Raw genomic sequence first — 72,089 nt, forward strand, 5'->3', positions numbered from 1 at the left:
ACGCCCATAGCTGTAGACGTTGTTCCCCTTCCACCTTTAAAAACAATGATAGACTTAATCGGCCTAAGCTACTCCGAGGTGATTACCCACATTTTTCTCCCTGTGGCAGTGGTGGCCTGGTGGGTGCACCGGTCCAAATCCAGCTGCCGATTTGCCAAGGCTGTCGCTGTAGCCCTTTCTCATCGCTTTCTATTTATAACCATTGTGTCACACAATCCTGATTAGCAAGGCAATGTCCGGTTTCACTTTCGGTAATCACGAACTACGCCTGCTTGCTTATGCTGAAGACGCGCCATCATATTTTCGGCTGCGTCACAGATCCAAAAGGCCGTTCGAATAACGGAGCAGTTCTGTCAATATGATGAAGCCAAAATAAACATTCCGAAAGGATAGGACGTTCGTCTAGAACCGTAGACCAACAATCCACTTGACTTGTGGGATTTGGAACGAGGTATCCGCGTACACTGTTTTTTTTTTGTTTTTTTTTTTTTTTTCTCGGAATTGATTTTCGCCTTTGCCCAGCTAGCGTCCTCAGTGAGAACCAAAGGTGGCTGCCGAAAAAGGAAAACTTCAGCCTTAGAGTGCGTGACACATCGCACTATTCTCAATCGCTATCGTCGACAACACCGCTACATACACAGCTAGCTGTCCTTTACGTTGCTCGTGTCTCCAGCATCGGCGCAAGCACGGTAAAGAGCGTCCCCCAACTGTGGGCCTTCTTCATATGACATTCGAGTTACTAGCTCATGATAGAGCCAAACCTGTATTGAAGCGAAATTTTCACTACTCCACTTGGCGCGAAGGTCAGCGACGGCTCACATTTGACCCTCAATGAGCCAGAGGGCAAAATGTGCCTATAAGCAAAGACCATGCATGCACCACCCATTAGGTGTCGCACAACCTTTAAGACTGGTTTCACCACGTCGCCTCGCGCCAAGGTCAGGTGTAGGCTGGCAATTTGTTTTCGAGGACCCAGACAACAAAATGTGATTATAAGCAAATACCATACTGACGCTTAAAGGAAAAAATGTCGCCATCGGTAACCGAACCATCATCCCTCCAATCCCCAGCTGAGCACGCAATCCACTACCCCACGCCAGGCTCGGAAGAAACCGATCGCAATTGTCCTTGCCTAGCTTGAGGATGATAGCAGCGATGACGATGACAATGCAGTTAGTGATAATGATTACAGTATCGTTGATAATGAAGCTGAAGTTATTGATATCGATGATGGCAGTAGCGATAATAACGACAGTCTATTTAGTTGATAATGATGATAGTAGCGATGGTTATGACTAACAAACAGTAACCAAGCCTAATAAAGTTTTAACTTTCTCTGCTCTTAAACCGCAGCTATATTTTGGCTTCGAGGCGACCGACTTTGGTCTCGTGAACGTCGAACTTAAATTGATAATCAACAATTCATCTACATTAGAGTTCATAGCGACCGCTTTTTGAGAGCAGCACTCTAATATATATGCGAAGATGCTTTGGCTGAAACTAGTGAAAGAGCCAGGTGAAAGTTACCCGATAGCGCATACACGTTCTACTTTCAAAAGCGAAGCTCAAGCATCCCCCAAATTTACTTTCTTCTTTTCTTTTTGCTTTCTCTAGCAAAAACTAGTTTTCACGGCGTGCTGTGGTCTGTTTCCCGCTGTCTATTCTATTGGTGCATGCGGAAGATTCAGTGCCATCGGATGGAAAGTTTACTTCGACCTTCAGCAGCACTGTTCCTCAAAGGGCGTTTCACTTAACGCTAGTGAGTTTAGGTCTATATAGTTGAATCGCTAGCCATGTTTTGGTCTTGTCAGGAAGGAGGGCAAAAGGACGACGCCTAACGATATTTTAAGCGTGTCTTCAGGTGTCTTCAAGAAATATGTCTTCATTTTAAACCAATTTTGTTTCCCTCTGTGCGGAGGTCAGCGTATGACTTCTTGGGCCTTGCGATATCTTCTACGTTAACCCGCTGGGGTTTGTTTTTGGCAGTTAAGCCTGCTGCCGATCATTCGCATGCATCTAATTTAATAGTCTGGTTCCCAACATACTCCACAATAGGGAAGCAGTCGCTACGAAGTAAACATTCGTCACGAAGACGGCACTCTGTGGCCCCGTGTACTATTCGGTAAGAGCAGCAGTACTGTTTACACACCGAACTAAAGGGCTGGCTAAGCGCAAGAAAAAATAGAATTGGTTCCTATCAGAGGGAGATTCTAAAACGGATTCAAATGTGGCTTAGAACTTCCTTAGCTGACAACCAACTGCCAGAGAGCAACTCAGCCGTAAAGAGAGCAAAAGCGCCTTAGTGCAAAGAGCTGGGTGGAGTAACACGTCGAACGTTTGCTTGGCAGGACAATGAACCGCGCGTTTAAGCGACGCCAAAGGAACACGATGGAAGACACTAAAAGTCTAAATGCCAGAAAATGGTGAAGTAGTGCTTTGCTCCTTGTATTTTTTTCTTTTAAAATAGGATGTTCTGCAAACACAACGTCAAAAGGGGTACGTACTGCGCTTTTGTCAACAAATGTTACTGCAAGCTTCACTGGTGAAACATTAATACTGCGACTAAGCTCAGCTACCGAAGCAAAACAGTGAAGCGGAGGTGGAATTAAAATGTCAACAAGCATAATTCACTGTTCCAATCCTTGAAGCTTTGGAGACAAAAGTTTGGAGTGCTTCATGAAGCACGTTGGCATACCGGATGTAAAGCTGTTGTGATCTTGAAATGCACCTGGAGACTTAAAACACTGATAAGAATTTGCAACTGTGCAAAAGACGATACAAGAGGCTCAGTCTGATGCTTTTTCAATCTATTAAAGTAACAGTATATATTGGTGACATAGTACGACTGAAAATTAGAACTAGTAGATTCGTCAAAGTGTGTTAGGGCACTGGGATACTTGTCATGCCATATAGGCACGGCGTGTTAGCTCGACATGAAGACATGTATTCAGACTGCATAACAATAGTATTCAAATCTTGGTGCTGGCCTCCTCATTCGTTTCTGTCCTACCATGCTCGCCATGAAGCCTGGTCTAAGCTAGCCAACAATGACTGTTCAGATAAATCATTTGCTCTGAACGGGAGTGTGAGGCTATGAGCCAATTCTTTGAGCTGATTGAGATGCATTCCTATTCCCGATCCTAATGCCCCAATTCACCATGCATCGATGCGCCGGCTCTGTCGCCTTGCCCCCGTCGTCTTCATATTCACTGTCACTTCATCTCTTAACTAAATTACATATTCGTTAATTACCGTGCTGCAGGCTTTTGTCTGCGCGCTAGGCACTGCAGAAGAGCTGCCATCGATACAGCCACTGCTAGGGTTGCAAGCTACAGCCAATTTTCGTTCGACGACAGCTCCGGGACAATTGCCGTCCCTGGCCTCATTGGTATGGCCGATATGAAAATCATGTAGTCCTAAACGTCGGATTCACTCGCCACCACGTCGACAGTCCTTTTGTACTGGATGCCACTGGAGCCAGGCTAACTAAGGCATCGCACGCTATCGTTGCTGTTTTCGTCCTCAAAATCCTGCTCCTGCAAATAACGACCAGCTGGCTCCTGTGTCGCATCCGACCGCGCGTTTTTTTTTTTTTTTTGTAATCACGTCTACCTGCGAAGGAACGAACGCCGCCACCTTCTATAGAAAATAGGCTTTCCGTCGCGAAAGAGCGGAAACTCATCAATGGCGAAATCTGAGACTGCGCCGCTGCCGAGAAGGGCCGACCAGCTCGCAGGATAGTAAAGAGATGTCCTGGCTGAAGCAGGGCAGAGTGAAGCTCCGCGCCTAGCGCTGGCTGCTGAGTGGATACGTCCACATTTCGATGCCGTACAGGCTACAGCACTTAGTGCTTTAGGTGAGAAGTGGTCCTGTGGCAAGCGCAAAAGGGGCAGAGATTCGCGCGTCCCGCCATGCAGCACGACCCGACTTTCTCCATGCGCTCTTTGAGGAAGAGCGAGCCCTTGCTCACAAGCTGCGAATTGGGCGGCGTGGGGCCGCAGAACGAATGGTGGGCCGCCAGCACTGCACTGGTTACTGTGATTGTTACCACCCGCAATCTGGCCCGTACTAGCGCTGAGGAAGGACTGACAAGTATGTCGATCGTAGACCTAGAATGAGCTCACGTTGCGAGCCATACTGCTGAAGCACTTCTTGCTGAGCGGGCACTGGGCAATTCAAGTGAAATTTGGCTGTTTTGAGGAGGCTACCGGCGAAAGACTCGTTTTCGAAGTTCGGGCAGATGGCACCAGAGCTGTGCTGCAGGGGACACAGACTGCTTGGGAGACATGGCAGGCGAATGGCGACGGGCAGCAAACGCAGTCACGCTCAGCCGCTTTCGCCGCTCCCAACTTAATTCTTCTGCACGAATGGCGGCGTCACCGGCACTGTTACTGTTCAAGCTGACGCAGTGGCCTCTTGGATCTCGCAGATGGCATTTGTGGCCTTTTCTCAGGGGTTGAACATGATTTAGGGAAGAAGGCTACATTTCTGAGTTAACGACACGTTAAAACGCTGCACATGGTAGTGAGCTTTCAAGTTGGCCAACATTGCGGCCAGAATTAGAAGTTTTTGCTGGCCTCCGTCCGAAAGAGTGAAATTGGAAGAGCATGATGGATGAGGCTACTTCTACTTCTTAGAGTTCTACTTAAGTTGAGGACAACCCAGAGGGCTATGGAACGAAAAATAGTAGGGGTAACATTAAGAGATAGGAAGCGTGCAGAGTGGGTCAGAGAAGTAACTCAGGTTACCGACATTCTAGTAGAAATTAAGAAGAAGAAATGGGCATGAGCAGGACGTGTAGTGGCGAAGAGAGGATAACCGATGGTCGCTTAGGGTAACAAACTGGATTCCAAGAGAAGGAAAACGTAGCAGAGGGCGGCAGAAAGTTAGGTGGGCGGATGAGGTTAAAAAGTTCGCAGGGGTCAAGTGGATGCAGCTAGCACAGAACCGGGTGTCGTGACGCTGGGACTATAGTCGACCCGGACTTCACTTGGTAGCGTGCAGAGACTCCGGGTTGATTGATTCTTCGAAGTTGGTAAAATATATACAAGCAGGTTTAATGGCACTTTGAGAAAATTTATTTACATGAAAGAAAAGGGTACATCAGCAAAATGGCAATCGTTAAGAGTTCATAGCGAGAAGCGTCTGGATGAGCCGTTTACCCAGGGGTCAGAGCGTCATTTCGTGCTCTGCAACGTCCTTAAAACCCCCTATGTCCAGCCCATCTCTGAAGATGCTGACCAACCAGTTCCAGGACACGCCCCTCAGATATCGGCATCCAATCGAACACATCACTGCACTGATGGTCTGATGCACTGACTTGTCCAGTATTGTTTCGTCGGGCGTGGTCACTTGTTGGCGGGTAGAGTTTGGGAACGGCGAGGAGGCAAATTTCGATTCTTCTGCAATGATCCGATATGGTGGTTCCGGCAAGTGGATTTCCTTCTCAGAAACCCAAGTGTACGTGCGCGCCACGAATACTGCTCCCAACATTGTCCCTTTCCGGCAATTGTAACTCTTTCCTGCATTCCCAGGAAATCCTCTAATGGCCGTAATCATCATGCTCCCTTCTTCTCCTCCTGTACGTAAGCGGACGTTTCACTCCGATCGTCTCCTTTGGACAATAGGCATTCCTCACTTGACAATAGCGCCTCTCGACGGGAAGGGGAACAGTTGAACAAAAGCACTTCCGGCTATTTCTCACAGGGCGACGTTTCTTTGTATTTTTCTTGACGTTCCCTTGACAGGGCCAACTTGGCAGTTGTAGGGTCTCGACAAAGCAAAGCATGCTCACACAAAAAGATTCATGGAAACAGGCTCACTTAGAGCCCTTGCACCAACAGCACATATCAATACCATGCCAACAGGCGAACAATAGTGCGCGCAAGCGCGGACCATGCACGGTCACAACGCGGGCTAAGTGGAGAAATATGGGAGAGGCCTTCGCCCTGCGATGGGTATAGTCAGGCTGATGATGATGATGATGATGATGATGGATGAGGCACTCAAACCTCATCTTTCAGTAGGTTTTCTTATGCGCTTGATTTGCTGCAGGTGAAATGACCGAACGGCTTACGTGTCAAATCACCGGGTTCGATCAAACGAACTCCTTCCTGCAAGTACTTCACCGGTTCACCATGATCGGCCAATGTCCCCTGTGCTCTTGGGTGGGCTCACAGTCGTGAACTCAGAGGACTTTTTCTATCCTGTGGACCCATGCGACCAACCGTTGCTTATCAATAGGGCTAGAGCTGTACATAGTAGCTTCCCTCGACAAAGGCCGTAATGGAGGGTTCCGAAATAATTCTTGAGGTTACTAACGCGCGCTTACATCGAATAGCACACGCGGAGTTTTGCATTTTTCCTCTATCGAAACACGACCAAGGTTACCATGCAAGTGTAAAGAACGTGCAGGTGTAGAAAGAAGTTTATAGAACGCAAGTGTAGCAGGAGGCAGTTGACAGGCTGGAGGATGAGATTAGAACCTTTTGCGAGATTAAGGTAGCCGCCGCTCGCAGAGGACTTAACCCGGTCATTGCAGAAATATGGGAGATACCCTTGTCCTGCAGTTAGCGTGTAGAGCCAGGTTGATTATGAAGACGAGATTTTTAAATTTGTTGGGACATGTGTGACTCATGCACCCGTTTCCTAACCCACCCATGTGCATTCGCCATGTTTTGTAATATGAACTTTCTTTCTGGAAGCGCGGATGTACTGTTTTCTCAACGTCAGTTTCAATATCTTGTCAGAAGTGCACTTAATGGAGCAAGCACTATTGCTCTTACGTGGAACGTTGTCAAGCATATTTGACCTTTCTCACCAATATCGGATTCCGTGCGCAACATGGAACATTCGAGTGCGCTCAGCACTTTGCATCCTTTTACCTTCAAATAAATGCGCAAAATATCGAAAACATTTGCTCATTTTATAGACCTATGTGCGCCTTAATGAGCCAGTCAATAACCATGCCACGAATAATTCTTTTTTTTTTTTTCTCCAAGCGTTCTTTCTTTAACTGAAGGCAAATACACAGGATAGGCAGCGTAGGTCTGCTAGGAATATATAACACAACCTGCTGGTGGTTTTGTCGCATTCTCGCCTGCTTCCCCTTTGTTCCTTAATCCTCACGTGCCTGAAGCTTTGAATGTGATCGTTCTCTGGGCTGCCTGTCTTCTCTGACCGTAATTTTATTCCGTATGTTTTGCGTTGAGTGTGAAATGGACGATAAAAATGTGGATACTCACCACCTACGGACTCGCTGGCAGCGGAGCGCGTGGCTTTTGACTCCACTATTGAAAGCACCGTTGTAAGAAGCTGATCTCGGAGTGTACCGAGCATCACCCGAACACAGGCAGATGGAGACGCGTTATGAGCGCAAAATGTGCTTTATACAGTTTCTGGGCTAGAGTACTTAGGAAACCGCGACTTTGGAAGAAGTAATATATGTTTACAAGGAAACACCAATCAAAATATTACACTAATGAAGTTCGATAAAAGAAGCACCTCTGAATACCTCGATCAAGGCAGTTTTATTACAGAGAGCAATACTAATCATAGAAACCTCCTTTTCTGGGCAGTAAGATGATGATGTTGTTACAGGCAGATGAAATTAGCTTTAAATAGACCATATTGGCAACTTCTCAGCCTTTCTCTCATTCGATAAAATAAATATGCCTCCTACCACTACTCCAAAAGACCAGCTTCCTCTAAGGATTTCAAAAGTGACCTTGTGAAAAAGGACTTAATTTTAGCAAAAATATTTATTTGTTGGTTTGTTTGTTGGTTTGTTCGGTCCTCCATACGAACATGCCTATGGCAGGTGTTGGTAGGCACGTGACATGCCGGGCAATTATTGGTAGGTGGTTTGTGTGACGTCACCAGACATGTCACGGTGGAATTGACGGTACGTAGCTGCCAACTTGGGCAGCATTTTGGGATGGGAATCAAGCCCATATCGTGGCTTCATTTAAAGACCCGGTATGGGTATTTAAAGCGGGACTTCTATGCGGGGGGTGGTCTTTAATATAGCGTACGACTATGTGCGACCAGAAACCAAACAGAAGCGAAGCCTCGACGTGATAACGCTCCTAATTCGCACAAGGCATAACCACGCTAAATCGGTTGCCGCCTTTCTTTTTTCTTTTTTTTTCAGGAGCGCATGACATGGGCGATTCCATTTCTTGATAGGAGGACATATACACCTAGCTTTGCCAAAAGCGAAAGCGGACTTTAGCCATGAAAACCCAGGGTCCTGGTGCACTGAAAAATGTAGCTCAGTCAAATGTAGGCAGTCAGAGACTACAGCCACGTCGAAATAATCTCAGGGCACTGCCCCAAGTTCCGTCCCCGCCAGCCACTCTTCGGGCGAAATGGTATCCCGCCCCAGCATCCATTCAGGCGAGCCGCGGTGCCTCATCGCAGGTCGGAGGCAAGCCAGCTTCACAGCATGCCTCCTCGACTTGGCGCCTGTCGAAACAATTGTAGAGCCATGCTACGTCTGCCGTTTCCCCGATCGTAAACTGGGTGCCCTACGTGCGCCTCCCGCCCCTCCGCCTTCAAAACGTTTCTCTTGTGTCCAGGGAAAGATCCGGAGAAACCTGCAATAGCGTGGCTGGATGTGCCTGGGCTGTTTTTCGTTTATTTCCTTTGTTATTTACTTCATTTTCACCTTCTCTTTAGAGACCTCCTCAAAGCGCGGTCTGCGAGACATGGCTGTCGCAGAACCGCATTCAGTCAGATGCTTAACCGTGGCCCCAGACAAGGGCTTGCCGGCTAGGAGAATAACACAGACGTCGCTCCAGCTCGCAGAGTATGTGCCCACCGTCCCCGGCGAATGCGCATACATAGGCGGCTTGAAGGGCGCCGCAGCTACTCGCCTTCACCGCTGACAAAGGCACTCGCTGCCTTTGTTTTCTTTCCGCCCCCTTCGCACTCTTCTAGCCATGCGTGTCTACGCACCCAACTCTCCCCCCCTGCATTCGTCCCTCACGCTGCGGGCGCGTAACGCGTATACGGTGCCGATTCTGTTGTTTTCTCATTCAGGGTCGTAGGCTCGCTTCGAATCGACGAGCAACAACCGTGAACACACGCCAGCCTCTCATTTTATCATTGTTTTTAGTGCGACTCCGGCCAAATGAAATGACTCTTTTCACCATGCGCGGCGGAGGGAGCCGGGCTAAAACAAGAAGAAAAAACAACGTAGCGAAATGCGCGGCCAACTGTTTCAATGCAAAAGACTGGCGACCCCCTTTGCGCTCCAATGTGACTGCTGGCGGCGGCGTCGCGTCTGGTGGTTTTCGCTGCTTTCGGCCTCTTCGACGGTTTGATTCCCTTTTCTTTCTTTTGTGCGTGTGCGAGCAGCCAGCGGCCACATAACCCGGCCCCTGTTTGTATTCCTTTCACTAGGGCCGTGTTTTTCTTGCCAGCCGAGACGGGTTTATTCAAGACTCCCCCGCCGTGTGGCCGACGGACGCCTGATTTACGACAAAGCGAGCCAAACGGTTCCACTCCGCTCCTATCGCGCCGTTCTGAGCGAGCTTTAGGGCGGCGAGCGAAACAGGCAGCAAATAAGTATTCGGCTAGCTGAGCTTTTGCATCTATCCAGCTATTCCCACCATATTTTCTCATTTGGGTCCAGGTAATTGCGCCTTGTGTATTTTCGCTTCCATTGAGCGCGGTAGGCGTGACATACTCTATATTGCCGTGGACGTTTTCGTCTTCCCACTTCGAGGTCCTTTGTATGACAGAAACTATCGATGCATCGTAGAGCTGTGAAAAAAAAGAAAAAAAAAGGTCGCACTTGTATGGCGGCAGGATAGGGCGCGTAAAAAGGGCGTTATTTTTTTAAGCCGCCTTCAGGTAATTTTTCCCCCTTTCCTCCTTATCGGCCGGGCTGTCGTACAACCCGCCTACACATAGGACTAGCTCCGCCTCGCTATTCTGATAGGCAAGCAGTACAGCCTGGAAACACATTATGAAATCTGTCTGTCAAGTCCGTTTTCAGAAGACACACAACTCGTCGATAAAATACGGGTTTAAAAGAGGGATAGATGCGGGAGCTATAGATGGCACGACTCAACGTGCCACAAACAGCCGTGAAAGCACGATGACTCAAGCGAGGCAAGGATAACGGCATTAATGCTCACAAAGAGGCGGCAGATTGATGACGCTATAAGCCAGATCCAAAAAGGAAGAAAAACGCGCGGCTCCGGAAACGTTATCCACTTCCTAGGTTACCTTTGTCCCAAGGCCCGAGGGCTGCGACTCGCCACTGATCTTCAGGGTAAAAATCTTCGCCGAAGACGGCTACGTTCTCGCGGGAGCACCCTCAGCTTGTGGTTAAAGAAAAAAGAAAAAAAGAGAAGGAAAAGAAACTTTGAAAAGAAAGAAAAGAAACCTTGGAGGCTACGCCGACAGCATCTATTTTGAAAGGCGTCTCGTGAGCTGAAGTAGTTGGAAGATTGTTTTAATATTTATTGCCCTGACTGCGTCTCTGTTGCTACATCGCGGGCGGCATGCTATTTCGAGCACAATCTTCGGGGAATTGATGGAAATAGAGAAGGAAGCTTGTTAGCAGGTGCCACCAGGGAAGCCTAGCCTCGGTCCTAGCTTCGCTGGCCCGTTTATCGCGCGAGCATGAAGAGAACAACGAAGAGGTAAGAATGGAAAAATACGTGAACCGAAGGCAGGATGAGTTGCGGTACGTCGACCGCAAACAAAACGGGGCATGCTGGTCTCTGAGGAATCCCCTCTGACGTCGTTGCTTGCGACACACCTGCTGGAACGCTCTAGCTGCGTGGCTGCGCGACCTTAGAAATGGAAGAGCGCGCGTTACTTGATTTAAAGCGGCTCCTCACTAGATGTAGGATTCTTTTTCTTTTTGGCAATATTCCCATCTTTCAAAATTTGCGAGATTGCTACGCGCGGTGGGTCTAAATTATCCCCCCCCCTTCCCTCCTCTCCCTCTGACTGTATTCCGCGGTATACAGCCGTAGATGACGCGGTAGGGGAATCCCCAAATAAATTTTCCCACGTTTGGCTGTAAGTAGAGCAACGCTCCTCGTGATCGAGAATTGACGCTACCCAAAAGCAGGCGTGTCTCTAGCTAACTCATGTGGAGCCATGGCGCCATCCATCGGAGCGACGCAGAACCCGTTGTAGATCACCTCCCCGTTGGATTCTCCTGCCCGATTGGGCGGTGATAGAGGCTTTATGGTTTGCTGGTGCAACCGGACAGCCCAGATATGCTCCTAGTTTCGAATCAAAGGACACCTTGTCCCCACTGGACCTTGATGAGCTGAATTCTGGGCTCCAAAGTTCTCTTTATATCTTGTTGGGCCCCGCTCCCTTTTGCCGTTTTGAAACCGCGCGCGCTTTCTTCCATTTGTGTGGGTGTTTGCTCGGCCAGCGTGAGTGCGCATGAGCGAACTACCCATTCGAGGGGGCGGCATGTTATCAGAGCGGAGGCGAGGGTAGATAAACGCATCGGAAGCAAGGCACGCGGCTTTTGCCTGGCGGGACGGCAGCGATGGGCGGCCAGCGAGCGTCACGGGCCAGCTTTAGCACATTGGCCTTATCACTCGCCCTATTCGCACCCAGTGTGTTTCGCCTTGCCGCGGTAAAGTCCTGACCCTCGTTCTGTTTTATTCTTGATGGTCTATTGTCGCGCTCCTCGGCAGCATGTTTCCAGCGCAGTGGCACTCGATGTTGTTTCTTTTTATTTAATGTTTTTTTATTTTATCCGGAATAAACCGAAGTCATTAAGAAAGACAGTATTTGTCACTCCTCAGGCGAGACCATGGCTCGCGGAAACGTTTTCTTAAAAGCGAGGCCTTCAATATGAAGACGGGAACGCTGCGGAAGGATGGTTGCGCTTGACCGAGACTGGACCTTCCCAAGGCCCGTTTCACACGATGCCATTTTTGTCCTGCGACGCTGCTATTCTCGCCGATCTAGTCTAGTGCACGGAGCGAGCGTCGCTCCAGCCGCGGAGGAGTTTCCAACAGGTCGGAATTCAGTCTCAGCGTCTGCGCGCTCGTTCTGCGACTGACCAATGTGGAGCCAAGGAGCGTCGCGACATCATGTGGCGTATGGTGACGTGCAACGGGCGGGTACTCCCAGTATCGAAGGAGAGCGCGCGCCCCCATGAGACACCCCTATTTTCACTCCCGAGTGGTTTCATTCGGCGCAGCAACGCGCTTTTTGTAGCTCAAACACTGCCCGTTTTCATAAATACGCATGAATTATCACTTAGAATTTAAAAATATACCTCATTATATAAATTAAACTCGCTCTGCTTACGCGTTTTCTACAAAACATCAAACAACCCTGAGGGTATCTCTTACCGAATTCGCACGCGGGTTCGCAGCATGTGAAAGCGCTGTGCGAAATCGCACTGCGGCGTCACCGACTGCACCGGAAGTTTTCGCTGCAGTCGCAGCATGTGAAACGGGCCTAAGAGATTCAGGCGCTAGAATGCGCCGCTTCAATACAGCAAAGCATTTCATGCTTGCATATACCCTCGACCACCAGAGAAAGAGTACCTTTTCCCTTCGAAATCCCAAATACGAACAACCTTGTCGCATCAAGTAGGTCCTTGTATCTAGAGTCCCTCAATACTTTTGAACTCTGGCTATAGGAAGGAGGAAAAGGAAATGCAAGGGCCTGCCAACTGACTGGCCAGCCCGCTGCTTCGTGCGCTCCAGGGAGGAGAGGATAATTAGGATGCCGGAAAAAGAAAAAGATTAAAAGGCTCGCATGTACTCGCAGGAAAATATAGTGGTGCGACAAAATTTTGTCTTGTTCTGCACGGCTGCACACCCTGACGTTCGTGCAGTTACAACTATGACGTGTGCCTTTTAGCTGTCAAATGCACGCTGCTTGTAAAAGAAGTACGACCCAAGGAGCACAAATATATTTCAAATGGCACCTCTGTTCTTTTAGGCAGTTGACATTTTCACGAGTTCGCCTGTTTTCATACCTGTTCAGCGTACTGCTTATGTCCAATCCCTTTTGTCTTATTCCAGTGCATCTTTGGCCCTTAGCGCAAAATTTCCGTATGCCAAGTTAAAAGTTATAAAGCTTTTTTTTTTTTTCTTTAATTTTTTGCTACGTTTGGTTTGAACGCGGCTCTCGACGCCACCCGGTGCTTCCAGACGTTTTTGTATTTGTGGTTATCTCACTTCAAAGAGCTTCTTCTCCGATTACGTCTTTCTTGAAGCGGATGGGAAAATTTGCTTGCGTAACTTCCCCCATCAAATAGAAAGGTCAGGAAATCAAAACGATGGACTAAATACCGCCGGCACCTCTTGGTTTCCGACGGCAGCAAATTTTACTCATCTGACGGGAATACAAACCTTGGTCGGCTGGTTCCGATAATTTCCTGGAAGAAAACTCATCTTAATCTCTCCGCTAGCAACTCCAAAGCATATTCATTTTTCTAGTTTTCACTATCGTTTTATAATACAACTGAGTCCAACGAATTTCGGCAACTCAAAAAGGGGGCGTAGAAGAAGAATAGACAGTTGGGCAAGTTGGTATTGGTACATATTAGGAGATGCAGGGCAAAAAGAGGGGCAAGACGAACAGAAAGACAACGTGGACAAGCGCTTATCTGTGTTGTCTTTCTCTGCGCTGCACCTTCCAATAAAAGGTGGTATAGCTTAACCAAGGAAGAAAAATAAACAGGAGACATGTTTAATATATCCCACATTTTACATAACTTCCCTTTTCAGCTTCAAAAGCGGCTCTGAAAGGATTAAAAAGAAAAGCGGACAAGGTTGATTATGCCCCATGTTTTTAGATCGTGACCACCGCGGTTACGAAAATGGGTTTCGATACGGTGGCATTTTGCAAAGGCAAGCTCTTCTTGGCCTGACTTGTTCCCCTGAATCTCGTTATTCTGCAAGTGAATGTGCAAGGTTCACGTTAAGTAAGTGCTATTTTATTCACTTGTTTCTATACCACGCAGAGAATGTAGCAGCATGTGTAACACGAAAGAGTTTTTTTTTTCTTTTTTCTAGTCAACTGCATCAGTAAATGGGCTTTGACAAACGAAGGGAAGTACAGGCAATGGTAAACAAGTCATCACTGAGGGTTTGAGCAATCTCTTTCTCTATGGTTTGAGGTCGGAGTAAATCTTCTGATATTCCTGGCCATGCGTGAAAACTAGTTTTCCGGTTGATTATATTTTATTACAGCGAGGTTCAGTCAGCCATAATTCATTACAAAATTCCTTGTTGCTAGCTAGGAAGCCGGCTTCTCTCTCCAAAGCCCCACCGGTGCATTTGTCACTAAATTGTTATCTCATGCTAATGTTTCTAATCATGTTTATCAATAACTTTTGCTAAGCCGAATCGTCATATACCTCACAAACAAACAAAAATGCATTAACCACTGTAGAAGCAAAAAAAAACGAAAAGAAGGAGTGGAAAGGGGTACCATCAAAATCATTCTCATCAGCCAGTCTAACCTACTACAGAGCGAAGGCCTCTGTTATATTACTTCGATTAACCCGGTCCCGTGCTACCTGCCTCCACTTGACCGCTGCGAACTTCTTAACCTCATCCACCTAAGTAACTTTCTACCGCCCCCTGCTATGTTTTCCTTCCCTGGAATCCAATTTGTTACACTTAGCGACCATCGGTTATCCTCTCTTCGCGCTACTTGTCCTGCCCATGCCCATTTCTTCTTGATTTTCACTAAAATGTCATCTCACTCTGCACGCTTCCTATCTCTTAACTTTACACCTACCATTTTCCGTTCCATAGCTATCTGTGTTGTCCTCAACTTAAGTAGAACCCTTTTCGTTAGCCTCCACGTTTCAGCCCAATAGAGGAGGAGGGTCTACTCACTAAGTTTACTCAAGCCTAACCTTTCCCGACCTGCTCAGTGGAGCGGAAGCTACGAACAAGAACAGATTTCAAGCTTGAGTGGTTAGTTGGCGGGTGCATGAAGAATGCACGCACCTAAAAAGACTGCTTTAAACTCAAATACTGTAGAACATTTTAGAAGGTGTCTCAAGGATGAAAGGCGACCTTTACTACATTCTCGGAAAAAATCTTATAATATCGATTCGTGTAATCAAACTGTTCCTGTCCAGCAAAACTAAAAAATCAAGACATCTTGAAACGCGTATTGCAAGTCATCCGATCTTATTGATTGCATTGGTTATCTGTGAAAAAGAAATATTCCTGAGGGTTGGCGCCGCTTTCAGACCTATTCATATCACCTTTTTCTACATACACATAACCTCATCCCACCACGTGCATTGATTACAAATTAAAAAAAAAAAAAAACATCATGCCCAAGACACGCAGACATAAACGCAATGCTTTCAACATGTCTTTGAGAGGTATAGACTATTATAACTACTGTATTATTCTTGTATTGTAGCTTTCTAACTTCTCCGTACTCCGGTATGTTCGGGCAGAAACTAGCAGACGAACGCAGATGTTCAGGGCTCGTTAGCGCGAACTATATTGCTGCATTCAAATTGACTGCGTTCCCAGGCACCTGCGAAATATTATTGGGGACACGTGTGCTTGTGCGCGCGCGAAATGAGCGGGTGGAGGTGAAGAAGAAGAACATCCTCAGGCTCTCGTTTTCTCGAGACGGCTGCTCGAGCTGCGCGAGATATCGAACGCCGACCATCTTGCATTTAGAACTGTTGCTCTATGAGGCACCGCCGAGCTATCTGCTTCCATCCTGTCTTTCCCTACCGGCCCGGGACTACGCTCCATCAAGGCGGCTCCGGACTCCAGACCACGATGCAGGACGACCGCGGACAAGGAGCTGTCTGCCGCTCTGGGAGCTGCGGGCACAGCGCAACTCCTGCTATACGGTCCCAAGGGCAGCCACCGGTCACCGCGGTCGCCAAGAGTTATGTCATGGTCCCATGGCGCACCAGGACCACCAGAGTACAATCCAATGGCGGCTTTCCCTACTACCGCAGCCAATGCCAAGGGGCGCATAAACTCCCGGAAGGGCCTGTACCGAAATACACTCAGCCGGGCACAGCCGTCAGCCGTACCTCCAGCAGCATGCAGGGTAAGTTTGCTTCTAAGCCATCTCTGCTGAGTTAAGCTGGTGCATTGGCTGAAATTTCCTTAAGCTCTTTTTCGTCGCCTTGTGTTTAAGGTGTTCTAAGGATTGAGCCCGCTGCCGTACAGTTCCCAGCGCTAGTTGTTCGGGAGCGGAAAGATAAGATCTAGCAAAGAGCTTTGATGAGCCGTGGAAAGTTTAATTATGTCTTTGCTCAGAAACAGCATCTCGGTACATGCAAGTTTTTGTACAGCATAATTGTACGAGTGTAGCAGAAAAGCTAGCAGCCAGGGGTTAGTAATGACGATGGGCTGCTAAATGCAGCGGCCGTGATAAATTTACCCGAAATGCATGCAAGTGAAAAAAAAAAAAAAAAAAACCGTCCGTGCATCCTTGTGGGAGGCATCGTGTCCACTGCGGTAATGCGAATTTCAGCAACAGCTTAAAAGGAGCTAAAATGCCAGATTCCCGACGGCAGTTATAGTGTTCAGTAATTGCAGGTAACGGTGCATTTTACCTGGATATTTCTCCGCAACTCTTCTTGCGACGCAGCCAACGATGGAGCACTGAAACACCAGTTCCAGTGGTGCAAGACATCGGCTAGGGCGCCACGTAACGCCGCCTGCTGGGTGGCGTTCCTGCTGGTGGCCATCCCAGGCTGTTTTGCGTTGGTGGCAACGGCCGAGGCCTGTAGCTTGGAAGATGTCGGGCAGCGGTGCTGCTGCCGACCCTGTCAATCACTTCCGTAAGTCGTTCTTAAACACGCCAGCACGCACACTGCTCCTGGTTACAGCATTCCACGCGGATTTGCCGTCAAAACTCGCCATCAAGAACAATCGAGAGCTAAAGATGCTATGCAGCTTCAATGTCTGGGTTGAGAAGCCTTATTTCGCGAGACACGGGAAGGTGGGGAGCATCGCAATTCCACTTCCTCGCAGAATGTCTGTGACCTGCTGGCAGATTATAGGCAAGTTGTGTCGCGGGACCACATCCCTATTTTATCCTGTTTCGGTCTCGTGGTCTGATTCTGTAGTCACTACTTATCCTGGTGCGCTGCCGTACGGGTGGTAGATCAGTGGACTTGGACAAGAAGCGAATTCAGATTCCGACTATGAAACTAAAATTGGAGCATTAAAATGGGCTGCAGCCATTATGAGTATTCATCAAGAACATGCCGTGCTCACCAGTGAAGCATTAACTCGGAAGTTAAAGAAAGTACAGCGCTGTCGGCCATGTATAGCAAAACGATAGAGGAAATAACCCACTGAATTATATGCATCCATCATTCTCGCGACATCTGGTGCTTTGCTTTGTCAATACCATTCTCTCATTATCGCTACGTAACGCATGGGCCTCCGTGGTGTATAGATACCGCACTCACCTCGCAACCCAGGTCCCCCAAGTTGGATTCCTACTTTCCAATAATTAAGCAGTTTGCTTTATAGCGCACCATGTGACATAGCCATCTAATTTTCTATGTGACGTCAGACCCCTTTATTGAACCTCTTGCATTTCAGGGCACAAAAAGAAAAAAAAATGAGAGAGGAAGACGTCACCAACCAAGCGTTCTCGAAGGCAGAAACCAATAACAATAAAATGAAATGGTCTAGGCGCCCAAAATTAAATTTGGTGCGCAAGGCAGCTGTTAAACAAGAAAAGAACAACAGTGGCGCACGAGGAACACAGTTGTCGGAAGACACTCAGACAGGAGTGGGAATCTCCAGGAAGAGCATGGAGTGATTCAGAACAGGGGCCGGGAATGCGGCCGGCCTGCTTTGAGTTGAGATAGAAGGACTCGGAAAATATTCGGGAAAAACAAAAAACAGAAAAACTTTCCCAGCTCCTTTCTCCGAAGGTGGAAAACAGGAAGAAAGAAAATATGGCATGGTGCAAAGGGCCTGTAAATATGGTGGCAAGCAAATATTTCACTGAAGATTCCAATTGTGATGGGCTCCCATTTCCGAAAACCTAAAAGAAAACGCGAAAACGACCACTTCACTTAACACTTTCAGTTCCCAAACAACTGTGAGTTGACCGATTACATCATGGTTATCTCTCAGCTGGAAAAAGAGGATTAAACGATGCGCAATCCTGTTCTACATTATATATACACTGCTGAAGCGTGGGGGGAAAGATATTAAACGCGGTAATTTTCAATCAGTTGCTGCTTCCTCACTGCCGCGTGTCTGTGCCTAAAAATGTACTTCCTCAAAACGAAAAGAGTTGGTACTTCCTTTTTGGCACGTATAGCATTCATCATCATCCTCATCATCATGTTCCGTAAACCAAATTCACAGCAAGGGACGCTCCCTCATTCCTCCAAATAAGCCGGTCCTGTTCCAGCTGGCGTAAACGTCCTAATCCAGCGGTTATCTTGCCTTCGCATTACATAGTTTGCCCGTGCCCATTTCTTCTTGTTGATTTTGACTAGAATGTCAGTAAGCCGCGTTTGATAATTTACCCACTCTGATAATTAACGTTAAAACACTCTTTATGTCTTGTTTCTTAAAATAATACAAGCAAACCTTGATTAGATCAGAATAATAGCCAGCATCGGAACATGTGCGGATATCATTAGAGTGAGAGCTGTTTCACGTTATTTCCTGATTATTTTTATTGTTCATTCGCCTCCATTATCATCTTGTCATACTCAATAGCCGTTAGCGAGTGCAATTGAAAACAGTGAAGGCGTCCGTCTGAACATCGGTGCTTACAAATAAGGCGGCCCACAGGCGTATTTCAAAGCAGAAAGCTAGGCTCGTTGATATGCGAATTTCGAAAACATTTATTAGCGTGAACCATGGGAACGAGGAACGAGAAAAGACTCCACAAACGGTAAACATCAGCTATAAGCTCATTGGCAGAAAACTCATTTTTGCCAGGCACATGTCCTTTGAATACAAGCATCCGAGTTTCGCCGACAGGTTTTGCCGAATAAGCTTACCAACCGCTGGACCTTAGCCTACAAAATATGTCTTTCCCGTTAATAAACTTAGTTGATGTCTAGCGTTCGTGGCGTCCTTTCTCTATCTTCGTCCCTGCGGCTCGCGCTAAACTGTTTCCACAGGCGTAATCGTTTCTATCAGCCTCTCAGCAAGCTTATTCGGGCCCTCAGCTGCTGCTGACTGTAGGCTTTTGTTCTCAAGTTCCTTAATTCTTTTCGGTTTTCGGCACCATGCTCCCCAAATCTCCCAACTTACCTAGCTTAGCTTTGACAGAGTAACGACAAAGCGTCCTTGAAAGAAAGACCGTCTTGTAGGGGCTGCAGGGATAATCCTCCGGTTGTAGACACTTCACGCCGGTTAGAGCGCTGCTCCGCATGCGCTTTCATTTCTTCCCTGTATGCCCCGCAGGGCTGACGCAGTGGTTAGGGCGCTCGACTACTGTACCCAAAGATGCGGGATCGAATCTCAGCCGCGGCGGCCGTTTTTTGGTGGAGGCGAAAAGTTAGCTAGGCGCCTGTGTGTTGTGCGATGTCAGTGCACGTTAAAGAACCCCGGGCGGTCGAAATTTCCGGAGCCCTCCACTATGGCGTCTCTCATAGCCAGAGTCACTTTGGGGCGTTGAAGGTATACTGAATAAAAAAATTGCCACCGAGATTTCCAGCGCAGATGGTAGCTATCGCATTGGGAGTGACCAAAACAATCCACTTTATGAATAGAAATGAGCACAAAGTAAGTATTTTAATGAATATTTCTCAAATCGCCGCACCTAGCGGGCTCCTGTGATAGCTCTGATAAAACCGGATATCAAGTCACAACTACCCCCATCACGGCCGGTCGCACCTGTTCATTTGTCCTTTCCCCCGTGGCACTCACAAAACGCAGGGACCGACGTGCTTTTTTTTTTTTTTTTTTTGCTGCTCGTATTTCCTCCCAGCACGCAAACAATTATACAATACGCGCCTTCCATACGCGTCCCCCTCGAACTCACTCCTGTGCAGCATTCCACACTTCGCAGGGGAACCGGCACTGCGTGTAGCCGGTCAACCAACTTCAGGTGCGGGGGCAGCGGCGGCGGGTTCGCGGGGCCTTGACGTTGCTGAGGGTAGTTGACATCACCCGCCGGCTCACAGTCGGGAGCGCGCTGCCTCTGACCCGGCGGCCGCTCAGGAAACGTCAAAAATACAGCCATCCGCTCAAAACTAACCCGAATTATGTGCCTGTACTAGTGTAATCGTGTCTTAAGAATGCAATTGTGGTGCTTTCTCAATATTCTTGGATATTTGTTCAGTATACCTTTAAACCCCATAAGCCAAACCAAGCCTCTCTGTATGGGTGCTCATAAAAGTGCCAATTTGCTAACGCGAGTCGCAGTCTTTTGGGGAGCCAGAACACTAGGAAGGAAAACACACACTACGTGAAAACTAATTCATGAAAAACTATTCTGGCTGGTTGGTTGACGTATAGTACTAAACATCCCAAAGCTACTGAGGCTATGTATTAGTGATGCCGTAATGAAAAGGCACTTGAAATTACGACCACCTAGGGTTCTTTAAGGTGCACTGACATCGCACAGCACAGGGTCCTTGTTTTTCGCCTGCATCGAAAAGCGCCGTTCCGTTTCAGTGTTGTGGGGCATTTGACATACGCTATCTGCCCACTCTAGTTCTGAGCACTATTCTTAGGTTTCCAAAATTTTCGGGAAAAAGAAATTTCCACTAAAAATATGTCGGTGCACGTTCAAGAAGCCCAAGAAGCAGGCTCCAAGAGGACAGGGTGACAGGGAGGCAGTAAAGGGATAAACTAAGCTTGAGTGAAAAGGACAGAGATACACGTGGAAAAAAGAGACCACCCACAAACCACCATGTCATCTCTGACGTCATAGAACCGTTGAGCCAATCCGAATGTACCGTAAAGGGGCTTTCTCAAAGAGTGGGGGCTCTATGGCTATCACCTTCAGAATACCGCCACAGAGCAAACGAGCGCAAAATACGAATCCCTAGACTGGCCAAAGCGCTTGCCTTGTCGCAATGCGGCGGAATGTCGTTTAAAGTCAGCCATAATTTCTAAGGGCCCCGTTGTCCTGAAGTGTACTCCAGAGTCTTCATTTTACAGCCTTTGTCCGGGAAGAACAGAGAGAGAGGTTTATTTCTTCTCCAGAAGTGGTCCTCCCAAGGAAATGTCGGTGCCTGTGTGTAACACCGTGTTTTTGAGTTGACTTGTGGTATTTATTTCAGCTGCTTTGGCAACTGCTATATGGCATTAAATGCAAGAAATCTTCACTGTCACTAGTGAAGGTTTCTACTTTGAGTGATAGTGGAGAGATGGACATCCGTTACACACGACCGTAAAAGCACACGATCGTCATTGTGTGCTTATTTGTGCTCCGACGCAGTCATAAATGCTGTGTTCGTTGACAGCACTAGACAGCACTATTGACGACAAAACATGGTACTTGAAAGGACGCTACTGAGAGTTTGTTGGCCATTCAGGGCACCCCTACAAACGAGCTTGCAGTCCTGCCGAAATAATGTTTTGTAACTTCTTCCGAGACCTCAAGAAGCGTTTGAAACTGCTGTGTATAAGCTACAAAGAAGACGACCTCAATATGGTGCGGCCCAAATGATTTTAATTTTACTGCTTTTTTTTTTTATTGCCTCGTTCTAGGAACTTACAAAGCTTATTATGCTACAAAACTCTCTGGAGAACAATTTTCTGCATTGAACACGATTTCATGGTTTCTGCAGTCTTATCCTGCCTGGTTGATTCACCACCATCGTTCACTCTTTTTCGCATATGCAGATTCCTCAGCGTGAAGCTTCGGAACGTCCGCATTGCGTCGGCAGGTTCCGGGCACCTACGGAGAAAGCCGACGAAAGTTTGGCTTTATACTTGCGATATTTCTTATTTTGTGAATTGGATGCAGTTGTCAAATTTATTGTAATTTAATAAACTAGAGGAATGCATCAGCCGTTTCATTCTTTTAACAGCCTAAAAACTCTTTGCGAGAACTAATCCACTGCACACTTCCTGCTCACGCCTCTTAGGAGGCAAGGAAAGCTTTTGCCTTAAACGACTGAGTCACATCGGTCACACCAGACATGCTGAGCAAAGTATTCAGTGAAAGAAAGTTCTATTTATGAGGACCCGTATAGTTTTCACTGAGTCCTGATCCCGACTGCAGTCAGAAATAAGAATGCGATACGCCAGCCATATGAAAGGGGTATTCTAAACTTTTAAAACATGTCTGTAATCGCCTATAACAACCCATACTTTTGTTTTTAAGATAGTCTATGTGAATAACAACACAGAAGAGCATGGTAATGGCGTCATGATAATAGGTGAGAATTCATGCTAAGAGATTACAATTTGGAAATGACTCTCCCAAGAAAACAAAAATTTACTGAAATGATATGTGGCAAAATTCTGTTTTCGTTTTTTTTTTATTGTTGTTTTCTTTTAAAGGCAGGGTACATTCCTTTCTCAGGCAAAATTGGAGTATGCCCATCTGGAACTGACAAAAGGATTCAACATGAACCACTCTACTTTCACTCGGCGATTTCCGCCGGCACTCTTACTTCATATGTGTTGAAACTGCATGGACGGATCCGGCAGCGATATTTATAGCTCATCCATTGGTTAAGCACAAAAGGACGAATTGGTACACTCTATTTAAAGAAAATATCTTTTAGGTTCAGCACTCTTCGTGTAGCAATTTAAATTTTGTTCAGTGCAAAAGTATCTATGTAGCTTAATAAACGATGTTCAAAATCAGGGAATTGTGCTGGCTCTAATGCGACCAAACCAAGTAGGCACCTCTTCAAGGCCGGACAGGAGCGATTGAGTTTCAACAACATGCTAAGTTGGCGCACAAATAATGAGTGAAGTAACATTTTTATACTATCTAGGTCTCTCAGCAATGACAGTGTGAATGCATGCATAAGCCGGTTGGGCTGCGAGAGACCATAAAATATATAAACGACTTAAATTGCTTTAGTTAAGGCAATTACGTATTTCCTCCTGGTATAATCTCACTAAAGTAAGCAGCTTAAATTAATCGTGAAGCACAACCATCTTCTGTAAAAAGCCGTGTAAGCAAAAGGAATAGCTAAAAAGATAGGAAGTCAAGAAAAAAAATGTCCATTACTCATCAGGCCCGCCACACTAATATCTGTCATGTTAAAAACACACCAAAAACTGGCAATTCAAGCCACTACAGTAATCTCAGAAAAATGAATCAATGAACAAAGATACTTCTGCTTTTACAAAACTTCCCAAACACAAGCATAATTAGCGAAACATATACATTTTCACCATCGGGTGGTTTTGCATTCTTATGTAGCGTGAAAACTGACTCTCAGAGCTGTTAGCTTGTTGATTGACAAAGAAAGCATGGGAATGCTGCACTTCCAAACTGTACAGTGTGCTATGTGCACTCGAAAACAATTTTTTCGGTTTTTCAGAGATTGTAATTCTTTGTCAGCATACTGTGATGAACTGACAACTGTAAGCCGCCGCTGTCATTGCCAGCACACTTGGCATTGACATCCTGCGCATTTTTACTTTTTCACCGATAGGTTTTAATGCGGAGGTTCCCGGAGTACAGCGCGTTTATTGCCAGCGTTACAAAGCCGAGAATGACTGGAAGGTGTAAAAAAAAAAGGGGGGGAGGAGGGAAGGGGGCGGTGGTGGGGGGGGGGGGGGGGGGGAGGGGGCAGTTATTCCGCGTGCTCTACCCGCACAGCACGGGTGTCATCTCTTTGTGTACGCACAACCGTTATCGCATGCCGGCTAACGGCGATTTTCCGCACCACCGGCTGTGTTCTCGCCAACCACTAGTTTTTCAAACAAATTAGCGAAGTGAAGGTCACAAAATCCCCCTCCAAGTCCCAGAGATAAATACTCTGCTAAAAAAAAAAAAAAAAAAAAGAAAAAAAAAACATTCGCTTTTCAAATTTTGGCTTTTGTGCGAAATTATACTAGACCACCCATAAAATAGCTCACAATATATAGCTGAGGAAAGAAACCGTTACAACTGCCGGCAAGGAATACACTCAACACAACATGGTTAGTTGCAAGCACCGCTTTGCCGGAAGGTCCTCCAGATTTTGCCTTAAACGACTAAGTCACATCGGTCACAGACCAGACCAGACCAGACAGACCCGATATAAACGACAAATGCAAATGTTCAATAAAACTAGATTCCGGACCTCGGCGTGCGATGGCCCCCACACGCTTCAAATTTTGGCCGAGTTTATAATAAAAACACTGCAGACACTCAAGTATCCGAAGCAGTGACTACGCTAACGCAACTGCCGCCGTGGTGAGTATGTTTTTTTTTTAATTTTTTTTAATGAATTCAGTTCAAAATTTATTTCCTCGAGTAAATCATCTAAATGATGTTGCACGCCGCCTATTGGAATCCACAGTACAAACAGTTATGAGCGTTAGTATTGCAAGGTTAAGCGACGCGTCGTTCGGTCAAGTAGTTACGATGGCTTTTTTGTTTTAACAGACGTGTAGGCAAAAGGAAAGGATATCGATGCGTTGAGTATACGCCCATGTATCGATCGCTCCCAGTTTCCTTAGCTAGCGATCAGAGATTGCCAAAACACTAGTCTGCTCAGTTTCAGTTGACTTTGAAAGAACGAATGCTGATGCGACTTAATTCTCAAGTGTTTTCGAGTGCTCAGCGTCCCGTTTCTGTAAAAAAAAATCGGCACCGGCCCGTTAAGCAACAAAACAGCCCTCATTGCTTCTGGCTCTTGGCATAAACTGAAGCCTGCACCCAGAGGACGAAAAAGCTCTGGCTCGCTGCCAAGTCTTAACGAGAAGCGTCGAAGTACGCAGAGGGAGAAATGGTGTTTAAGCTTCAGGGGCCGCATTCGCGTCCGCAGCGCTCATTCGTTATTGATATCAAATTTATTGCTTCTGCAATGACCGCTCGACGTCCAGCAGTCGGAATGTCCATGTAGCCGTTCACCCGCTTCTGCAAGCAGCTAATTTCTGGAACGTTCGACTTTCACAAGCATTGGTTCAAATCTGAATTTCTGTATACGCGAGCAACGCGAACGCCCACTTAAGCAGTGCCTTTGTGAAAATATACACTTTTAAGTTTTGCTACTCAGGCAAATGGAGCGGCTATTCCAGAACTCTTGCACTCGCAAGCTATTATATAGGTCAGTTCACCTCACCCTCGAGCAAATTAATTGCGCAGCCGCGGCGAAAAGGGACTCACTGCATGGTTCAAATTTTCACAGTCGCCGTACAGCTCCTGACAGCTGTGCTCAGAAATAATAAGCACTAAGAATACCGGCATTGACGTGTATGCCGCGCGCTTCGTCAGGCTACCGCGTGTAGTTAAGAAACAAAGCTCCCTGATTGAGTAACTGTGCCCGCTCAGCGCTGGAAGCGACCGAGACAAAGAAAGAACAGAAAGAGTTTCTGCCGAAATCGCCGGACAATTCCAGTTTAACATGGTATCGCATTTTACCGTACGTATCATACACTGACAGGGCAGTATATAAAACCCAGCAAACAACGCAAAATGACGCCAATAAAGCGGTCTAATCCCGTACAGTATGCTGCCATTCCACACTGACGCTTCTTTTCAGGCGTGGTCTACATGTAAGTAGAAGTTTAGCCTCAAAGAGGGATATTCAATCGCTGGTTACGTGTGACAATGCGATGGCACAGCCGCTTCACATAGACACCCCTACCGTAGACACCCATAGTGTTGCCCGCTTCCGTTGAGATTTTTGCACGTGTTGGTTTCCGGTTCGATTCGCGACCAATGGCTGACGCAAGTTGCGACTAGCATTTATGTGCTAGATCTCCCAAAGAATTGAATACAATCAGTCTAGCTCCTATTGAATTATCTAGGGGCCCAATATTTGCCAAATACCAAAGCAGCGTTGGCGTACGGTTTGAATCTTGACCAGTGGCAGGCGGAAAATGAGAATAACAGTACTATGACAGATCTCACACGGATTTGCAGGAAATTAGATTTGGTATTTGTGCGCCAACTAGGGGCCTCTGCAATACCCCAAAAACAGCCTTCTTACGCAGTTTGACAGCGATGCAACGCCGAGAGCACGTCTCAGCGAGTTCCTTACGCCGTCGCATAGCAAAACGTGAGCGGCGTCGCTCTCGCGTTTTGGATACATTTGTTGGCATTTGTACCGCGCAGTTGGAGATGAGGGCCGCAAAACTGAAGTCGAAACCTCAAAAAAAACATGTAAGAGAACCAAAGGGAGCGTCTCACACTGTCGACGTCTGCGGAATCGCTGTCCGTGACATGTGGATATGCTGCCGTATTACCACATGTAGTCACCGATGGGTGCAATTTGAATAAACTTATAGATTTAACGGAGTTTTGCGTTTCAACCTGTAATCACTACAAGACAGTGAAACTACATCACAAAATTTAAAGTCCGACAGTCACTTTTTTTTATTTCGTACAGTATTTAGTGACTCACAAAAAGTATATAGCACGAACCGGCTTACGCCTTGGACGGTCCAGACTCCATCGACGCTCCTTCTTTCATGAAACTCCGACCGGAAATTCATATATGGTCAACGCTGGCCGCCAGAGGCGCAGCTGTTTACTGACAGGTACAGTGACTTTACTGACGAGTAGGGTGCCTTGAATCGCACGTGTGCCTTACTGATGGGCTCGGCTATACTCATGGGCATCGAGTTGGCGCAGGAGCTGCCGACCACTGCCATGTTCCGAGTTGCATCTGCACCTAAAGGGTTGAAATGTCTCAAGATCTCCTGTTCGGTGATGTTAGGATGTGACTCCATTAGGGGGCGGGGTGGGGGGTCAACTGCAGGAGAGACGAGGACAAGGCTAATGGTATACATTCTATACGAATACCTCACCGAAACAGACGTAAGGTGCGATCGAAATTAACTGCACAGCATAAAACCTGCTGTAATTGAAATTTATACCATTGCAGGGCACTCTTAGTGCCCAGTAGAAGTGGCACAACGCCGTTTGCTTGTCTTCTGCCTACTCTGGCTTCTCTGCGACCACAATACTGAGAGCATGCATGCAAAAACGCCACTGCAGACTGAGTTGAACACACAGTGCACTACGCTAAAGGCGTGCACGTCACTGATCTTCGTCGACCAATATCGGTCGGCAGATCGTCAGCAAACACATTTTCTGTCCCTTGTTTTGCAAATACCACATGAATTCACGAAAAGAGTGCTTAAGAATAATGTTGCATCAATCTGCACTTCGCGAATGCGTGCGATATTTCCCCATAATGCGCGGATGCCTACGACTGCACCTCGGTGCTACGGCTGTTTATTAGCTTTGTACAAGCAGATATTACTGCTTATAGACAACTTAAAATGCAGGCTGAGTTCGCTTAACATTACATATCCTTCATTCGCTGCGCCGATAGCAGCTTGACTTGTTTATTTTTTTTTTTCCTACCGCGCGGTAAATATGCTAGCAGAGCAGATAAATGCGAACGTATGCACCTCCGGGAATAGCACATTGCGGGCTAGTTGGTTCATCATCACAAGGTAAAACAGCGCGACTTGATGCCGGCGGTATATCTATACTGAGGAATCAGAACAATAAACCGTTAGTTGTCAGTCAGCGCCTGTGTTCATCGCACCTTCCTGCGTCCTATGTGTGGTTTTGCGCTGTTTTACCTCCGGGAAGCACTTTGACACCGCGTGCGATTGAAGCTTCCCAATGATTGTATTTAGTTCGGTCAATATGTGACCAACGCTAGATAACAAATCGTTTTAACGAGCAGTGTGTTCGGCTGGCATTTGCAGTAATTAAAACAGGCTATAATGTGTTCCGCATGAGACTCGGAGCTACTGCGGCCGGTCATTTCCAGCAATGCTCGACAAATCGGGCAGCACCGGTGTTTTCGCGAGTTGTACGCGCGTCCTGCGACTCACAAAATTGTCGACTTCATATCATTGTGGCTGGGACCGCACTGTGTCTTTCTTTTCATTCACTAAAAGGTATTAATTATCTCCCCGCAATCGATCTTGAATCCAACGGATTCTATTTTTCTGCTCGTCGCGGAAGGAGCTCGGACTCGTATATTGAGGTCTGAAAACATTAAATGTTCTTCACAAACGCGACCATATTTCAAGGCAGAGGTGAAGCCTCTTCTTTCTTGGAAAGCTAATGCCCGCTTCATTTTCTTCGCCAGCTCTGCTTCAATGGGGGGGGGGGGGGGGGGGGGGGGGGGGGGAGCAGAGAACCAGCATAATTTTTAAAGCGAAAGTATTACTGGACTAGCAGAAGCGAGCAAACTCAGCTGCGAGAAGCCAGCCTTGAAACATCCGGAGTGTGACGTCAAAACCATGCGATATGCCACATGTACCCCGGGAGCCGGAGTGGCCGCACCACCGAGTCCCCGCACTGCGCTTGCATTAGCTTTTTCTCTCTCCAAATTTGGCATATAATGTTACGGTATATGTTTTCAGTCTTCAAAATAACAGTCTTCAGCATTTAAGGAAATAAAGTCTGTTACTTTGATTATTTCATGCCCCTGTCACGCATGAAAGGCTGAATCCCTTTCAATTCCCTTCACCCAACCACATGTTTATCTCGAGGAAGATGCGTCCCGTGTGAGACACCAGCCGTTTGGGAAATTCCTAGCGAAAGGAGATCGGTGATCTCCCTTGAAGGGTGAAGAGAGTATCATTCCCAATGCATTTTTGTTCCTGGTCGCGAAGAAAACTTTTTCTTCAAGAATTTTATCTGTGCTTCTAAATATATTAGTTTTATCGCATAAAGTTAGTATTCCAGCTTGCTTAGTTGTGTTCGATTCTTGCGACAGCATCCAACTCTAGCTTGCCTGCGCCTGCGTCACTTGTTTTTATCTGTTCCACGAGCGCGCTCGCAGCTATCACGTGTAGCCAGCGGGATGAGAAGCGATTATGGTTATCACTCGTTCTGCGACCAAAATGCACTGAATTATTAACACGCCGTTAACCGCTGTGGACGGGACGACGGAAGATGGTGCCCAGCTGTGCGGAGAGAAAGGCCGTTCTTAGAATCTGCTCGTTGTTTTGAGCAAAGGTGTTTTTAAAGATATGTACAGATAGTTTTATTTAGCGAAGAAAAGAGAAGTGGACAAATATATAAGCTATTTTAGCATTATTTTTTATGTGTTTATACAAAATAAACAGCGTCTAATGGTCGCAACCTAAATCCCCTCAACAAACTAAATGTAGCGCCAACATGTGAAGATGCTACCCGTCTCCTCTCCGGCACTTTCCTTCGGAGTCCGACTGTCCCATTCGGGTGTGCCCAATAATATAGGCCAGCTATTGTTACCTGTTGTACCTAGAGGCGCTCAATAAACTAAAAGTAGCGCCAACATATGAAAGTTTGCTGCTCGTCTCCTCTCCGGCGTTTTCCTTCGGCATCCGATCGTCCCATTCGGGAGTGGCCAATATTATAGGACAGCTATTGTTATTTGTTGTACCTCAGTTCAGTTCAGTCGTTCAGTCGTGTCCGACTCTTCGTGACCCTATGGACCATGTCACGCCACGCTTTCCGGTCTCTCACCATCTTCCTAACATCACATAACTTCATCTGCAGTGCCTCGAGGATGCCATCTAACCATCGCGTTCGCTGCCTACCCCTTCTCCGGCGACCCTCAACCTTTCCCAACATCAAATCTTTCTCCAGCGACTCCTCTCTTATCATTGTTATTTGTTGTACCTAAAGACCCTCAATAAACTAAAAGTAGCATCAGCATGTGAAGATGCTGCCCGTCTCCTCTCTGGCGCTTTCCTCATTGGCCGTCTCATTGGCCGAGCGCCGTCACGTGCTTCCGCGCGCTTTTTTCTTGCTTGTTGTGTTGACTGCCTCCTTTGCCGCGGTGCCAAACAAGGCGCGCACGGCGCACTTCGCCGTGTGTTTTGGTACAGCTCGCGCCTCTTTCGAGCAGTTTTTTTTTTAATTGATTTGCTCGAAATACAATGTTTCTGTGCTTTCCGATGGTCTATCCATGCTGACACAAGTTGTTATTTTGTCGGCGCAGTTGGGCGCGTTCTGCAGGAAGAACATGGAGATCTGCAGCAGGCTTTGAAGCTGCATATTTCAGCAGTCCGTTATGAAACACTTTCGATTCTACAGTTAGCTCCCATAGGTATGCTAAGTCTACCTACACTGACATAAAAAGTGTTGAAGACGATATGACCAATATTGTGGGTAGCTATTGTTGCCTTTTGTACCAGCAAATTAGCATTCACCAATGTGTCGCGTTCAGTGGGACCGGATAGCGTCTTTCAGCAGTCCGTTATCATACTCTTTAGACTCTTTCAATTCTACTGTTAGCTTTCATATAAGCAACCTTGAAAACCACAAAATTCGACTGTAGGGCTCTTCTGATCTATCTTGATGCTTGTTTATTTTTATAGATTTGAAAATGAAACATTGTTTTTTCTACACTCCATTCACACTCCCATTATCATAGCTGAAAGGAAATTATTTATTACTGTTTTGAAGTGCACAATTCCTAGCTGCCCTGACGTCACCGCAATTTGCTTGGAAAAAATGACCAGTGGAGGCGATACCTGTAATTCATGTTTAGCACTTCTATCTTATAATAGGGAAGGTTGTACGCTTCTTTAGAACGAGCTAATGTATTAATACAAGACAGCTTCTATTATTAATTAATTCATCAATTCAACCTGATTAATCCTACAGCAAGGTGTACAGGTGAAGAGGGGAAAAGGGAAAAAGCCGTTCTACATCGTTTTGACGAGTTCCTAGCCGCCGTCAAAAATAGTGACAGTAGAAGCACAGAGAGACCCACAAATAGTAACAGCCTTAGTGCTACGAAATTGTTCAATTGTATCAGTTTGTTAAAATATGGGCATGTGTAAGCCCCCCAAAAGAAGTTTTGCACTCGATTTTGAAAATATGAATATAAAAATGCAAAGAAATAGGAAAAATTAGTCATGAAGATGCTTCAGATTTTGATGAAGTCTGCAAGTACTAAGATTGGAAGTGTGATACTTAACCTGCTGCATTAATTAATTTCCTCGTTCTCCCTTTAGAACAAGAGGGGGAAGGGGGGGGGGGGAATCGGAGGTAGTGAAAGTTTTGTTCACGATCACTCCGCCGTTATGCCTTCGAAATGTAAAATCACATATGCACTGCGATATCAGTGCACGTCAAGGCTGCGCAGGTGGTCGGACCAGTGTCAGACCAATTGCCTAGCTTTGCAAAGCTAATGTCAGTTCTATTATTATTTTTTTTAACAGGCCGCGACTTTATTCCCGGTAGATTAAACCAGGACGAGTGGAGGGGAGCGTTCTCGCTTAGCAGCGGGCTCAATACAGCAGCATGCAGTTTTGATGCAGCGGTCACCGCCATGTCGCGAACACTGAGTCGACAAACGGGTACCACAACATCCTTTCATTTAGTGGGCTGGCTTCAGTCTCGGAGCCTTGAACTTTGGCTTTTGTAATCACTGCGATCAGATAATGCAGCGCGTGGACGGGACACAATAATGAGACGTGAGGCGCTGCTTAACAACTGTTTATTTGCGCAGAATGGGTGGGTAAATATAGAAGCGTGCTTCAGAATATATCGGCGCCAGATAATGTCAACACGCAGCAATTAAATTCTTAATGATGAGTTAGGTATATCATATCTATGCTCACGATTGCAGGTTGTTTGCGCACTCTGCACATTTCGTTTTCTCTTGCTATTTGCTGAGCACTGAATTCAGCTCTTGTTTTTCACATGCTGGGGGCGTTTCGACTGTAACTGACCGGTACCGTCTTTGCCAAATGTAACCAGCCTGCATGGTTTACTCTTAGCCCTGTAGTTAAGCGTTTATAGGACATGCCAAATTAATTGTCACCTGCACGGAAAGAAAGCCCCTCATTCTTATATGTAAGGACCATGATTTGCCTTTTGGAATAGATCAAGGGCTCCAAACACGGCTGAGAAGCAAACCCTGCAGCCTGGTTACTTTTGGCAAAGACGGTACGTGGCTCACCTCTTGCTAGAATTGTCTGTCGGAGGAAGGCAATATGTTTGTTTGTTTTTTTCAAGCCCGTACGAATAAAAAAATGGTTGCAAATCAGCACCTTACTGTGTCCTGCCAACGTGCTTTCTTTTGTGGTCTAATATAAGTCAACAAAGTGCCATAATAAACTATCCCTTTGCGCGGGCTCGATCCCGGCCGCGGCGACCGAGTCTTCATGGAGGCCGAACGCAATTGGGTGCAAGTGATATGTGTGACGTCGATGCGTGATAGAGTACCCCAGACGGCCTTAATTATTCCGAAGCTGTCCACTATGCCGCCCCTCATAGGCGCTGTCGTTCTAGGAAGGTAAAATTCATACACCATACCAAGTTAGGCATTTTTTGGGGGACACCGCTCCTCCTCGTGCACTCCGTCGCCTGCAGGTAATGTAAGCGTGTCGCTTTTGCTTGCTTCCTTCATTCTGTGTGCTCTGCATATTTTCCCTAAGCTCATCTTGTTGGCGAATCCGCAAAAGGTATACCAGATGAGGGAGATTTTTCAATGTCTTTCTTCCTTCAGATTAAATCTCAAGCGATTGCGGTATTGCGTCTATGTTCGAATTCAGAGCGGACCAAATATGCTTTCCGCAGGTGAGGGGCTTTGTACCTTCCGATAGCGTGCATCCCTCGCTCTGGCGCGCACACCCAGCCACGCGACTTCTTCGGTATGCGCTCATCGGACGTCATTGATGAAACTAATCTTAACAAAAGCTGGATAAGAATTTAGGCTGGCTGCCCTTCTGTCTTTTATTTTATTATATTGCAGCGAATAGGTTAAGGCTACCACGGTTACGAATACTTTGTTCGTGTGATTACCGCTTGTGAAGGCAAACAAATGACAAAAGGAGCGACGTATATATAGGCAGAGAACGTGAGAACTGATTTATGGTTTTGCCCCCTATAGGCAATCACAATATCTTTATCGCTTCGTTTATCTTGCGTAAGTAGAGCTGTAAATTGGATAGTAGGAATAGATGGCAAGCGTGAGGAGCATAGACGAGCCGAAAACGCGGAAGAGACCACGACGAAACAGACGAACCATACACGCCTGGAACGTCCCATCGTGTGAAAAAAATAAAAAAAGAAAAATGGGGGAGACCTATATATGACGCGAAATCGTTAAGATTTCCCGCTTATGGCTCCCCGTGCGGACCCTCCTTCGCACGCATGCTTTTTTCCACTCGTCTAATTACTATTTCCTTAATCTGTGCCTCTTTTATCTGAGACATGCTCACCAGCAAAAACTCGCAAGACCACCCGACATTTTAACGTCGTTTTAACCGAGCTGTATAAAGGCACCAGTGTGGCCTAGGGGCGGCCTACCTGACTCGGGATTCGAGTGTTCCGGGTTCGATTCCCATCATTTCCTCCTTACAGAGGCTGCCCAAGTTGGAAGCTACTGCCATTTTGGTCATTTTATGGGGTATCATGACGTCACACGACCCGACAAACCAATCTGTTGTCGGCCATGTCCCCTGCTAACACCTCCCCGTGATTTTTTTGGGCGGAGGGCGGCAATAATAATAATAATAATAATAATAATAATAATAATAATAATAATAATAATAATAATAATAATAATAATAATAATAATAATAATAATAATAATAATAATAATAATAATAATAATAATAATAATAATAATAATAGTTGGTTCACAGGAAAGGGAAGGCAACGCCTACACCGGATTTTCTGCAAAACGAGACCGTTAACACTCCGGCTTAACAATTTCTTAAATATTCGTAAATATAAAAGGTTTAGTACGCGCCCTTCCGTGAGACTGGTAGCCGGGACACTGCCAAAAGGGGGAAAAAAACTAGAGTCATAGCTGTGAGCTGAGCAGGAACTAATCATAACAGTCAATTTTGGTGAGCTTAGCTTGAAGGGGGCCTTGCCGCTAGTGTTTTAGAGTGCCATAGCCCAGATCGACGTAAGAGTGCCGATGCTTTTGAAAATAAGGGACAGCTGACGTACTCTAGGCTTGCCGGCTGCAGCTAGCCGCAGCTTTCACAAGTAACGGAGGCACAGGTGCAACGTCGCCAGATTGCTTGCACCATGCTTAAAATTCATCCAGTCGAGAGGCCGGCAAGAGATGGCGTAGTATAGGGTCAGCAAAAGCCTCCGGAGAAGCAGAATTGTTTTGCTTGACTTTAATATGAAATTTAATATATTTATACTATGAGAGTCTGCGCGGACAAGGCGAAACTACTTTCTCTTGTACTCAGATAAGCGCCACGATCAGCATTCGAAGACGGTTTATTTGAAACGGAAAACGACAAAAAGCGTTGCATCTGCAGAGGCGTATTCCCTACTGTGGCAAGTAATTACTCGTGTATATTTTTCTTTCAAATAACTCCAGACATACTTAATCAGTAGGGGCCCTTCGAAGCCTCGGTCATGAGCGGAAGAATCGACTAATCCTTTTCTACTAATCGTTCCCAGTTTGTCTACGTTAGCAAGAAGGACTCTAACTGAGTCTTAGTAACGTCAGGCGTCCCGCAAGTATCTGCTACGCATGTTCGCTGAATACTTTGTACTTTATCGTGCTATTCTTGCCAAAAACTTTTATTCAAAGCAATCTTAGTGCTGTTTAGGACTGGTGCAACGAGTGGCTAATGAAACTTAACCCAAGTAAGTGTAATCGTTGGTCGATTAACCGACGCCATATTCATCTTGTCCTTCGTTACGCAATATCCGAATTTCATGGACAACTAGTTCAGTGAGACAAGTATTTAGGCATAACAATTTCTAGCGATCTTTCTGAGAGTTAGCCTGTTACTAACATAATATCGTCAGCAAACATGGACGCTAGGTTTCTTAAACCGTCATCTTCATCATGCTCCCCAACGTATAAAGATACTAGCCTACAGTTCATTCGTCAGGTCTAAGCTAGAATTTGCATCGCCCATTTCGAATCCTCATCAAGCGTACCTCATTATTTCCCTCGAATCTCTTCAAAATCGCGCCGCTCGTTTTATTCATTTCTCGTAATCCTATGAAATCAGCATTTATTTCTTAAAAAGCAGGTCCGGATGATTGCCCTTATAGCTTCGTCACAGCGTTACCAGCCTATCTTAATTTCCAAGATTTTTTTTTCACAGCCTCATGCGCATCGCACCTTACATTCTGTCCCCCTCACTCATATCTCATCGCACCAGCCAGCAGCTACAAGTTTTCCGTCCATGTTCACGTACCGTCACGTTTTCAGATTCTATTTTTCCTTGTACAGCTGCAGACTGGAACAGTCTTCCTTGCAACGTTGCTATCATCATCACTTGCCCACATTAGTTCGTTGAAAATGTAAAAGGTAAAAGACTTGCGCAAAAAGTAGATGAAGAAAGAGACGTGACAACAAGACAGAGCGCCATGTCTTGTTGTCACGTCTCTTTCTTCATCTACTTTTTGCGCAAGTCTTTTACCTTTTGCTAATATGAACCAACTCGCCCAGAAGAAAGTACTTATTGAAAATGTAAAAACTTTCCTGTCATTGTAACACGTATGTATTATTTTTTATTGCCTCCCCTTATGTAACACCCATATGAAGGGCTTTTAAGGTAATCAAATGGAATGAAAATCATTAGTTAACGCTTACAGTTGGTTAGGTGCCGTAGCGAAAGCACATAGGAGCACACTCACAGAGCGTAATGTGGCTCAGCTTTTTGTACGTGTGGCTGTGTCGTTATTTTTCTTTTCCAACATGAGAGAATCTTCCTGACCAGCTTGGACACCCAGCTGCATCGGTGCCAGAGGCACTACCGAGAGGCACGCGGGCTCTTACCCGCGTCTCGCGACAAACACTATCAGATCCGCGACCTAGAAACACAGGCATTTTCAAGACGTCACAAGAAGGGATCAGCTGCCACTTCTCGCGTCTTCCAGCAAAGCCAAGCTCAGCTGTAGCTTTGGAGCAGGTAGCCCTGAGAACGCTCCAGTGGGGTGCATCTGGACGAACTCGAGAAAACGCGTTAAATGCCATTAAATGCGGCACAGGGTTGTTTTTTTCTGGAGAACTTGATTAGAGTAGAGTTCTGGGCCAGTTGGTAGGTCATGATCTACAGGTGGCCTTAGTGTTTGAGAGACGAAGACGTCATGTGTTCCTCTCGTCTTCGTCTGACTCCCGCTAAGCCCACCTGTAAATCTTTCTGGAGACTTTGCGCCATCGCAGTAACAATTAGTCTTTTAAATACTAACCTGCAGTCAGTCCCATTTCACTCTGGTTTAGTTTTGAGGGCGCATGAACGTCACTGACTAGGTGTTTCCCGCACGCAGGACAAGACAGCTCGGCCGTCTCTGCTCGGTGCCAAGCTCGCGAAATTCATACGACGGCTAGAGCACAGCGATTCACATTAGTCGATGGCTGCCAAACCAACGTCCGCCAATGTCGTAGCCACGGCGATGAACCCATGCTCACATACCCGGGCAGATGCCAAGGAAAAGAGCCCAATTAAGCATTTCTATAAACGACGTTCTTCAGTTCAATCCATTTTTCTCCTCAACCAGGCCTTTGAAATGTTCGCCATCTTCCTTTTGATTGCACGGATTCCATCTAACATTATCTCGCTCCTACGTCGTTACAAAAAAAAAAATAAGCATATTCAGTCGGTCTCTTTGAGACGCATACTTAGCGAGACCTTGCTGAAACCCAGCTCCATATCCTCGTTCACTAGTTAATTGAAGACTGCTTTCTCTAGAGCCGATCCCTCCTATGGTGCTTAATGAGGGAGCCGATCCCTCATTAAGCACAATAGGAGGGATCGGCTTTGACGTATTGAGATGTTTTCACTTTCTCTACTTTTTCCTCCCGTTTAAGGAGGCCAGTTTTGAATAGGTTGAGTTTCGTCCACACAACACGCAACGAGGGCACTACTTCAAAGTCTTGCATTTCATGCACCGACTGCCTTGACGGCTTTCGTTTCATTTAACGCAGAGGCAGCAAGCAGCTACAGCCTTTGTGTTCTAAGGACCTGAAGAAAGGCACCGCAGACTTAAGCTTGAATTCACAAATTTGCCTTCCAACTGTATATATTTTGTTAAATATATCCTCCAAGCGACTTCAGAGGTTATCTTAAAGATACACAACATCGTTCTGCGGGCTGTCGAGGATATGCTTTCTTCGATATGTCCTGGCTTGCAAGACCTGCTTGTTTAAAAAAAAAAAAAAAGAAAACAAGAAATAAACGCACGTGCATAGAGCACTGTACAACAAATCGCTTGGCTAATCATTTGATCAAATCATGGGGATCAGTCTTTATGCCAAATGCTTAAATTATTCTGAAATAAATATTTCTATGTACTTAAATGTCAAGCTGGAATTTGAGCAGGATGGGTTACATAAATACTTGGTAAGCAAGAATAAAAAGAGACTGGAAGGTGTAATTAATATTGATAGAACAAGGGAACATGAGAAGTCCATAGAAAATGGGAAGGGGTCAAATTTACCCCTGCATTGTCAGAAGTGCAAGTGTGAGCCGTTGTTTAGTATCTTAAGATTTTAGGGAATAGTCGGGACAAGATTGCCCGCGAAATTTTAGAGGCGTTTTGAATTCAGAAGAAAGGAGACATGTGTGTTAGCGACGCCTCGCTGTTTTTACGCTGGAAAAAATTTTCTTTTATTGAGGAATCCTCCTGAGTGATGGAAAGATTCGAGTTTATTATCGCCCCTAAAGCTGTTATTCTGAGACATCTTTCTTGTACTGTGGCCCCTGTTATGTACTTTGCCTACCTACGTTCAAGTATACATGTGCTCCATTGCTCGCATCGCTTCTTAGACATGTCGGGCAAGATGCATTTCTTTCTGTTCACGTAGGGGTTGGTTTCTGGAGAAGTCAGTGGTTTTTGGTGTCATCAAGCCGTCTCTAGGTCATGTTAAGAGGGTTTGCCGAATTTTCACATCAGAGTTGTGGAGGCAAATTTGGATCTTTAAAGACTGGTTTCGTGCTATATGTTACGCATTACACCCTGCGTAAGTTGGGGGAAAAAAGTTAAAGGATATATGGCGTCTAGTGGCCAGACAACAGAGTTTTTGTGGCTACGTAAGGGTTAATTAGAAATGCTTTTGGATGGACTTGTCTTACTGAGGATGTTTCGGAAGGTTGACCTACATGATGGGAAGTGAATGTGAGCGTTATATATGGTAGCTGCAGATGTGTGGGGGTTTTTTTCTAGTGTGTGTATGTGGTGGACTTTGTCACTGTCATGCTTGGATAATGGTTGTGTTATACGGGGATGATTGTGCTATTAACTGCTTGGCAAAGAAGAGGTGTGCGAAGAAGATGTACTTGGGTGTAGAAATTGAGACTGTTATGCTTGGACGGTGTTAGTGTTGTACTGGGATGATTGTGCTACTATATGCCTGGCAAAGAAAAGGTGTGTGCACATGTTCTTGGGTGTAGAAGAGGATGTTGTAGCTCAATGGTGAAGAGGAAGTGCGTGTTCAGTTCCATATTACAGTTCGTAATGTGCGCCTGTGTTGTGTTTTCTATGCACGTGATTGTGTTAGTTGCGCCACATTTCTGTGTTAAAATAGTGCCAATAACAAACACTCCCATCACTCATTCTCTTGTAGAGCTCAGCGGTTACTTCGCTCCACTACTGAGCCTTGCGACCCGGGTTCGATTCACGACTTGCCGGCAGCGTTTTGAAAGAAGCAAAAGGCAAGGCGTTCGTTTACAGAGACGAGGACACTTGTCTATACAGAGCGCGCGCGCAGTGTGCTCGGGAGTCAATTAACTCAAATCCTCACGTAGCTGCTTTGTTAAGGGAAAATGTTCTTATGCCTTTACGATTCGCATGATTTTGCACCTGCGCTTGAGTGGAAATATTAAAAGTAACAGTCAATAGCTACCTCGGTGTTTCACTTTACTTCCTCCGCGCAGCACAGCTAGAGCGCTGTAGACAAGTGTAATCGATCATGCACTGTGTGATGTCAGTGCCCTCATGACTGAGCTCCGGCTCCATCGTATTCAATCCCGGCCAAACACTTTTCGAATCAGCGAAGTGTTCTCTGAATGGATGGCAGATGCCGCCGTCAGCGTAGCCTTACAAGTGCACCAATCCAATTATTCCTTAACAAGGAAAGCGCGCACAGTGACCTTCATTATGTGATGGGCAGGCCACCGGCAAGAAATTTAGACGGCGCGATTAGTTAGCCATTACAAATAGAAAACAGAAGAGAAGGAAAAATCAATGAAGTCGCATAGTTCAAAGTAGGCACTGTTTTTCTCTATTTGCATCATTGTGAACACCACCAACTTAGCGACCGACTCTCACTTGGGTATGGACGTTTCGTCCGTTCAGATGCAGTTGTTAGCTAAAATAGGTTTGCCCATGAGCGCTGTCCCGTGGGTCTTTTCCATAACTCGCTAACTTTCTTTAAATAGCGCAAAGAATGGCCACGCTGGAGGAATGTTGCCCCTGAAAAACAGGATTTATTTATTTTTTCATCAACCTGCTTCTACAATTTACCACTTGGCCCTAAAGTTATTATAAAAGTTTTGCACAATTTGGTTTTAATTTGCAATTTAGGGGATATTAAGTGTATCCTAATGAGCACCGCATTAAGGCGAACAAGTTGTTAATTTCAGTAACGGTGGTTTACTACTTCCTTCGAACCATTTGCTCAAGTAACATAAAACAGCAGGTACATACACCAGGTAAAGTAATTTAGCGGTAGAACTAATTAAACTGACGCTCTAATGATGGAAAACCTGGCGCCCCTTCTGCGTGATCGCCCATCATACCGCAGGATTTGGTGATGCATCCGCGTTGCACTACTAGCGTCACAAACCTCGCCTCGTAACCATAGATGCGCATATGTTAGGGTGTTCTGGATGCGCTCTTTCTCGGCATCAATCGAAATCACTCCAGCGTTCCACCACATGCGTTCTATACTACGTACTTTAAGTGTATGCACGCACGCCACAACACGGACCTCCGTCACGCGTAGACAAAGCCGACTACATCGTTTTATCAGAAAGCTCACCAAATGGGAAGGTTCACCTCTATTAGATAGTACCGCGTAGGCCGCCACTTGACTCTGGCAGCTGGAGCGCTGCCCACTCTCTCTGTCTGCGCGTGTACATGTATCCGCGGGTCACGTACATTCTCTCTTAATCACGTCTGACTTTTATATATATGTATGCACCTCGACAAACACTATACCGCTATCAAAGTTATCCCCCACTGGTGTACTGCTAGAAGGTAAGAGCCGCACATTGCGCAGACCTTAATCAGGACATCGTCGTGATAAGACACGTGCTGTGCAAACAGGAACAAAACTATCCAACTCATGATGCCGTCTGCCTATTTTGTTGAGATAAAGTATAACAGAGCCGATGGGCCGGAACGTGTGGGTGGTGGTGAAAAATCGCGAGCCCTTTTTCCGGGAAGCCCGATGAGCTCGAAATATGCTCCTCTGCCTTCATTTGTCATAGGCGTACCTTTTGTATTTGTATAGGACTCAATGCTAGGCTTTTGGACGCACGATTGTTTATACTGCTACGCTTTTTTGTTTTAGCGCTGACATGTATGCGGGCCTATATTAAGTTTTATCCATTCAGAGCTTTTATTATGCACTTTTATTTTCACTTTCTTAATCGCCTGCGTTGGTTTCTAAATTAATAGAAGAGCTGTTCGTTGGCGTTTTTCTGGGGTTACGCTGCTGCAGGTGTGGGCGTGGTCTGCTACAATTGAAATCGCAATGAAGTTGCTCCTTAGCTCACATATGGATATGACAGCTACGTGGATGACAATTGTACCGCTGCCCCAAACCTCAGCAAAGGCTACTTGCACGCTCAGTGTGTTCCGGCTGTGCAAGGGAGGAGAAGATAAGAGCGGAATTCATCGCTTTGAAGCTCACAATAAGAGACAAGAAATTAGTCCCATGTGACATTCCGCAGTCCTTTTTATTGGTTAGAGCCTACTCTCGCCTCCAAGTGGAACCTCCAAGTGGAACAAATTTCAGAAGGTTTGGAGATACGCGAACGAGAAGGCCTACACGAGATATACACTTGACGATCTGCGTGAACTTTGCAACTTTCTTGTGGTTTTCGCTACATGGCTCCGGGCTCCCAGCCCACCCGGGGGCGATGACTATAAACTGACATGTGCTCATTGACCTTCTAGCTCCCATCTCATAGGTCAGTAAGTGGTCACGTGACGAATCATGGTGTAAAGTTTTCTGTTTCGTCCAGCGTGCTGTAAAACTACTGTTACTATAACAGAGGGAGCGGGGAAGTGGTACAGGTGCATGGAATTGAGTTCCTCTCAAGAAGGCCTCGAGTTTTAACCGCGTCAACTGCTAATGGCAGGTTTCCCGGTTATGAGGGCTTGTAAGGTGCAACGCCATGGGTGAAATCACAGTGACGCTACACAGAACGTACTTAGGAAGAAGACAAATAATGATAGATAAACAATATTATACTGAGTCATTTGCGACACTTTAGCATGATCATTCATAGTCAATGTACACGCAGTGCCGATTTTAGCTTTGAGCCTGTAATATCCTGCAATATTCAAAAAAGTCGCTTGGGGAGTAAACCTGTGCATAAAAATAATCGTGGTGCTGGAATATTCCAACACCATGGAGGCAATCACACTTGGCACCCTATATCTCATCTTCTTTAAAGGAGCGGAAACACTGAGCGCGAGCCTCTGTTTTGCGGCAGTCTTGCCAACATACGGTTTGTTCCGCTACAGTACAGATCGTGAACGAAAGTACACACATGGAATTCGCGGTATGTAGCTTTAGTTTTTGCAATCTCTACATTTTAAGTAATTTTTCTTTTCCTTCATCTAAGCGCAGTTCTAGATGCGGGCCCAAATAGAGGGAGCTACGACACCTGTTCTTTCCTTAAAGCCCCTCCCTCCTCCTCCTCCTCTTTCGCCGCAAACTTACATTATGCCTTGCCTTTCTTTGTGATAGCACGCTTCTGGAATCTTGAACATGCACCTGGCCACTCTGAGCTTCCTCATACTTGTTTAGGTCTTCAAACGTATCGGGTGGTCCACATATTGCATTCGAATTAGCTTGTTCTGTCTCCAAATTTGACATAAGGTTATATGCTTTGATTAGAATAACAGTATCCAGTATTTGAAGGAATGTCATCTCTTCTTTGATTATCTCAGCTTTGATTACCTCGCAGAGTTGCCGAACGGCCGAGCTTGCCGTGCGTCGAACCAGTGACTCGCTACGTCATGCACCACGTGACACGCCACAGCATACGCCGGTTGCGGAGCTGGTTATGAGGGACAACGCCGATGGTGACAGCGGAGGAACGGCCGCCAAAAAGCTGCGCTCTAAAAGCTTATTTACCTATGTACAACTCATAGACGCTTTCAACACCTTTTTTCAGTCCGTTTTTACTCATGATAACCGTGTGTTGCCATCATTCACTAGTATACTTATCCAATTTTTAACATTGTAGTTTCTCAAGAGGGTATTCCTAATACTTAATACTTGCCCTAGACACTAAGAAATGTGGTGGCCCTGACGGAATTCCAAATGCCTTTTTAGTGCGGTATTCATTATGGACAGCTCGCTATCTTCATATCATGTTCAAAAAATCACTCACCTCGAGCACTGTTCCTGCTTCTTGGAAGGTGGCGAAAGTTCTTCCTCTTTTAAAATCTGGTGATAAACAGCTTCTATGCAATTATATGCCCATTTTACTCACATCCTCATCGTGTAAAATGTTAGAACATATCATTCATAAACATATATTATAGAGTATTTAGAAACTAATAACATTTTGGGTAAAGTTCAACATGGTTTTAGACAGGGCTTTAGCACCCCATCGCTCCAGCGGTCGCGAGTGGGCAGCACAGCCCAACAGACTCGCCAAACAGTCTCGTAGGTGGTATGTAGCGAGGATGACGCTATGCGGGCCCATTGACCGCGACATACTGGTGAATTCACTGCAGTGGAAGCACTCCATCGCTCCAGGCGGTCGCGAGTGCGCAACACAGCCCAACAGATTCGCAAAACAGTCTCGTAGGTGATACGGTAGCGAGGATGACGCTATGCGGGCCCATTGACCGCGACATAATGGTGAATTCACTGCAGTGCAAGCACTCCATCGCTCCAGGCGGTTGCGAGTGCGCAACACAGCCCAACAGATTCGCAAAACAGTCTCGTAGGTGATACGGTAGCGAGGATGACGCTGTGCGGGCCCATTGAACGCGACACATTGGTGAATGCACTAGAGTACAAGCGCCCCATCGCTCCAGGCGGTAGCGAGTGCGCAACACAGCCCAACAGAGTCGCCAAACAGTCTCGTAGGTGGTATGTAGCGAGGATGACGCTCTGCGGGCCCATTGAACGCGACACAATGGTGAATGCACTGGAGTACAAGCACCCCATCGCTCCAGCGGTCGCGAGTGGGCAGCACAGCCCAACAGATTCGCAAAACAGTCTCGTAGGTGATACGGTAGCGAGGATGACGCCATGCGGGCCCAATTAACGCGACACATTGGTGAATGCACTACAGTACAAGCGCCCCATCGCCCAGGCGGTCGCGAATGGGCAGCAAAACCCAACCGAGTTTCCATACACCACGCAAATGACGGTTGCGTGACGATTAGACTACGTGAGCGGGCAGTTAGGGCATGCACTGGAGTGCAAGCGCCCCATGGGTCAAGGTGGTCGCGAGTGAGGAGCACAGCTCAACAGTCGCCAGTCTCGTAGGTGATCCGGTAGCGAGGATGACGCTATGCGGGCCCATCGAAAGCGACACATTTGTGAATACCGATTTGCAGGTACAACAGGCAACAATAGCTAGCCCATAATATTGGCCAGACCGTGCGTCTGGTAACGGACTGCTGAAAGACGCGACTTCAAAGCGTGCAGATCTTTATGTTCTTCCTGCGGAACGCGCCCAACTGTACCAACCAAATAACAACTTGTGTCAGCGGGAATAGAGCTTTTCACCATAAAAAGTTGAGCTAGTCAATATTGAAGGCGGTATTCATTTAAGTTCTGAAGATTGTTATTGTAATGAAAGCATATATTCTTATATGGAAAATTAGGAGAGACAACAAGCAAATTCGAACGCAGTATGTAAGAACGATGCTATGGGGGCCCATTGAACGCGACGTATTGGTGAACGCCGATTAGCAGGTACAGAGAAAGAATAGAAACCTTTTCGTACGCTTCTCCCGGCTTCTGCGACGGTTGGCTCCCTTGATGTGTAAAAATTCAAAGCAATTGCACTCATCGTCCTGAAATGACAAAAGCCGCAACCGCTATGTGAGCGACGCGTTCATATCTTATTTTGCAAGGATATCCCGTTTAACAATAGAGTATGATGTGCTACCTACATCCACGCTGACTGTCGGTCCAGAAATAGAGAGATAAGCCGCAATCAGGCTGCTCTCTTTATGAACAACCGGCCGCGGCGGCTCAATCGCTTTGGCATTCGGCTGCTGATCTCAAAGTCGCGCAATCGGATCCCGGCCGCGGCGGGTGCATTTCGACGATGGGGCAATGCAAATGAGTCTATGCACTGTACAATGTCAGCGCCGATCTGAGGACTCCCGATGGTATAAATTAATCTGAAGTATTTCTATACGCCGTCCCTCATGGTTCATGTACAATTACGGGACGTTACACCCCGCGATTTATATTTTATTGACTTATTTAGGGGTAGTAATCTCGAGAAACAACTAGCTTGAGAACGATTAAATGTGCAAATTGCACGGTGGCTTTACAGCAAAAATTTATCTTGAAGCCTTAAATATGGTAAAATTTTAATGTTGTTAAAACAAGTAGGACGGGTGCGACAGCATTCGCGCACTAATGGAAGTTGGTGGAAACGACAACGTGCAACGCGCAGCACGAGTGGGTGTTGCAGCCTGCACGCGATGCAGACCGGCTGCGGTGGTAACTGAAACACTAAGTGCTTCTTTTTCGTGAACAATTCGTGGGTTCGAATCCGTCACGTGCCGACCTTTATTTACTTTTCTCGTCCGAGCTCGTCATATAAAAGCCACAATGTTTTGAAGGGGGTTTGACCGTGTTAAACAGTGCTTCACACGGTTACGCCGATTATATCGTGCAAGAGCACTGTTTGCTTTACCTGCGCCAGGGCACGTGGACTGTGACGTCAAGATCTGGCGGGCGAGTTAGGAGTAAGGCACAACAAAGGTCGTTGTTCTGCTCTGACGTGAGTAAAGTGTTTTTGCACTAAAACAGCACAAACGCCGGAAACGGCATAACTGCAGCAGCAGTCGTTTAGACACCCCTCAGGTTTTGTTTATAAATGTCTGGATTAGAAAGACAACCCACTGTAAACGCTACCGCCGAAAAAACTCTGCTGCCGGGGTAGGGTCACTGGTAGCCAGAAATATAAAACGAATATACTTCGTAGCATTTGTGATCAGCACGATTTTCCGGCTAGATCTAGTGTCAAGATAATCCCTTCTATCTAGGAGATTTACACTGGGGCAGTTTTTTATTTATTCATGTCCTGAAGCTCAGCACAGAAATTATTCCCTGTTTTTTTTTTTTCTCATACCACGAATTTCGCGCATATAAAACAGCCACGACACCGACGCCGTCAGCGCACATCGAGAACGCAATCTCAAACTTTCACAAGTATCGAGTGCTTCATTTAAACAAAAAAGGAAGTGCCAAGGTAGTGTTGCAATGTGGCCGAATCCTTTTATCATTCTGATGTGCATCAACTTGCCTTACTAGCCCTACGTTGATTCTACCCGCTCACTCTACAAAACATAGGCGAAATCGATCGGTAACCTAAATCAGGAAACGATGCATACACACACAAAAAAAAAAATGTTGGCTCTGGGTAGCTGACAAATCTTTTTGTTTGGACTGAACCAGATGAACTTTAAGACAGAAGTCTACTCCATCGCCTAAGTTTCGCCTACCTTTTGAAAGGAAGTGAATTTTTTAAATCGTCACCTAGAAAGAACTGGGTGTATTTTCTGTCTACATTCTCTTTTGGCAGCCTTGAAAAATTCCTTGCCGCCCATTTGGACGAAGCAGTCCTCTCGCGTAGAAGTAGCCTCGCGTAAGTCCGTTTTTCTGTTTAACGTTATCCTCCAGAAGCAATATGACGACCCGCAGCGGTGGCTTAGAGTTTACATCACTCGGCTGCTGAGCTGAGGACGCGGAAACGAAGCTCGTCCGCGGCGACCGCGTTTCGATGGAGGCAAAACGCAAAGTAGGGCTGTGCGATGTCAGTGCACATTAAAGGTATGGCCAGGTTGGTAGAAAATACTCCGGCGTCCATTCTGCTTTCATTAAGACCTTTCTGTCTCTATCTCTTTATCTCTCTCTTTCTCTCTCTCTCTCTCTCTCTCTCTACTGCGTCCATCGCTACGGCACGCCTTTCTCTCTTCCTCCTTTCATTTCCTCGGTGACTTCCCTCAAGCCGTGGTTAAGGAAACCGCCACGTGTGAGATAGTTACTACTCATTCGCTTTACTCATGTATATGACAATTAGATCATATACAGAAACAAATACGTTTAGCAAAAGGCACTGTGCTATCGGCCCAATACTTGCTGCAGAAGATACTACTTCATGCATCCCTTGCGAACTCTTGCGCTGTCTTTCAAATTTAGAATTCGTGCATCTAGACCAACCGGAAGCAGCTACTATCAAGAAGGTTTTTTTCTTCTTCTTCTCAGGTGCTTGCCATGAGGCGCAGGAGGAGGTCGCTGCTCGAATTGAACATTATAGCTAGCACGAGGTGAGGTAAAATGGTGAAACCACCCGAGCTATCGTGTACCATAGCTTGCTGGCGACTCTCCGTACCGCTTTGCTCGATTGAGCAGTTTCTACTATGCTCTCGAACCTTTTATTGCCCTGAATAGCGCAAGGAAGCGGGTAAAGTGCGTCAAAAAGCCATTTTCTTCTTCCAGTCGGTAGCTCGCAATGCATGCACCGATGAGGTTGTTTTGAGGTCAGAAAATGATCATTAGAGTATGACGGCGAATTTCACACAGGTAAGAACTTCAAGGAAAACTTAAATTTCTGTAAAAGCCCGCCAAGAATGTTTTGCGCGTGTTTGTGCTTATGCTTTGTGAGCACCAAATGTCGTCTGTTTTTCATCTGTCTGCAATTTTATTTACATACGTCACGTGTCCTGACCTCATTTCCATCATGCAGGCGATAGAACGTGATGTGACATTTACTAATATACACTTACGCGTTTTCCAGATGAAGACGCCATGTGGCGGTCTTTTACACTTACTGTTTTGACAGGTTTTTCTAATGTCGAACTACAGCCAAACAGAAAAACACACACAAGGAAGACAACAGGACACGAGGCTGAAGTTTATTTCTTATGCCCAAATCGCATTTTTGTCACACGGTCAGAGACTTCAGGGCTAGCCAGAAACGTAACCTCTTAATAGCAATTTAAATTCACTGAATGTTATCCGAAATGCATTTTGACTAATTAAATAACAATCAGAGAGTGAATTCATAAAAGCAACATAAACTGCAGCTCAAAAGTGATACTTTATAACCTTTCTTAAATGCGAACTTATATTAGCATTAAGTTGATGACACCAAATCGACAAACTGTCAGGAGTGGTCCTGATAATTCGATCCGCTCGACGGTAGTCGGTACCACGGCAAAATTCATGAGAACAATTCGGAGTAACATTTATTTTATTGAACCACCATAGTCCATTCCTCGATTAAGGTTCTTGAGCAGAAAAGACAGAACATTTAATTATTTCCTCAATTGGAAATATTCAGATTCTGGTAGAGATCGTAGACAAAAACGCGCAGTCCGTTAAAACTACCTGCCACTGAAACCGGAGCCAATAGCTTAAAGTGATTGTAAATAATAATTTACTAACGCAGCTCCTGACTCCTGGTTACTGCTCTGAAGGCGAGAAAACTTCAAACCTAAGACGAAGTTTGTTGTCGGAGATAAAGCCTCTGTTTTCGATGTCTTGAAACGAGTGGTACTTTTGGAAATAAACGCCAATGTTCCGAATGCCCTTTGGTTTCATGAACGCTAATGTAACTGATTTTGTGTCGCTGTCGTCCATGTTGAGAACCACGTCTTCAGCTGCGTCGGAAGGGTGCACGATTGCAAGCTTGCACTTTCCTTCGAAGGGCCATTTTATGAAGTCGTCGTACACACCCTTATACAGAGTTAGCTCAGGGTGGATCTCGATTATGCCTGCCCTCTTTCGAAAGAAAACGCTTGGCCGGATGTTGTACCCGCAGAAATAGTGTAGAGAGCTATTTCCCAGTGAAAGGTATTCGATTTGCATTGCCCGGTTCTTCACCTCATCACATTTGTTTATGCACCATTCGAACGACTCCAAATTTCCGAAAGAGTTGTGTAGCATGGCTTTGCACACATTTACTACATCAAATGTGCTCCTTCTGATCTGTTCGTGAAGTTCCTGCAGAACTAGAGTGCTTCGTGTGTTGCTAGTGACGGTTTCTTTTGTAACTGTCAATGCGGCGTCTAAAGCAAGCTTCAAAGACATCAATACCTTAAGGTGTTCAGTCTTGGTTTCATCGCAGTTACTGCGACTTTCGCCCAATGGCGATGTCTCGTCACACAAGTTGCTGTCTTCGTCATTTCCTTCTACACAATTGCTGAGTGTGACATCTTGGCGTAAACGCTCTCTGATTAGGCCAGACGCTACGCATTCGTCACTACAGGACTTTTCGGCCATTGGTCTTTCTTCTGCTGGACTACTGACCGCAAATTTAGCTGCATCTGCAGACGTCACCCTTCGAAGAGACCGCTGGGAGCTTTGTTCTACCTTGCGGAAGACTATCCTTGCACCACTATTTTCCTCTGTATTGCAACTTTCAGCTTGAATGCAACACATCGTGGCTTCTGGGTTGAAGGAGCTGGGAAGTGACGCTTTGGGCGGCAGGGTAGCACTTTTAACGCTAGAATTCGGGTAGACAGAAAGTGCAGAAGCCTGTGACGGCATGGGGTCTTCTCCTTCAACGTCTTCCTCATCTGTGGATTCTTTTGATGGCGCAGTGCAACCTTCGTTTCCTGTCACTGAAAATTTCAATGTGGTCTCCGTGCTTCTATCTTTTAAACAGTTTGATTGTGTGGGTTTTGAATCGCGCGCCGAAGCTACGTCTCGGTAGCGATATTCGCTCGTCAATTGATTGTCCTGATCCTTATAACTTCTTTGACCTTTTAGTGCGTCGGCACTAACAGTCTTTAACCCCTGGATCAACTTGACATCAATCCTTGGACTTCCTAATCCTTCGTTGCTTCGCGGAAAATGCCCAGCTTCCGAAACAAATTCAATAGCTTCGTTTATCTCGCTGAGAATGGCAGGGAAGTTCACCTTGTTAGACATGCTCTCAAAATCGAGGCAAGCTTGCTCTGCTCCTACACTGCTGGTCGCTGACTGCAGCCTGCCCACACTCACATTTTCTAAGGCTGCACCAGCGTAACGTTGACAGCTAGCCCGTCTTTCTTCGTCAGCGCAATTCCAGACTTGGGAACCGTTCCTGTCATCGACAGTATAACTTCTTGACAACGGGAGATTTGCGGCCAATATTTCTGGTTGGTCTACTTCTGCCCCTGTGGAGGTCATTTCGGACACCATGACGCTAGGCATTGAGTACTTAGTGTTCGTAGTACTGGAAATATCTTTTTCTTCGTGGTGATCGTCAGTGCACATGTGCAAAGGAGAAAATCTGCGCGGCTCAAAAACTGAAAAATCCAGCGAATCTCTGGTTTCGTTTGTGCCAGAAGACCGAACCGTCAATCCTTCCTGTGGCTGTCTTTCCCTCATGTCGTCCATCACACTGCATGCAACGTCGTTTGTAGGCCCCACAGCAGGAATGGTGTCAGAGCCATCGCCATGTACAGCCATAGTTTTGAGTTCGCCACGCTCGCTTTGTGTCAGTTTAGTATGTAATCCTTCTTCTTGGCCTTGGCCTGGTGGCATTGCAGAATTCAGAACTGCAGAATTTGCTGTCGCCTCCTCCTCAATAGCATCTCTTGCTGCCTGTCTGTATTGTCCAGGTAGGTCTGTAACTAGACTTAAAGCGTGGCTTGTTAAATAGCCAGGGTATTGAGTTCTTTCTTCACGTTCTGATGCGGCCATTTCTGGCGGCTGCCCCTTGTTAAAAACGCCTTGGTCCAGTTCAGAGCTCTTCACTCGTTCGCACAGTGTCTGGCTGTCTCCAGGCTCTCGGCACTCCGGAAACGTCCTTTCCAGTGCCTGAAACTTTGCAAATTCCGTATTGTCCGACGTGCACAGCTCGCCACTCAACTGAGCTTTGAGTGCACTTCCTCCACTCGTGTGATCGAAGACCTGAGCGCGGTCTGTCCTGATTCGCTCTTCCTCAGACTCGCAAAGCTCATGTTTTTCTTGGGTCGCTGCTGGGCTCAAAGAAGGCACATTTGCTTTACGTTTCGTCTGTGCATAGACTTCTTCCAATGGCATGTGTGTACCTGAAGCTTCCAGTCGACCGGGTCGTTCTTGCGCACTCTCTCCGCAGCTGGTCTCGTTAGCAGCTGATTCGATGTCTTCTGGTCGTTCCTGTCTCGTGCTGTGTGCCGCCGTGCTTGTTGCATTCTGTGAACACTCATCGCGCACACTGCAACATGCCTCATAGCCAGTTTCCTCTGGGTACACTGTATGACTTAAAGCATCGGAACTTGGCTCCGTGTGTTTTAGTGAATTATTACCATCATCTGAGTTCCCAGGGGATCTGGGAGAGGAATCGGGAACAGCGAATACGTTTTCCTCGCGAGTGTTATCAGTAGCGCGATGGTCAGGAGCCTTCACTGAATCGTCGGCTGGTGGTTCATTCTCCATCGAAGCCTCGTGGCAAACTCGGCAGTCATCAGAGAATGGCACTGTCATTGTTGTGTCAAAGGGTCCTATGCCAAGAACTTGTCTTTCAGTGCTTCCGCAGTGGTCCATCAATAACTCTTCGCTGCGAGCGGCACAGTTCACCTTAACGATACTTGATGGTCCCGAGGGCTCACCATGTTGTGTCTCTTGCAAATATCTAGATAGCAAAGTCTCGTTTGGACAATTTTCTAAAGCAGAACTTTCTGCTCTGGCATCCCCAAGTGAGCATTCTCTTTTTGAAACGGCTTCAATGCCGTCAGTCGTTCTCATGCCCTCGCTTTCGCTGGTGTCGTTCGATGCTTCTCCTTGCCGGGGTTCAGAGAGGGGAGAGCTGGTTGCGGCTCGTCGAGGGGGCAGAAAAGCGACGCTTTCGTATTCTACGGTATCACTGCTGGATCTGCTATGCCGGTGCTGATGTTCCACGTCAGTTTCTTGGTTCAAGTTAGGCGGTTCTGCACTGTCACTTCGCCTCCGCCCTTGCTCTCTTTTAAAAGCTCTCCGCATGGGTTCATGAGCTCTCGTTGCGCGGATATTCCTCGACCCGCACTCCGCTGCTTCTCGAGCAGTGGTGGTGCGTCTGGACCGAGTGTCTACGTGGATCGTGACTGAGCTGTGCACCCTTTCTCCCAAGCTACCTGCCCGAGTCGAAAGCGCGATCGAATGGGATGTCACGCAACTTGTATCATCGCTTTCTACCTTGAAGTCGCCAACACTACTTAGGTTGCTGTCTTCTAAGGACGTTTTGTTTCTTGATACGGCCCCACCAACTTCTTCTTTTAATACATTTTGGGTGCGTTGTTCACATTTAAGCATCGCAGGGGGTTTCGGGTTCGAGTGACGTTGTCCCAGTTCAGCAGTTCCCTCCTCGGAGTGTGCTGGTGCAGAACTAAAAGGGCAGTCTTTTTCGTAATGCTCTAGCATCAGGGACAGCATCCCCACGGCATCGCAGCCTTTGCTTGAGTTCCAGCAATACACCTGAAAGCCAAAAATTCCAGTTTGTAACATTGTCTTTCACAAGTACGTACGAGTATACCTTACCATAAGTGCGTAGGCCTCTATGCCCCGCTTCGTTCATAGTTTACGCACATCTTGATGACCACAAGGTCTAAAAAAATTGACGACAGTTATCAGTGAACTAGTAGCACCAGGAGCAAACAAACCTTAGAACATAAGAGCGTGTTTGTACATGCGATTTCCTGCCAACAACAACGCATTCCCTTTACATCTCGCTCTGCGACCGCCAACATTCTTTGCCTACATTTTGGTCATTATTTTTAATAAATCACTGGCACCACTACCAAACCGTACAACGCGGATACCGTGGCATCATTCTTCGGCATGACCGCTAAAGAGGTCCGACCTATTGACCCTGTCATCGTTTTACGGCGCGACAGGAATGAAAGAAAACGCAGCGAGAGATGATGAGCGGCGCTGCGCAATGTGCTACACCAGTAATAAAACCATTTCATGTTTACAACTACTCTATTTTATGGGAAAGGCAGCGGTTTTTCTACCTTAGCTGCCAGCCCGCGATTACAGCGGCTATCGGCCAAGCATCACCATCATATCCCAGCTGCACGTTGTTTCAAGAGATGACTTGCGTGTCAGCACTTTTCCTTATTTGAGAGCTTTCGCTCTTTCGCTGGACTCTCAGTTTTCGCCGCTTTCCACCGCACAGATCATCTGCTACTGTAAGGGACCTTGGTCGCGCATCAAACTGCATTCACTTGCCCGCTGAACTTGACTTCGGGCCAAGGCACTGCGAGAGAGTAGCACCATGGCGTCCTTGTGAAAAATTATTTGCTTTCATATCAGTGCAGCCGCTCGAACATTGACGTTTCATATCGAAACCGACATGTGAGTTCTTTAAATGGTGTCTCTCCATTCCTGCGCTCCCAGGGCGGAAAACGCGCGATCATCATAACGAGCAGCTCGTGTTTAATGCGGACACCGCCGGTGGGGGTGACGACAGCGCTGTCGCGTAAGACCTTTGCAATACGTGGTCACTAGACATCGCCATATTGTTCGCTGGACTGGTGTGGGAAGGGGCTAGCACGACGAAAGTAGCAACGGTCCAGAGAGAAAGCATTTAGACATCTCCCAAAGGAAAGGTCTGATCGGCCGATTACTCGTTTGGCGGAGCTTTGCTTTGATTTTCCCTACAACGAACATTCAATACAGCAAGACGGAGTTGCGAAGCATCGTGCCTTCAATGCAGCTTTAGCTAAGAAGCGGACGACCATGACCAATATTTGGAGCGGTATATCTCTATTCAGATCAAAGACTCGCGCCATGGGCATGGCTCTGATTGGTGGTAGTTGGCAGGTGACAATGCTGAGCACTGATTGGTTGTTTTGGGTTGTTTAATACTCCATGTTGTCACAGAGTTGGAGGAAGCTGCTAAATCGGGTAGCTCATTTAAGGTGGGAGGACGGAATAGTAATTAACCTTCCAGGGCTCTTGGGCGTCCAGTAGGGCACACTACTAGACCACGCATGCAGGCCGCGTTCGTGCTGCTTCGATAAAGCAGTGCTCTATATCTATGTCGGGGTTCAGTTACTATACCGGCAACAAAGTAACGGGGCAGCTTAGGACTTTATGTTAATGAAAACGTGAGAGATATTAGAGGCATAATTAAGGGATTGGTAAATAGGCGACCTGAAACTTCATGCAAACGAACGAGTAACCACAAGAAAAGCCTGTAAACGAGAGTCGTTGACCGAAGGCGGAGCTTAACTGTCTTCCATAGTTTCAGAGCGGTAGCCTCGCCAAGACACTGTGACTAACTTGACTGAGAAAGACGAACGTTTACCTAACTAAACCGAGCTACCGCTCGTCAAACTCTAATTTGAACCTAGGCTAACAGTTTATATATTTTTTTTCATCAATTAAATTTGCTGCGGTGCGGGACGGCTGTTTAAAAGCTTTTCGTAGCCATTATTCGACGTTCCGACCTTCCGATATTTCAAACAATCTTTTTTTTTTTTCATTTCCTCGAGGTCGTGGTTAAATTGGTGTCAGTTTGCTATTTGAAAACCAGTGCAGTCTCATCTGCTCAGCTAGTCAGAGACTGCTAGTTCATCAAATATACAGCATGTTCACTCATATCTAAAATATTTGAATATTTGAAATATGAGAGTGCTTTTCCCTCATATTGTCTATTTTGGTAATGTTTTACCAGGAAAAATAGTTCCAAAGTGCTATATGAATGCATAGATATATATGATGCAAATCACATTTAGCCCTGTAGGATATTAAGGTGCACGGCCGATAATCAGAGAGAAAAAATCCGTGATCCTCGAAAGTTTAAATAAACAAAAGTGTTTACAACAAAACAAGTTTTATCGAACCGAGAGGTCATCGGATATTCAGAAATCCTACTTGTGCTGGTCATGATGTACAAATTGTCGTCTCCACCACCATCATTATTTACACGCTCTTTGCGGCTGTTTATTCACTGCAGTACTTTCTAGCGCTCGTAATGTACTGATATCGGCTTACTTCTCATTTTGTGTACGAAGCACGCCATTCCTCTCTATACTCGGCATAAGCAAGTATGATTTAATACATCGCTAACGGAATACAGCGGCGTGCAAAACGAGGACGAGAACACGCAAAAGACAAGACAGGCGCCTGTTCTCGTCCTCGTTTTCTCGCGCCGTTGTATATTCCCTTAGCGATGTTTGTTTACCAGCTATTGCTAAGCGAAAGTGTAGCTGGATTTAAGACGGCGTTGCGTACCTTGCGTTGCATCATGTACCGGAGCGGAAACGTCCTACTCTGGAGCTCCTCCTCCGTGTAGGCAGCTTCGTGGACGGGGCAGCTGTCATCGCTTTCGAAGCAAGGCAGGCACACCAAGTCCTCGCAAGGCAGCAGCAAGCCGCTCATCGGAATTCGGCCGCAGCAGGCACATACCCTGCTTCGTGGTATCGGCCCCACAAAGGCAGTCGGCCTCCAGTCTAGTTCAGAGGAGAAACCGAACAACGTGTACAGCTTTCGGTTGGCCATAATTGCGTCCGAAGCGCCACCGCGCCTCTTCACCAACCAGCCCCCGGTGAGCGGCCAGCCGCTTTTCTGGTGTACGACTGATTGGTCGGCCGAAAGGAATGCATGGCCTTCCAAGCCGGGCCACACAATCCGGCTTCACTGCCTGAGAGCTACAACCCGTCTATTTTATGCTCTGTTCTGTTTGCATGCGGGCGTCGTTATCTAGGCTTTGTTTTGCAGTTGCCTGATTGTTTTTCAGTTGCCTGACAGACACTGTAATTGTTTTCCTCATTTCATAAAACGGACACCTGCGTCTCATCCGCTCGTGTATTATCCACAATCGGTTAAATGCAGCTATCAGATGCGTGGGGCACTAATGAATTTATATTTAATAGAGCACTAAACGAATGCGATATTAAGCACGCCTGATCGCACAGTTGTCGATGACTTCCTTACGCGATGTTATCTCTCGGGGGTCGCGGGCATTGTTTTCCGTCATGCCAATCAGTGATTCATGCTCGGAAAATTAGCTTCCTCTAGTGATGGGAGGGCTCATGAAAAAATGCGGTAATTTTGAGCGAAACAAAGAACTTTCCAGCTTTTGTTTTTGTTGTTGTTTTTTTTTTTTTTTGGGGGGGGGGGGGGAGGTAACAGAAAGAAAGACCAAAAGCGGCCATGGCCTGAAGAGCCCGCAAATATAATACGCAATTACCCGGACTGTTCGTAGATGAACATTGATAATGTGGTTGATGGCTGCGTCAAGAAATTCAAAAAAAAAGTGCACTTCATTAGACAGGTTTAACTACTTGAATACGCTACTGGCTGGGACAGCAGCGTTAGCAATCATAGACCTTCAGCCGACTGCGGACTACTATTATGGGCTGTTGAACACGTTCGTCACCAAAAAGCAGACAAACTCTTTTTTACTTTTTTTTTTCTCCCGTTTTCCGCCCAACACACTCATAGTGAAGGTCTTCTCTTCCATAAGGTTGCAGCCTAATTTGTGCGGTATGGCAACAGTGATGAAACCTTGTTTACTTCCGCCATCTAAATGTAGTCGGTAACGACCAGATACAATAACGTCTGACGTCCTAACTGTCAAAGTCTGCGGAAGCACCGCAGATACAGATTATTTTGATGCAGGGTAGACAGGTGCAATGGTACGTGCGAACGCGTACATTTGGGAAGTCTCATATGACATTTACATTTTTTGGCTAGGTGGCTTTGCTTTAGACCTTGCTCCGCCTATGTTGAAGCTGTCTCCAGGAGACGCCGTAGTACCTGCAAAGAAATTTCCCCACTGCTCTACGCATGCTTTAATTCCACTATGTGGATGCAACCTTCTCGGTGGTCTGACTCGCCGTTAGGAGGTGGTGTTGAGGAGAATCCGCTTGGCTGCTGCGTTGACATCTGCGGTCAAATCCTCCTGGACCTCGCAGACTGCTCTCCTGACCTGCCCTTTCTGTTCCGCTCCCGCTACTGAGACGACGCTTGATTATTTCTTAACCACCTGCGCTGGACTTTGGACGGTACGCAAGCTACACCTCCGAAGCCACGCTTACCACCCTACCCGGCCACCTGAGACAAGAGTATGGGCGCATGGACTCCACCACCGAGAGCTGTTAGCGTTTAGAGGTGCCATAGGTCCGCATCTTTATATTTAGATTTCTTATGCCGAAGGGCATATTTGAGCAATAAAAAAAAAGTATATTTTTTGTTTCTAAAAAATTCCGAGAGCACTGCAGAATCTGCGCTGGAGAAATGCGAAAGCTTGGGCGTTGCTGGTACGTCGCGCACCCCTTGTATAGCTTTTGCGGGTGAGGCCAGGGCTGGTACGTACAGCGGAAATTTTCTTTCCTTGTCCCGATCGCCGACGACCGCGTTTCGATGGCGGCGAAACGAAGAGGCGTTCATGTGCTGTGCGATATCAGTGGACGTTGAAAATCCCCAGGTGGTCGAAATTACTCTGTAGCCCTCCACTACGGAATCCATTTCCATCTTTCCGCTTTCACTCCCAACTTTTCCCTTACGGCGCGGTTTAGGTGTCCACAAAAAGTGTAACAGATACTGTGCCTTTCCTTCCCTGAGAACCAGTCGGAAACACATCCACATCCTGCTGGCGTGTTTTCACATCCTTGGACGTTAATATTAGTCACATGGCTAATGTTGACGTACATGTTTGATTTTAATTTTGCATTTTGGCTCTAATTAATTACCTGACCATCTTATCTACGTGCGTTTTCTTATGCAGCATCTTCATATCATGCTCTATCGGTCACAACTATTCTTTTGATCCTAACTATTCTGAGAACGACACCACGGCTCCGGACACGTTTTGCGGACACGACCTTTCCAATGCAGACATAGCCTATAGTAAGGTTCTCGCCCTAATTTCGTTTCGAGCAGGTATTACATCGCGCGTGCGGCACTTTGTAAGTCAGGTGTGGATGACAAACCTTTCACGGTCCCATACTGAATGAAAATGTGGCCAAGTGTGCTGAAATTTTTAAACTAGATTTTTTTATTCCCCTATAATTTCCTCGCTGCCACATTTATATGCCTGAACCATTTAGCTGCCCAAGAAACAACGTGTAGTCCGCTCTAGTCGTGACAACAGTATACAGAACTCTGCTTAATTTCAATGAACAGAAAGAAAATCATCGCTGCTAAGTGCCAGGCTGGGATGTGGTACAGTGCAGTTACGACAGGATACCCTCCTGCATTGCTAAATGTGCAGACACCACGTGAGAGTTTTTTATGCTTTTTACAATTTTTTCCACTGTTTGCCTCATCGCCCTGTATCCAATCGCCAAAGCCGCCCACTTTGCGAGTTCCGCTGAAGGTAGCTCGAAAGCGAGCTTTCGGCGCTCGGTGTCAAGAAAGTTTCGGAATTAGGTTAGTGATTATTCTAGAGTTATGAGAGATATGTCCACCCTCGTTACCACGTGCGGATCGCCAAGTTGAAATCATCCGCAAGGCAAAGCACCAGGATATAAATCAGATACGTGAAGGAGCCCTGAACAAGAATAAGGAGGGGGGGGTCAATTCGTAAGTCGAACCAACGTTTCGACAAGTGGACTTGTCTTCGCCTGGCATATAATATAGCAAAGCAATGCCGAACTGTAATGAAGAAAAACAGGAAAAAACGGTATCTTTGGGCAGACTGCTCGATCGACATCATACTGGGTGAACCTGTATACATCATTCGTGGCAACGACTCGTCAAATATCTTCTGGCACTCAGGTGCAGCTAGCTTAACTGGCAATTCTAAACAACCGATCGGCCTGTCTCTCGGTTTACTTCTTTTCCTTGGTGCCGTCGTCTTTCTCCAGCATGCTCCCAAACCTCACAACTGCACTGTGCTGGCTTCGGAAAGGATCTAACAAAACGAGATTTACTTTATGTTGCCGTGTAAAGTTTGAACATGTGAACCTTCAGTTGCCCTTCTAACATTTAGTGTTTCTCTGCATAAGTCTTTTTTGCCTTAACATAGCTGTGAGGGCAAATTATGCACCCTCGTTACCACGTGCGGAGCGCCAAGTTGAAATCATCCGCAAGGCATTGCACCAGAATATAAATCAGATACGTGAAGGAGCACTGAACAAGAATAAGGAGGAGGGGGGGGGGGGGGGGGGGGTCAATTCGTAAGTCGAGCCAACGTTTCGACAAGTGGACTTGTCTTCGCCTGGCACCCAGATGATGACATGTACAGTTGTCGAGACGTTTGTTCGACTTGGCGAATTGAGGCTCCCCTCCACCCTTGTTCAGTGTCTTTTTCATACTGTATGTGTACCCACCTTCTTTCTCTTGTTCTACCCTAGGCACGTGAACGAGAATTGATGAAAAAGTATTTTAGATATCAAATTTCAAGAGTACCTAGATATGCGTTATGTGCATGTTCTCCTTTTGGTTGTATTCCTGTTATTTGTGGGGAAATTTTTCTAATACCCAGAAATGCGGCAAACGAACGCAACGGCGTAAATAAAAAACACAACACAGGCGCACACAACCAACTGTAGTATGAAACTGAACACACCCTTCCTCTTCATCACTCAGCCATAACTTCCTCTTCTACACCCAAGTACATCTTCTTCGCACACCCCTTCTTTGCCAAGTAGATGTGTAGTCAACAATAAAAGTTAGTAGCACAATCATCCCAGTACAACACTAACATCGTCCAAGCATGACAGTCACAAATTCCACCGCATAGAACAAAACCACCACACATCTGCAGCTACCACATATAACGTTCACATTCACTTCCCATCATGTAGGTCAACCTTCCGAAACATCCTCAGTAAGACAAGTCCATCCAAAAGCATTTTTAATTAACCCTTACGTAGGCACAAAAACTCTGTTGTCTGGGTCACTAGACGCCATATCTTCTTTAACTTTTTCCCCCACCCACGCAGGGTGTAATGCTTAACATATATAACACGAATCTAGTCTTTAAAGATCTGAATTTGCCTCCATAGCTCTGATTTCAAAATTCGGCCAATCCTCTTAGCATGACCAACAGACGGCTTGATGAAACCAAAAAAAAAAAAAAAAAAAAAAAAACACTCACTTCTGTAGGAACCAGTCCCTTGAGTAAACACAAAGAAAAGAATCTTGCCCGGCATGTCGAAGAAGCGATGGGAGCAATGAGCACATGTACTTGAGCGTAGGTAGGATCAAAATACATAACAAGGCCCCCAGTACCAGAAAGGTATCTCAGAATAACAGCTTGAGGAGCGATAATAAACTCAAATCATTCCATCAGCTCAAGAGGATTCCTCATTAAAAGAAATTTCTTTCCTGCGTAAAGACAGTGAAGCTTCATTAACACATGTGCCATCTTTCTTCTGAATCCAAAACGCCTTTAAAATTTCGCGGGCAATCTTGTCCCTACTATTTTCTAAAATCATTAGACCAAGACTATATTCTAAACACTATACCTGGACCGTCACCCGAGCCGCTATCTGTTAACAAACGCCTGCTAGCTGATACGCAGCGGGCTAACAAACTCGCTCAGTAGCGGGACCGGGTAACGGGGACAGCTTCTCGTTAGATTGCTCGTAGTTAAGCCGCTAGTTTTCGTTTCAGTGCGACAGTACTCATACCATCGTTCGAGCCAAGCAAACGTCTTGCATGCGCCTCGCTGGCTGCCACAGCAGCTGTGACGCAAGCAGTTGTCGAGTCACCGAAGCAGTGAGTGCGACGAAGGCATGCACAGCAGAGACCCCTGAGGAGCCCCTATCTCCTCTGGCGCGAGATTTCCCCTTTTTGTATCAGAATTGTGACGCAACCTTCCTTCGTTCAGCGTTCAGGACGGTGCTATACACCATTTGCCAAACGCGGTCGAAGCACTGGTTTCAAAGAGCAACTGCTCCATGGCTGGCTTGGAGCGTCAAGGACACCACAGCCGGGCCTAGACAACACGAAGGTGTCAAGGGCATTTTGAAGGGAGATGTCCCAGGAGGCGAGCCAGATGGGCAGCGGTGGAAGGAAAGGCAGGGGTCTGCAATGCTCTGTAGAATTGTGTCAGGCAATCTTGTATATGCGTTGAGACATGTCCCGCTACGAATAAGGTTTGCTAGGTATGTGAAGAAGAAAAATCAGCAGGTGTGTGAAGTAAAAAAAAAAAAGGGGGGAGCGAAGCGAAGCAACCGAGGACGAAGAAGCGCCGCCGGCTCCGCGCAGCACGTGTGAGGAACAAGCGGGCGGCGCCGGCTACTCGCGCCACACCTGAGGTGAAATTTACTGCGCCGATGAAATTTGCAAGACAAAACTAGAAAAGCCTCCGCTTTAAAGTACGGATCGATTGTAGCTCTGGCTCGGCAGAAAATGGGAGCCTGCATTTGCGCCTTGTCCCAATGCAGCCAGCCCAATCCTCATCACCACAAGCACTGGCGGCCTCCATGTGTGTGTGAACTGTGAATTGGTAGGTCAGTAGGACTACGTTTTTTTTTTACTTGTTTCACACTGCTTTATTTCGATATAAGTTTTTAGTGAAACAATGCAATGTGGACCTGCCGAAATTTGCAGATGGGTGGAGGTATGCTTATTTTATTGTCAAATACATTGTTAAACCAGGCTCCATTTGGCGAAAACTTGTGTTGAAGTGGGAACGCACCCCAAAAAAAGGTTCGTTGTGGCGAGAAATTTGTTAAATTACCTTTTATATGGCGAGCTGACGGGGAAGCGGAAGTATTTCGTCAAAGTGAAGATTTCGTTCAAGCGGCGTTCGTTGTAGCGGGATTCAGTTGCATACAGGAACGTGCTCTAAAGAGGCAAAGCTGTCTGCACAGACTGTCTGCAGGGCAACCTACAGCAAAAGTGTGATGCCTCTGTTATTTTTTACATAGCTTACCTTTTTCGAGAAGCGGCATTCTGTGTTCGCCCGCAAATGTACGAGTGTGATTTAAGTCAGGGAAGACATTACGGACTTGTGTCAATACGGATGACCCGGACCCTAAACATAACCAGTTGGTAACAAACCCTCCGCAGGACGAACAGCTAGATGTCGAAGAAACAAGCTTCACTATATTCTTCGACTGTTTATATATATATATATCTTCTTCAGGAAAAAAAAAAAAAACTGAATATGCAGGACCTCACAAATTGCTAGAAAGAACTCAAGAACCACTCAAAGTATACGGATTCCGATTTTAAGCCTCGCATGCAGATCAACAACCCATGCTTAGTGAAAACATTTTCGCGTGCATTTTGCGTATTGTCTGCTTTCAACCGTGTGATGTACATCACACCACACGTGATGAAAGCGGCATGCGAGCAAAGCGCTGGCACTACTTTTAGTCATTCAGAAGTGAAGTCGATAAGTGCTTATGCTTCTATTATCAGCTCAAGCTAACTAAAATCAGTAAGGGTATGCGTGGCAGTATAATATTAACAGGAAATTGTGACAAAGCGATAGAAAAAGGCAACCGAGTCAAAATCAAAGCCCGGATGAGCAGAGGATACAAAGGGCGCCTCTGTATCGAGATTGAACCTCTAAATATCAGGAAAGCACAGTGTTTTATCTGCAGGTTAACAACAGCACGCACTGACGCACGCGTGCACCTGTTAGTCTCTTCTCCCTTCTTTGTTGTTGTTTTTTTTTTTTCTCTTTGTTTGTCGAATCATACATATTTGCCTGATTTTTTTTGCATGTGCCGGCTTTGTACGAGAACCTCCTCTGCAAAAAAATAACAGAAAATGTCATCGTAGTGGAAAGAGAGAGAGAGAATAAAACAGTATTGACCTCTGTACATTTATTGTGCGATGTTCGTCTCATGCTCTTGTCTACGGCGAAGTCACACGACTGACTGCAATCCCCGCCTTGGCCCGTGGACGTTTTGTAAACCGCTTCGTGAACTGCCCTGGCAGGCCCGCTGGCGCCGAAAATACCACGTTTATTTCTCTTTGCTATCTAATTATTAATTCCCCAAAGTCTGCTAAAACCTTTTTTCTCCTTCCCCATTTTTCTCGGTAGACAGCTAGGCATTGTCGTTCTTTACATTTGCGTCCCTATTTTCACGCGTGCATGCTGCTTTCTAGCTATGAATACGAGATCACATGCCTCCTCCTGCCGCGTGAACAATTAGAATAACGCTCCAAAGCCGTGCTCGACTCACATGCACTAGATCAGGTGAATATACCGAGCGTACAAATTAATGGTCACTGCAGGGGCCAGCCGCTGAGTCCGCCGCCGCCCTCTTAGTCGCCGTTCTCATTTTCATCGCTTCTTGGGTGCCTGCAGTGCCGCCAATTGATTGACGCGGTATCATGTGACCAGCTTGACAGCGCCTTTTTCTTTATCATTGCCGAGCGCGTTAGCACTCTTTGATATATTTTTAGTTCTTATAAATCGGGTTTTCTGAAGACGTTCCTGCTGAAACAGCGTTTTAAGCGCAAACCGCATTTTTCAACAGTTGGGGCCGCGTTAATCTGCTATGTTGTTTTCTTTTTTTCTCGAAGAAAATATCCGTTTTTTTTAACCTTTATGCACGATTTCGATGATCAAATGAACAATCCACACAAAGTCGGTGGCGCATACAGAAAAACATTGTAATCCTAAACACGTGGAAAGATTTCCCGGCAACCTCGACGCACTCAAATTTCGCCTTTATTTCCCTATACCACGCTCTGTATAGCGTTTCTGGCCTACTAGTCATATTTATACTCTGTCGTTTGCACGCATCTACACCATGCGCTCGAAAGCCTTGCGAAGAAAACAATTTACATCATAAACACCCCAGGGCATCAACTTCACTACAGCACAAGAAATGGAATAACCCAAGTACACTGCACAACTTTCATCACGCTCTCATCGAGTAAACTTACGCAGTAAGGCATTCAGGAGTCAGATTAGGAGCAAAAAAAAAAAAAAAAAAAAAGTGGAAAGATCAAATTGACTCGTTGGCTTTCTTTTTTTTTTTTTTTTCGCTTTGCTCCCTTTTCTGGTCCTCATATCGTCTCCTCGCTCGTCACAGAGATTCCCCTGTATCTGGTGACATGGTTTGCATAATCCCATCATATTTCTTCCTTGCTTTTAACCCAGCCTCAGATCTGAACACCTCTTCGATAACTAAATAATTTGCCTCATTAATCACTGGCATTATTGGAAAAGCATCCACATACGGTAAGTTAGAAGTCATGTCCTATTCGATAACTAAATAATTTGCCTCATTAATCACTGGCATTATTGGAAAAGCATCCACATACGGTAAGTTAGAAGTCATGTCCTATTTTCTGAAATGTGTCGCCGAACGAGAACCATTTATATTCACGCCTGGCCACCAAAATGACATGCACGCTGGTATTAGCACCCGGCTGATATACCATTACCTGCCATTGAGGGAGGAAAGGCTATTAGGACTGTCAGTTGCAAACGAAGCGCATGGCTGTCTTATTGACAGGTACATCGATGATAGAGACTGCATTGTTCAAAATTAAAGTAGGACTCGCTTATTGTGGTGGGCGGTGGTAAAATGAGGCGTATATGCGTCTAGATCGCAAATTGCGCGTCGTGTGAGCTTATGCCATCGTAATATGTTCTGTAGCTAACATATACTTGGCCGAATGAACATGCGGGGTTATTTCTTTTTAAGAAGCTCAACGCAGCCAATAATAGAGATAATAGACCGGTGAAACACTGGCTAGCTTGGCGAAGCGACGCGTCCTTAATAAATAGGGCGCGCCGCATCCGTTACAACCAGTTACAACGCGTTACAACCAGTTACAACTTTCACTCTGCAAGCGTCCTCTCCTCCAACCGCCGAGACGTGCGTCGTCATTGGTCAACTTGGGACGAACCCTCTGGAGTCATCCAGTTGTTTCTCCGGCCAGGTGAGTCATTGTCGACGCCAAGTGATGAGGAGGGGGTGACGCCGATGCACTCAAGGCAACGCGCTCTCCTCGCGCGGGGAAGGAGATAGTTCTCCGATCTTCTCGAATCCTCTACGCGACGCTACGCGCCCGTTTCCTTCGCGCTGCGCCTACTGAGCGAAAATGTGCGCTGATTTCGTGACAACCGGTAACCATACAGTCGTTTAGTACGCATCTACAAGCTGAAATTCTGAGCGTCCGCGAAAACAAGAGACTGAAACATTACCATATTACCGCTAAGGCTCGAAAGTATGGACGGGATCTAGAACAACGGCAGTGGTACACTTGGTGTGAGCAGTTTAATACCAAATCAATAAATGCATCTCTCTGGCGAACTTTCCGGGCAATGGTACAAGGTGGCCGTCGTCCCGACGCAGCGACTACCGCATGCTTCGCAGCTTACTTGTCTCCGGAGGATTTTGCAGGGAAACGGTACGGAAGTTTTTTTCCAAAGTATGATGTGTTGCCTCCCTCAACTACCATTTCTAACGTTGTAGGGATTCCAGCACACATAGACAGACTGCCAACAGCAGACGACACCGATGGTATTGCCAGTCTCCATGCCTGAGTTGCTTGCGGCAATAGATGAGGCCAAACGGAAGACATCACCCGTCCGGATGCCATTCCATATGAAGTGTACAAGAACCTGAGTAACGCTGTACTCCCTCAACTTCTGGACACCATTATCAAGGTATTGCAAGACGGGGACCTGGAAATCTGCCAATGTGATCCCAATTCCATGTGATCCCGTTCCTCATGTAATATTTTACTCTGAGCTTCCCGGCTGCGATGCCACGAGCGCCCCCTTTTGTTTGTAAACATGGTGTTGCACACCGATCTGTGACTTAAGCGCGATGCAGTGGCGCTTCTGTCGCTAGCCTAGGCCGACTGGGAGTGAAAAGTATTGTTAGCGCCTATAGAAATACATGGAACCGAAAGATTTCAAAGCAGTTTTATCATTTCCCGGGGCACGTACCTATGATGTCGTTATTCGGCACAGAGCAACCATCGACGTCCCAGAACCGATAGTGAAAGTATGAAATGTCATTACCGAGGCGAAATACTTTTAAAACACCGCGAAACGTATGGGGGTGCGAGAAGGAGGACGACCTATAGAAACACATGTAAACACAACTTACCACAACATGTTTCTCGTTTCGCGGAGCACCAGATGTTGCGGCCGGCCGTTAAATGTTGGCTAGAGCTTTGAAGAAGGGTGTAAAGTATGCTGCTTAATTGCGGAGGTCATCTACTTTTAAAACCCCTAATTGTGAAAAATCTGAGTTAGAAATGCATTGTGGTAGCGCGGCCCATACAAAATATATGTAAAAACGGTTCTCAAAGAAGCTGATCCAAAGTAGAAACTTGCGAAAGCATTTGTTTGCTAAGAGCTGGTGCATTCTTTCAAGACCATGAATATACGTATGCAACGACATTTCGCGCCTGACATCTCTGTAAAGCATATTTATCAATAAATATGCGCGGCGCGTTTCTAGACGAAACCCCACGTGTTGGAGGCGAGTCGCTCAAGCGGCGTTTATTATTTTATTATTTTTTTTTTTGGTGAGCGTCTCGTGCCACGCCTCGACATCATGCTGCATGGCGGAAGTAAAAAAACAAAACAAAAAAAAAACACATTACAAGTGTTGACGAGGCGCATGAGCCGATCAATGATGCAATGATGCCGTCGACACCGTTCATTTTGTAAATTGAGATGAATAAAACGCAAAATAACGGGCATGATCTCATTGCGTTCTGAAAACATCGATCGTGGCTAAGTATAGGCGGAAAGTATTACAATGAACGCATATGTAGTTGCGTCTCGATACATGCATGTGGGGAGGAAGTCATAAGCAAACATTTTGAGAGGCTTTTATTCCGACGTCCGTGCACACGCTGGATGGTCTGCGCCGTACGGGACAAAAAATAAATAAAGACGAGCTAGAGACCGCACAGAAAGCGCAGAAAGATATATGAGAACCATAGCGATACCACGGAGAAAACGAAAGTAAACGAAAAAATAGCTATCTAGCACATATTCCCGTTGATGACCTTGCGTGCACCCACCTGATTCAGTATAAACGTAGGCCTCCAGGGACTTTCTCTGCAGCGAAGCTACTCACTACAAATACACTACAATGTTTGCTATGCCCAATGGTGGCAGAGCACCCGCATCAGTCCGGAGGACTTCCTAATGTGTTTGAGGCGTAGCAAATGGGTCGGAATACCCAACTACGCCAATGTGCAGCTTTTCACTGTAGCGCTGTTTATCTGATTGCGACAAGCTTTTCATGCAGTCCGACAACTGCAGCGCACAATACATTCCCATGTAAGTAGCAGCCACCATAATGCAAGTACTGCAAGTTGCGATCTACAGGACTGTTCACGACTCGATAAACTGACCGCGCACAGTTGCAGACGACCATGCACCACCGGCACCGTCGCTAGCAGACATAGAGTTTCTCACTCTTACCTAGAGGGAAAGCTGTGCTGCCGTCTATGAGAGTTTACATGGAGTTTCCAGACGGCCAGTTCAGCCACCATGGGCGCACAAAGCATCATGGGCCGGAGAGCTACCGAGTGCAGAACTACAACTTTTGGCCAAAACTAATGCAAAGATAAACGTTGTTCTACCGTAAATAATGTCCCAAGATTGAATATTGTGACTATAAATTACAAAAAGAGAGAGAAACAGAATGCCAGTGTGAGATTTATCCAATATAAGCGATGGCTCTTTCTCCTATTGGCTTAGTATTGAGCAGTACAAATGCCAATATTTCGCACTTAATAGGCAAACTTTGAAATAAAAAAATGTTATGAAAATATTTATGGCTGTGCAATCACTTAAGGAAGTTTTTAGTGGCATTTCGGGAAACAGAAACCATTTATTCGCGACGTCTGCTTTTGCGCCTTCGCTACTATGGCTTTCGCGGTCTATGTACGCACCTTCATATGATGATGATGACGAAAAAGAAACATCGCAGTAACGCCACTCCACGTACCCGAGAAAAACCGACTGTCCCGCAACAAGTAGCACACCGGCCCATGATTCTTAGCGCGCCCATGGTGGCTGAAGTGCAGCGCCCTCAGCTTTCCCTCTAGGTAGTGTAAGGAACTCTATGCTAGCAGACGCTCCGGAGCTGGAGGCTGCGGGTGTCGCCTGCTGCGCCGTCGTCTGCTGCAATGCGCGATTCTCGTTCGTTTCATATTGTCGAATGGCATTTGAAAACTATTTTTTAAATGTAATTGTGTCTAGGATGTACAATTTGAGCAACAGTATTATCAAGCTAATTTACCTCATGCGGCAACATAGCAGACTGTAAGCAAAACTGCGCGATTCGCATGAGCCTTTTGGGGGTCTTCGGATTCACAACATGGATTTTTCGAAGAGTTTTAAATGTAGAGTGTCTCCGCAATGATGCAGCATATTTTGTGACACTTTTATTCAAAGTGCTGGCCAACGTTTAATGACTGGGACCCACTTCTGGTGCTCTGCGAAACGAGAAAAATTTTGCGGTAAGTTGTGTTTACATGTGTTTCGATGGGTCGCCCTCCCAACTCGCATCCTCATACGTCTCGCGGTGTTTTAAAAATACTTCGTCTCGGCAATGAGATTTCATATTTTCGCGATCTGTCCTAGGATGCTCATGGTTGCGCTGTGTTGAATAACGACATCATAGGTGCCCCGTGAAAGGAGAAAACTGCTTTGAAACCTTTCGGTTCCATGTATTCCTATGGGCGCTAACCCTACTGTTCACCCCCAGTGGGCTGCGGCGCCGCGAGCGCCCTTTTTGTTTGTAAACATGGTGTTGGGTCCAAGACCGACTGAAATACAGACCTGCACAAAAAACAGGGTCCTATGGGACCTCGTGCGCCAACTTTCGTTACCTTTCTCGTCGTTGAGGGCGCTCGGTTGACCTGTTCGTCTATCATTTTCATCATCATCAAATCACAATTGAATATAAACAAACTGTACCCAAATTAAAAAAAAAAAAAGATCTTTGCCCAAGTTATACTTCTAAAATTTTGCCTTTTTGTATTTTAGTGGAGAGTGTTTCTCTTTATATTGTTTTTCTCTCGCTAGAAGACATACCGCGATTCCGCTTTGTGCGGCGGCACTGCAGTTACTCGCTGCACATGCGCAGAACAGGTGCTTGTGCATTACAGCGTGGACAGATAAATAAAGTATAACGACGAAGAAAAATGACAGAACTAATAGACCCTTCTTATTAACAAGTTTACAGGAGCGCTAGGTTACCCGTAGCGTTCGTTCCCTAGCGGCAAAGGTTATGAACTAGAAGGTGCGTGCTGGAGCAGTGCTATCTGTGCAGGTCTGTATTTCAGTCGGTCTTGGTTGGGTCAGCGCGTTCTCGGAGAGTTTACAGTTGCGCCCGCTATTTCTACTACGGGCGCTACTGTTCGGAGAGACGTCGCGGCCGCAGTCGCCGGCTCTGTGCGCGCGGTTTGCTTCCTTTTTGGGCGCATTCGTCTCGTGTCTGCGTGGTCAGCGCAAACTTTATTAGAGAGTTTTAGTACTGCGTAGTGAGCGCTACGTACGCACAGCCCACGTACTTTGCGGAACGCTACGCCACGGTCGCGTACATGCCACAGAAAGACTTTTAGTAGGGCGGAAGCGTATACGTACGCAGGGGTCTGAAAGCTAACGCGGCAAGCGCAGTGGCCTGTGCAGTGCCATTTCGCAGCCATTCAAAAACTGAATTTTGCAGCGCAGGAACTCTGGCTTTTTTGTTTTTCCGACAGGCGAGAGATGGAACCCATGCCGCAAAGGTACTGATTTGGTTCGTCGTTGTTACAGAGGATATAATTAATAACTTTAACCGAATCGGAGCACTATACCCCCAGCAAACGTAGTAGAAAACGAAAATTAACAATACAACCCCGTGCAAATTTAAATCCCAAGAAGCAAACCGTTTTTCCGACAGAAACAATGTCACGCCAAAGCAGTTTTCCGAGTTAACAGTGCGCCTATGATGTCATTATTCAGTGCAAAGTAACTATGAACCTCGGAGAATACACTGCGAAACTATACGAAGTCTCATTAGAGAGGCGGAGTATATTTAAAATGCCACGAAACGTATACCGTAAAAGTCGACACCGTGGCCCATAGGCAAAGAAAACTTGCCAAAATAATTTTCCGGTTTAGGCCAGCCCCAATGAACACGGCAGATAGTTTAAAGTTAGCGAATGTTTTGAAGAAAAAGTATGACAAAATATGCTACGGCTTTTTTGGGGCCAAACAATATTTACCGCGCCTCGATGAATCTGCGTTGTAAAAACCTACATACGCATGAAATTTAGCTGTCTGCTCTTCCGAAAGGTGGCCGCTCAAATGATACAAACTTTTAAGCTAAAAGCAGTCATCGCTCGGCACGAAAAACGAGTCGTGCACAACAGCAGACGACCAACAGTCCGTCTGCCCACACGAATGTCGTTCGCGGTCGCCGACGTCGTCTGCGATCGAATATAGCGTCGGCTGCGCCGCCGTCTTCTACAATGGACCGTTCCCTTCCGAAGTTTAAAAATGCCTTTTTAATGTAGTTTTGTCTATGGGCTGCTTACTTTGAATGAAAGGTATCAAGAAAATTTAGTACATACGGCAGCTGTATACGAGAAGCTTCCGCGATTGGGAGAAGCACCCAGCGCATAGCGAGCGTGTATGCGGTACGGCTTCACAACACATATTTTAGCGGCGTTTATAAATAGATTACCCGCGGAATGACTCAGCATACTTTGTCATACATTTATTCAAAGTATACTCGCCAACATTTAATGATAAGCAGCCTCCATTGGTACTGTGCTAAACAAGAAAGATACTGCGGTAAGTTGTGTTTACATGTTTTCTAAGGGCCCTACCAGCTCGTACCCCTATAAGTCACGCAGCGTTATATAGATACTCCGCCTTTGAAATGGCATTTCATATTTTCACAGTCTGTTCTAGGATGTTTGTAGTTGCTCTATACCAAAAACAAAATCATAGGTGCCCCCGTGAAGACATAAAATGGCTTTGAAATCTTTCGCTTCCACATATTCGCATAGGTGGTAAGCCTATATATTTCACCCCCAGTCAGCGGCGGGGTCGCGAGCGCTCCATTTGTTTGTTAATACGGCGTTTGTCTATAGGTGTAAAGCCCACGGGAAACTTGGTACTTACTGCTTCAAGTTTTAGAGATCCTGGCGACGAAATACACCAGCTAGAAGTTCGAGCGTTCGCGCCGCACATTCATAGAAAACAATTTGTGCGTCGCATAAAGCAATCCGCGCCCTCTACTGCGGAGCAACAAATGAACTAGAAGATTTTACCTCTTGCGAAGCGTCAAATCGCTTGCAATGAAAAAGAAACGAACACGCGATGCGTGTTTGCTGCTTATCATGCGCGGCCATATAGCCAAACGTGTCTGCCGAGCTTTCTCATACGCGAGAACAACACGCAAACGGTTCAGCGAACGCACGCAGAGGTAGGGATTTCTGCGTACGCGAGCAACGTATACGCAGTACGCAACAATCGTGATGCGTATGACGCATGCGCAGTAAGCAGCACGCAGGCCGCCTACGTACGCAAGGGTTCTGCGTGTGCTTACGTACGCAGTACTAAAACTCTCTATTGTGTGCGCGTGTGCAAGCACGTTAACGACGAGACGGGATGCGTTTGCGCCTTTAGGCGAAAGACTTTCTATGCTTATGGAGCGAAAATCAGTTCGCAGAAGCTGTGCGCCGCGCTGATGTGTCAATCACAAAAAGCGGACGTGTGAACAGGGAGATTAAGAATAAAAGTGATTGATGGTAATAGGTAATGAATAAATGTTATAAATAGACATCAATAGAGGTAATCACTAATGCTAACAACTAATAATGATTATTAATGTCTAAAAATGACTTGTAATTACCAACTTGTCAAACGACGACTTGTAAAAACTACAACTGATTGAAATGAGTAAGCCTGCTTAGCTATGAGTGGTAAGGACTGCAATGACTAGGCAGGGATGACTCATCATGACTACGAAACAACCAATATATCAAATGACGACTTAAAATGACTGCAACTGAGACAAACAATAGAAGAAGAAGGGTAGGCTTTCGCCGTTCTCCTCTTAAGATACATCTAAGAGACCCTCTAATTTTGTATGCTGTACTCGTTTCAGGCAATGGCAGCAGCGGGTAGTGGAAATGCGTTCACTTCCGCTGAAATGAAAGCTGCGCTGAGATTAACAAGTCCAGATGCTGAAACATAATGCCGTTGAACAGCTGCTACCAGGGATAACAGATTGGGCCCGTTGGTGATTCATTATAGGTCAACATCTCAAAGAACGTGACGGGAACACAGGAGAAGAAGACGACACCAGAGCGCTAATTGTGTCGTCATCTTTTCCTGTGTTCCCTTCACCGGGGAGCAGGCCAATGAACTAAGTTTGGTTTGGTTTGGTTTGTGGGGTTTAACGTCCCAAAGCAACTCAGGCTATGAGAGACGCCGTAGTGGGGGACTCCGGAAATTTTGACTGCCAGGGGTTCTTTAACGTGCACTGACATCGCGCAGCACACGGACGCCTTTCTTTTCGCCTCCATCGAAAAGCGGCCGCCGAGGCCGGGGTTTGATCCCGCGTCATTGGGAACAGTAGTCGAGCGCCGTAACCACTGATCCACCCCGGCGGGGTCAGTGAACTATAGATTTTTAACTATGGGTTGTGAAGCAGATGAACACTTTAAGGTAGCACCAGAAGCTTTTCTCGCAGGTTATGCTGCGAGCCCATGTCAGGAAAATGTACGAACGGATTTTTTTATATATATAAGCGTACAATTCGCTCAAAACTTTTGTCGCTGGTCTGAGGCCTTGCAAGCGAAGAAGCCTGTGCATACAATACTTGTTTGTAAC

General features: G+C 46.2%; 1 protein-coding gene and 1 long non-coding RNA gene across 2 annotated transcripts; both read right to left on the minus strand.

Moving 5' to 3' along the window:
• Positions 1–21,691: 21,691 nt before the first annotated feature.
• On the minus strand, positions 21,692–44,189 carry LOC146202978 (uncharacterized). Its single transcript, XR_014702325.1, has 3 exons — positions 44,153–44,189; positions 42,588–42,643; positions 21,692–21,840 (listed from the first exon to the last, which is right to left on the minus strand). It is a non-coding gene; the product is annotated as an uncharacterized LOC146202978 (long non-coding RNA).
• Positions 44,190–47,302: 3,113 nt separating this feature from the next.
• On the minus strand, positions 47,303–54,864 carry LOC146202979 (uncharacterized). The gene is made up of 2 exons (XM_084585252.1): positions 54,587–54,864; positions 47,303–51,820 (listed from the first exon to the last, which is right to left on the minus strand). The coding sequence occupies exons 1-2, from the start codon at positions 54,851–54,853 to the stop codon at positions 47,864–47,866; spliced, it is 4,224 nt and encodes a 1,407-aa protein (XP_084441378.1). The 5' UTR covers positions 54,854–54,864; the 3' UTR covers positions 47,303–47,863.
• Between the last annotated feature and the right edge of the window lie 17,225 nt (positions 54,865–72,089).

This window comes from Amblyomma maculatum, chromosome 1 (genome assembly GCF_055883805.1).
Source record: "Amblyomma maculatum isolate TAMU_Amacu chromosome 1, ASM5588380v1, whole genome shotgun sequence".
NCBI lineage: Eukaryota > Metazoa > Arthropoda > Arachnida > Ixodida > Ixodidae > Amblyomma > Amblyomma maculatum.

Coding starts and splice junctions, on each gene's coding strand:
- LOC146202979 (XM_084585252.1), bottom strand. CDS start 54,853: ATGGCCAACCGAAAGCTGTACACGTTGTTCGGTTTCTCCTCTGAACTA. Junction 51,821..54,586: donor GGTACATGATGCAACGCAAG/GTACGCAACGCC, acceptor TTTGGCTTTCAG/GTGTATTGCTGGAACTCAAG.